This window comes from Rana temporaria, chromosome 12, assembly GCF_905171775.1.
Source record: "Rana temporaria chromosome 12, aRanTem1.1, whole genome shotgun sequence".
NCBI classification, from domain to species: Eukaryota; Metazoa; Chordata; class Amphibia; order Anura; family Ranidae; genus Rana; species Rana temporaria.
In genome coordinates, this window is record NC_053500.1 from 144,815,242 (window position 1) to 144,874,601 (window position 59,360).

Below are 59,360 nucleotides of genomic sequence, written 5' to 3' on the forward strand. Positions count from 1 at the left end.
AACAGGCCGCAAGGAACAGCCTTGACCTAAGTAAGGGACCGTCTACGGCAAACATTTTGCCCCCTCAAAAAAAAAAAAAAATAGATCTAAAAATAAAAGTAATGTAGCAAAGGTGTTCTTGTTTATTCCAGGAACACTTGGCCCAAGGGTAATCAAGGCTGATGAACAGTAAGCGCTCTCAGTACCGGGAACACTCTGCACACAGGTAGGCCGGAGTCTCACATGTTGAATATTTTATAATTAGCACCACATGTACAGAGAGAACAAGGCCAGATTGGTGATTTGTATAGTAACGGAAACATCATCATCTCGTGGCGCAATTTAAACGAACATATTTTCCTCATTAACCGGGAGTTTCCTTGCTTAAAATTCATCTTTACTTTTAGAAAATCTAAAAATGAAAAAGGACCACTAAATGTAAAAAAATAAAATGTCCAAAAATATTAGATGGGGGTCTCTTAATCTCAGTATGGTGGGATTGGGTGATAATTTAAGGTCTATGGAGCTGCCTCTAATTCTATTGTCTATGGAGCTGCCTCTAATTCTATTGTCTATGGAGCCTGAATTCTTGCGCTACAATGTTCTTGGACAGGATGAAAATCCAATTGTTATTTTCCCAACAGCACCCGTGTGCACCTCCATCTTTTTTGGCTAAAAAGTATCCTTCTCCAGAGCAATTGTCTCCAAACTGCAGCCCTTTCCTTGCCATTATCTGGCCCTTGGGGTAATATTTCATCCATTTTGGACAGAGTAAGTGACAGGTCACCTGTGGCCAGATGACAGATGCACCCGGTTGGAGTCAGGAGTGCGCCACAAGGTAGTGAACCCTATGGCAGACTGCTGCGGATGGAACACAGAGTGGATATGGAAGGCAGGTCCACTGGAGCACAAACAGGGATCCCACAGGAAGCTGGAGCCCAAGATTCCCCAGGGCGTGGAGTATAAGATTCAGCAGGTATTCACCAGAGCCTCTAGTGGTGAGGATGGCCTTAGCTGCAACTGAATCCAGGTCGCGGCCCTCCAGAGTCCCCCAGCTCATGCTCCGTAGGGCATAGAGGAGAGAGGGGAAGCAGTTACTCATAGTGAGGGGTAAGCCAAGGTCAGGGCGACAAGCAAACAAGGGTAAACAAAGGACAGGCTGAAGGTCAGGGTCACAAGCAAACAGGAATAGTCTGGGACAAGCCAAGATCGGTACACAGAGATAAACATAGCACACGGCACGCAGGAACACAATTCTTAACAAACAACATTGATCAGCAAGGCAGACCTGCAGTGCACTGGTTAATATAGAGTTCCTGATATGGCCTGGGGGTGGAGTCATACAGGGAGTAGAGAAGATAAAAGCAACCAGGTGAGTGTGTCTGGCCTCTAAAGGTGAACACATAGAGGAGGAAGGTAAGCTGCCAGACATTACTGCATATCCATGACAGTAAGGAAGTATTAGAACCCCTGTCAGGTTTTTATCTGGGGAGACTGGACAAAAACTGAGGGTACCCTAATGCATTCCGTTACAATAAAATTATGGGAGCGACCATTGAAAGCTTTTTGAAGGCTTGTAGGGTTGCCACCTTACCAAGCCACTGACCTGGAACCAGCATAGTTAGATCTGGTAAACCAAATCCTTAGCATATCAGCAACCAAAAGGATATGTTAACCCAAAACGATATCTTTTAGGTAAATCTCCCAAAATGTGTTTATCCAAAAAAACTCAAGTATATGCATATATAGTTATTAACATCCACTCATAACCGAAAAGTACAATTTGGGCTTGGCTTCCGCGTGCACCGCTTCTCTCATGAGGCTGTTGTGAGCTACACTGTGCATGACTGGGTGCTCGAATCAGCTTACAGTCAATTCAAGCAGAAAATCTGTAGACACAGGGGCTCCATATATGTATGGCCTGCCAATGGCATCCAAATAGGAAAGCGTACTGGGCCAAAAAAAAAGAGACCGCAAGACAAAAAAACAAAAAAAACGATATAAAGGGCAATAATGGTGATTAGATAGAACTCCGAAAAAGTGACGAATGTGCAATAAATATGTTATGGGCAATTTGAGCAATTTGCCATTACCGGCAGACAGGGCGACACACCAGAATTCCAGGATGATTAAGCCTTCCCAGGGCCATGTGAGTGTTGGTGGCAAGTGAATCATGGCTCAGCCATCCATTTTTGATATAAAGCCCCAGCCTGTCATGTAGACTGGGCTGGTATGCTGTGGTCTGATCTCTGTCTGACAACACACAACACGGCTGGTCCCTTCATTGGAAACACATGGGCTCTGTCTTGCCGGCTCCCGTTATGCTCCCTGGCTCTGGGATTCATGTGGTTTGTGGGTAATCCGTGGCATGTATCCGATATGTAATACATATTGTGTCTGCTCATTTTCTAATTGTTTCAGAGATCAAGGATGATACAGTCTGACCAGGTTTTATTTTAATGCCGCAGAGTCCTAAAGAGGGTCCTTCATATATACCAAGAGCAGCTGCTTTGTGTCAACAGCCTACACATTCAAGAGAGACCAGTGATATCACCAAGACCCTTCATATTCATGAGAACACAGCCTATCCAATCACTAGAGACCCGTGACATCACCGAGACCCTTCATATTCATGAGAACACAGGACTATCCATTACTAGAGACCAGTGACATCACCGAGACCCTTCATATTCATGAGAACACAGCCTATCCATTACTAGAGACCAGTGACATCACCGAGACCCTTCATATTCATGAGAACACAGCCTATCCATTACTAGAGACCAGTGACATCACCGAGATCCTTCATATTCATGAGAACACAGCCTATCCATCACTAGAGACCAGTGACATCACAGAGACCCTTCATATTCATGAGAACACAGCCTATCCATTACTAGAGACCAGTGACATCACCGAGACCCTTCATATTCATGAGAACACAGCCTATCCATCGTTAGAGACCAGTGACATCACCGAGACCCTTCATATTCATGAGAACACAGCCTATCCAATCACTAGAGACCAGTGACATCACAGAGACCCTTCATATTCATGAGAACACAGCCTATCCATTACTAGAGACCAGTGACATCACCGAGACCCTTCATATTCATGAGAACACAGCCTATCCATTACTAGAGACCAGTGACATCACCGAGATCCTTCATATTCATGAGAACACAGCCTATCCATCACTAGAGACCAGTGACATCACAGAGACCCTTCATATTCATGAGAACACAGCCTATCCATTACTAGAGACCAGTGACATCACCGAGACCCTTCATATTCATGAGAACACAGCCTATCCATCGTTAGAGACCAGTGACATCACCGAGACCCTTCATATTCATGAGAACACAGCCTATCCAATCACTAGAGACCCGGGACATCACCGAGACCCTTCATATTCATGAGAACACAGGACTATCCATTACTAGAGACCAGTGACATCACCGAGACCCTTCATATTCATGAGAACACAGCCTATCCATCACTAGAGACCAGTGACATCACAGAGACCCTTCATATTCATGAGAACACAGCCTATCCAATCACTGGAGACCAGTGACATCACAGAGACCCTTCATATTCATGAGAACACAGCCTATCCAATCACTGGAGACCAGTGACATCACAGAGACCCTTCATATTCATGAGAACACAGCCTATCCGATCACTAGAGACCAGTGACATCACGAGACCCTTCATAATCATGAGAACACAGCCTATCCATTACTAGAGACCAGTGACATCACCGAGACCCTTCATATTCATGAGAACACAGCCTATCCAATCACTAGAGACCAGTGACATCACCGAGACCCTTCATATTCATGAGAACACAGCCTATCCAATCACTAGAGACCAGTGACATCATACTGCATATTCATCACTTATCTCCACTTTTTAATAAAAGTAAACTTCCACTTTATAGTAATAATCTTCAGAGAAAACACATTTAGCAGCGGCAGTAAAATTGATTAACTTCATTAAAACTCTTCTCTCTTCTCTATGAAGCTGAATTCTGAAAAGCGGAATGAAAGTTTCATGAGGTTAAATCTAGGTTGCGTTTTAGTGGCGGTCGGAATTAGGCAGCAGTACGACTAGATGAATAATGTAAGAGCATGTCCTGAAGCGGAGGCAGAGAGCAGGAGCAACTGTAGATAAAACCTCACCAGGCTTTTCCTCTAATATGGGAACCCTCGCCTTATATAATGGAGATTTTTTTAAGGTGGGAGGAAAAAGGCTTGGGGTCTTCTAAGTGCACACATGCTGAATCAGAGCTTTACTGGGAGAAGAAGAGTAATTATTGAACTCGGCACAGAAACACTTCCCTCGTTCTCAGTATACGAGCGAATTACACTTGGATGATTGCGCTTTCAGTCAGCATGCGTTCACGTCCAAAAGGTTATATGGTCTATGGAGAAGGAGGAGAATTGTAAGTTCCAGTGATGGAGGATGGGAGGGAAGGCTCATTGATGGAGGTGGGGGTAGGGGAGGCTAATTGATGGAGGTGGGGAAGGGAAAGGCTCATTGATGGGGAATGGGAAGGGGAAGGCTCATTGATGGGGAATGGGAAGGCTCATTGATGGGGAATGGGAAGGGAAAGGCTCATTGATGGGGCATGGGAAGGGAAAGGCTCATTGATGGGGAATGGGAAGGGAAGGCTCATTGATGGGGAATGGGAAGGGAAGGCTCATTGATGGGGAATGGGAAGGCTCATTAATGGGGAATGGGAAGGGAAGGCTCATTGACGCGGAATGGGAAGGGAAGGCTCATTGACGGAGGTGGGGAAGGGAAGGGTCATTGATGGAGGTGGGGAAGGGAAGGGTCATTGATGGAGGTGGGGAAGGGAAGGATCATTGAATGAGGTGGGGAAGGGAAGGCTCATTGACGGAGGTGGGGAAGGGAAGGCTCATTGACGGAGGTGGGGGAAGGGAAGACTCATCGATGGAGGTGGGGAGGGCTGCTCATAGATGGAGGTGGGGAGGGAAGGCACATTGATGGAGGTGGGGAGGGAAGGCTCATTGATGGAGGTGGGGAGGGAAGGCTCATTGATGGAGGTGGGCATCAGAACTGGACCACAGAGCAATGAAGAAGGATGCCTGGTCTGATGAATTCAAGAATGGTTTAAAGAACACGACCGGTTTGAGTTGTTGACCTGGCCTCCAAAATTCTCCAGATCTTAATCCAATCTATCTGTGGGATGTGCTGGAAAACAAGTCCAATCCATGGAGGCCCCACCTGTCAACGTAGAGGACTTAAAAGGTTCTCATACTAATGGCTTGGTACCAGATACCACAGCATACCTTTAGAGGTCTAGTGGAGTCCATGACTTGATGCGTCAAGGCTGTTTTGGTGGGACCTACTCAATATTAGGTGGGTGGTCTAGTTCTAGAGTCCATTCCTCAGTAGAGTCTGGTTAGTGGTCAAAGTGTTATGGCTGATCAGTGTATATTACCAGTAATGTGTCAGTGTAACCCTTCCAGGTATGTATTACCCCTCACAGAGATCACAGTACTCCCTCTGATAATGTCTTCATCTGCTTTTCTCTTCAGAATTGCAGCACCTTCATTGTTAAAGCATATATACAGTAAAAATATAAAGTAATATCTTCAGTTCCACATTGTATTCTAATTATTTCCAGCCTACTCTTAATAATCTGCACCATCTTGTAGTTCATAAATTTACTTGGTAGACATCTCCTCAAATTCTGTGACACGTAGTCACTATGCACTGTAAGCACTGCTGTGTCGCACATTTCACAGAGTCCGCCTTTTAAACTACAGAGGGGCTGAGGAGGAGGAGTTCCAGGAGGCAGAGTCAGTACAGGAATCACTGCTTGCAGGCAGCAAGGTACCATGGGATATAGAAATGGAGGAAAGCATGCTGGGAATCCAGGAAGTTGTGGAAAGTGATAGCCAGCAGACAGGCAACACTCTTGACATGAAAGGAGATTTTTCAAGTAAACTTATATTGGATAAAAGTAAATAGAGGTGGACTCTATTTACTAATTAGGTGACTTCTGAAGGCAATTGGTTCCACTAGATTAGATTAAATACATGCCACATTTTTCATATATTTGTAAAAAAGTTTGAAAACCATTTATCATTTTTCTTCCACCTCACAATTATGTGCCATTTTGTGTTGGTCTATCACATAAAATCCCAATAAAATACATTTCTGTTTTTGGTTGTAACATGACAAAATGTGGAACATTTCAAGGGGTATAAATACTTTTTCAAGGCACTGCAACTCTAACCCTAAAAAGAAATAAAAAAGAAATAAAAATAGATAAAAGCCAATGGAAAAAGCTAAAAGCTGAAATACTAGCAACTAATGATGCAACTGTACTAATGACACTGGCTGGGAAGGGGTTAAGATCAAGGGCGATCAAAGGGTGCCTAACCAGTGTTTTTTTACTGTAGTGGGGGAGGTGCTTTTACTAGGGGGAAGGCATGGATTCATGTCTCTGCTTTGCAGGAACACAGGATCCATGCCTTCCCTGAGCTATGAGTAAGCATCGTTTATCGATGTGAAACGCGTCAGCTCTGTTACCCCACTGCTTGCTGTTTTTTTTGCTGTTGTAGTTTTCATTTTACTGGAATAAAAGGCACCATTTTTCAAATGTTACACTTTATTGGAGTGTGGCTGTCCATCATCTCCTCCCTTTCATTTATCCATGCCTTCCCTACTGACAGAACAGTAATCTGCCTTGTTTACATTGGCAGACCGACGTTCTGCCTCTGTGCTGGATGATCGGTGGGTGCCGGTGGACAACGAGTCCTCAGTACCTGCAGATCAGCTCCCACTGTGTATAACCAATAATGATAAAATTGATTTCAGGCACCAAACACACTTCCCTTTTATCAGGGTTTAGGAATTCTGACTGCACTTAAATTGACTCAGGTGAGCAGATACCAAATACAACTGGCAATAAAAAATGATCCTTTGAAGTGGGGTTGTGCCCACACTGCAAGAGTTCAATGCTCATTTGATCTAGAGGCCATGGGCTTTCCCTTGGCCGCCCTCACATCCTATGAAGGGCTATGAACCCCGCTCTGGTCTGGGTGACGTCAGGACCCTAGTGGAGTGAGGGGGTGCAGACGCTGCAGTGACTGGTCTTGCAGCTGGGAGGAGTGAAGGATCGAGGAAGTAAATCATTTTCTTAATTTACCCGGTGTTGGGCTTTAATTGTCTTCTGTTGAGTGGGGGGAGACCACACAGTGATCGAAATTTGGCTGGTGAAGTAGGACCGAATTTCGATCAGTGTATGGACCAGCTTTAGCTGAGGGCCCAGCCACGCGGTTCCATAAAAAGGGTGGCAATGCTGACCATCTAATGACCATAGATGATCAGACCACAGATGATGAACTCATTAATTTGTGCTACAATAAACAATTGTTATTTAAAAAATGCAATTTCCGCTCACAAAAACGACAACAGACGGTCACGAATTAAAGAGCCTAAAGTGCTCATCATAGCGACAAAGCAAATTAAACAACCTCGCCACAACGGCGGCACACCAAAACCCTTCCACGAAGCCCTAAGGCCTACAAGCATGTTGCCTTCAGATATAATTATAGCGATGCGCTTTAATGTCGTCTCTTTGAACGGCCGTCTTTGTAATTAAAAAGTCTCAGTATTTATTTTTACTACTTTCTTTCGAAAACATGGGCTGCCCCTTCCTTCAATGGGTCCATACAAAACGGGTGCATAAAAGCCGCGTGTTTTATTTATTTTTTTCGGTCAGATTTTACATTCTACCTTCATTAGCAGTGACTCTGTCCAGGCTGGAACAGGTGTTCCTCTGACGTGACGGCTTGGCCCGGATTACGGGGTGACTCATTCACGTCTACGTCAAATTCTCCCAGATGTCCCAGACGGAGGGGCCCCGTGAAATGCGTCTCTCTTTCTCCTATAGATGCCTGAGCTCATAGCTCACTTGTGTTTTCTAACTGACTGGGGTGTAATCTTTAAAAAAAAGGCCCCTCTTGTGCCTCTGAGCTTTGATCATAGAAGCACGCACACATGTCCAAAGGAGGCACGCTCATCTATCTTATCAGATTTGGACAGGTGTTGGCGGAGAGGCTCTTTGCCTTCAAGGAGGCTACTGAATCGAGAAATGAAGGGAGGCAGAAGCCGGGCAAAGCCATAAAAAAAGGTTCAATTCATAGCAACCTGTTTTCGGAGCAAGTTCCCACTGAACGGTCCTGTCATCGCGTCTTCAACCACCCTTAACGCTCTGAACTGAGGTTGTTTCTTTGTAGCATGACAAACTTTCTCCAGACCTCTTCAGTCCATGGAAATTTTAGCTATATGATTCAACAACGTTGATGGATAAAATACAAAGTCCTCAAGCGTGGCAGTCAGAGTATCAGTTTAAAGGGGGACTCCGCAAGTGTATGAGCTGGTTACAAAAAGACAATTTTAATGGGTCTAGGTATACTTATAACCCAGTTCGGGGAACTTTGGGGCACTGCAAGGGTTCACTACTTGTTTACTCTAGGGTAGAGTTTTTGCAAGGTCCCCTACCTGATCCTCTGCTCCCCCCAGCAGATGGTGCTCTATAGCAGTGGTCATCAACCTTGTCCTGCAGGGCCCACTAACAGGCCAGGTTTGCAAGATAACTGAAATACATCACAGGTGATATCATTTGCTCCTCAGTGATTGCAGTATTCTAGACTGCATCTCCCCTAGGTAATACATAAAACCTGGCCTGTTAGTGTGCCCTGCAGGACAGGGTTGATGACCACTGCTCTATAGCACCCTGCATTGGTCTTGATGAGGTCAGGACTTTTGACCGTGGAGCATGCAGTGACTGGTCTAGAAGGGCGGAGGATCTGGTAAGTAGATCTTCTTTTCTATGTCCCCTAGACCTAAACAAGATAATAACCGTATAATAATAAAGTGGGACCGGACTAATTTTTGGGTTTCGCAGCTCGAAGGGCAAAGCAACTAAGGAGCAGAACCCAGCCCCCCCCCCCATCCATATGACAGAGAGGAGTGGTCAGCTGCACCAGCCTTGTAAAACAGTGGCTCTTCATGCAGCCCTTTCCCCTCCAGCCAGCAGTGAGGACCTCTTCGTTGCACTGTCAGGTCAGTATAAACTGTTTTCTCACAGCAGCCTCCCTCTGTGCCACTTTTTACTGGGAAGATAGGGAGGAACCTTCCCAGTACAATGCTACCTGTGCAACACACATTCTTGAGCCCGGTTTCCTGCATGATTTGCAGTCAAGAGTCCTGCGCTCTAAGCAATATGCACTCCTGAGCACTGCACCCTGTGCAATACACACTGATGTGCCCTGTGCCTTGCATGATGTGCACTCCAGAGCCCTATGTGACATGAACTCCTGTGCGATAGCCCTGTGTGTCACATACTTCTTAACCCTGCGCCCTATGTGACATGTACTCCTAAACATTGTGCTCTGTGCAATACGCATTCCTGAGCCCTGCACCCTGTGCAATACACACTTCTGAGCCCAGAACGCTAAGCACTTCTACGCCCTGTAAAGTTTGCCCCCCAGAGCCCTGTGTGATACCTACTCATGAGCCCTATACCCTGTGCAATACCCACTCCTAAACCCTGCACGATAAGCACGCCTATGCCCTGTGTGATACGCATTCCTGAGCCTGCACCGTGTGCACTACGCATTCCTTAGCCCTGCACGATAAGCACGCCTATGCCCTGTATGGTTTGCACTCGTGAGCAATACGCATTCCTAGCCCTGCACCCTGTGCAATACGCATACCTGAGCCCTGCAAGATAAGCACTCCTATGCCCTGTAAAGTTTGCACTCCAGAGCCCTGTGAGATACCCACTCCTGAGTCCTGAAACCTGTGCAATATGCACTCCTGAGCCCTGAACCCTGTGCAATATATGGTTTGCACTCCTGAGCGATATGCCTTCCTCAGCCCTGCACCATGTGCAATTCCCACTCCTGAGCCCTGCACCATGTGCAATACCCACTCCTGAGCCCTGAACCCTGTGCAATATATGGTTTGCACTCCTGAGCCCTGCACCATGTGCAATTCCCACTCCTGAGCCCTGCACCATGTGCAATATATGGTTTGCACTCCTGAGCGATATGCCTTCCTCAGCCCTGCACCATGTGCAATTCCCACTCCTGAGCCCTGCACCATGTGCAATACCCTTCTATGCACTTTATGGTTTGCACGCCAGAGCCCTGTGTGATATACCCACTCCTGAGCCCGGCATCCTGTGTGACACAAACTCTGGAGACTGTGACATGTGCGATATGCACTCCTGGACCCTACATAATAAGCATGACTTGCGTATTTACAATATAAATCAACAGTTTTATTGTAAATCGATTTTTATAACTGAAGGAACTTTCCATCATCTTCAGTAGAGTTGTTTCCCTGGGTAATGCGAATGAACAGCAACCTAAACAGAGAAATGTGCAAAACATAAAAAGCACACAATAATGCACAATAATGCCAATAAAATATGGAATTACTGTTCAACATTTAAAATAAAGGCCATGAATGAGAAGATTTTGGGAACTGAATTTAACGTTTTATTTATTTATTTTTTGTGGCTAGATAACGCTCAACAAAATGTTCATATTTCCTGGTTCAACTCTTACAGAATTCTGGGTCAGTAACCATGTTTTAGATACGTTGTAAGAGTTAAGAACCGCCTTATGAAAAATTAATATTCAAGCGCTAAATTGTGCATCTACGGTTCAACGCAGACTAAAGTATGCATATTTTATGAAGGTCCCGGTTTTCAGCTTCACTATCCATACAGAACGCATGACTGGATGATGGTAACAGGCCAACAGTTAGTGTAACAAAGATTGGTTCACTGTGCAGGAAAAACCTTGGAGGACTTCAAAAGCCAATACAGCGATCTTGCTCCCCATATGAAATCTCATGGTCTTTTCCCAAAGAGACCCGGGCCCCAGAATAATTTCCACAAAAAATATTCCAAAAAAGAGTATACAATATGTGTATTTAATATTATTTATGTTTAATTTACCTGTAAAAGCTTCCCTTGGAAGTGATGTTAGCAACCCCAGCAGATTGGATTCCCCTGGGGTGCAGCAAGGACCTCGCGATCACGTCCCATTGGACGAAACGCGTTCTGGGTGAAGTTTCTCTTGCTGACGTTAAGCCGCTGCATGATCCTGGGTCGACAGTGGCTTCCAAATGTGAGTCTTTTGCATTTGTATATGCTTTTAGCCCAATTTTATTTAAATGATATACTATTGGAACTCACTTTGGGCCGTGGTGAGCTTTATCTGCCCTAGTTGGAGTTTATTAGAAGGTGCCATTGATTTCATGTGTGTCACAGGCGTTTTTGCTGCTGAATGACAGCCCTAAGTTCCAGTGAGTGTTGAATTCACATGGAGTTGGTGGCTCTTTTCCTGAGCACTTTTGGAAGAGTAAACATACCAGTGGCGGCCGCTCATAGGCAGCACAGGGGCATCGCCCCCCTAATCCATGTGCCTGGCCCCTAATCTTCATGCAGGGTGCCGGATGCCTGGATTTTAATGGGGTTATCTTTTTTTAAGCACATGAAGCATTTGAAGCACATGATTAATGAGTGAGTCTTTAATTGGGTTCAAAAAGGGTGGGCTCGGGACGCACAGCACTGCCTCACGAGCCCACCCACTTTTGAGACATTAGCGAATTAACATTCACTAATGTCTTCCTGCTTCTCCTCCTGGCCAATCAGATAGCAGGTTCTGAGACCCGATTAGCCGGGAGTCCTCTGACCCGATAGGCTGGGAGTCCCAAGACCCGATTGGCCGGTAGGAAAAGCGACTGCCGGGACTCGGGAGGAGAAGCGACTGCCGGGACTCGGGAAGAGAAGCGACTGCCGGGACTCGGGAAGAGAAGCGACTGCCGGGACTCGGGAAGAGAAGCGACTGCCGGGACTCGGGAAGAGAAGCGACTGCCGGGACTTGGGAGGAGAAGCGACTGCCGGGACGCAGGAGGAGAAGTGACTGCCGGGACTCGGGAGGAGAAGCGACTGCCGGGACTCGGGAGGAGAAGTAGGGGGGGAGGCGACGAAGCCGTGACCTGGATAAGGCAACTGCAGGGCTGATGGGCGGCCTGAGGGGGCCAGGTTTGTTTGGCCCCCCACCCCCACCAAAAAAAATTGGAGCACCAGCTGCCACTGAAACATACAATACAGGGAGTGCAGAATTATTAGGCAAGTTGTATTTTTGAGGATTAATTTTATTATTGAACAACAACCATGTTCTCAATGAACCCAAAAAACTCATTAATATCAAAGCTGAATATTTTTGGAAGTAGTTTTTAGTTTGTTTTTAGTTTTAGCTATTTTAGGGGGATATATGTGTGTGCAGGTGACTATTACTGTGCATAATTATTAGGCAACTTAACAAAAAAAAAATATATACCCATTTCAATTATTTATTTTTACCAGTGAAACCAATATAACATCTCAACATTCACAAATATACATTTCTGACATTCAAAAACAAAACAAAAACAAATCAGTGACCAATATAGCCACCTTTCTTTGCAAGGACACTCAAAAGCCTGCCATCCATGGATTCTGTCAGTGTTTTGATCTGTTCACCATCAACATTGCGTGCAGCAGCAACCACAGCCTCCCAGACACTGTTCAGAGAGGTGTACTGTTTTCCCTCCTTGTAAATCTCACATTTGATGATGCACCACAGGTTCTCAATGGGGTTCAGATCAGGTGAACAAGGAGGCCATGTCATTAGATTTTCTTCTTTTATACCCTTTCTTGCCAGCCACGCTGTGGAGTACTTGGACGCGTGTGATGGAGCATTGTCCTGCATGAAAATCATGTTTTTCTTGAAGGATGCAGACTTCTTCCCGTACCACTGCTTGAAGAAGGTGTCTTCCAGAAACTGGCAGTAGGACTGGGAGTTGAGCTTGACTCCATCCTCAACCCAAAAAGGCCCCACAAGCTCATCTTTGATGATACCAGCCCAAACCGGTACTCCACCTCCACCTTGCTGGCGTCTGAGTCGGACTGGAGCTCTCTGCCCTTTACCAATCCAGCCACGGGCCCATCCATCTGGCCCATCAAGACTCACTCTCATTTCATCAGTCCATAAAACCTTAGAAAAATCAGTCTTGAGATATTTCTTGGCCCAGTCTTGACGTTTCAGCTTGTGTGTCTTGTTCAGTGGTCGTCGTCTTTCAGCCTTTCTTACCTTGGCCATGTCTCTGAGTATTGCACACCTTGTGCTTTTGGGCACTCCAGTGATGTTGCAGCTCTGAAATATGGCCAAACTGGTGGCAAGTGGCATCTTGGCAGCTGCACGCTTGACTTTTCTCAGTTCATGGGCAGTTATTTTGCGCCTTGGTTTTTCCACACGCTTCTTGCGACCCTGTTGACTATTTTGAATGAAACGCTTGATTGTTCGATGATCACGCTTCAGAAGCTTTGCAGTGCTGCATCCCTCTGCAAGATATCTCACTATTTTTGACTTTTCTGAGCCTGTCAAGTACTTCTTTTGACCCATTTTGCCAAAGGAAAGGAAGTTGACTAATAATTATGCACACCTGATATAGGGTGTTGATGTCATTAGACCACACCCCTTCTCATTACAGAGATGCACATCACCTAATGTGCTTAATTGGTAGTAGGCTTTCGAGCCTATACAGCTTGGAGTAAGACAACATGCATAAAGAGGATGATGTGGTCAAAATACTAATTTGCCTAATAATTCTGCACTCCCTGTATATGGCGATGGATGGTTGATTCTGCTTTCACCTGTCCTGACTCACTGTGATCAGTGTTATTTGGGACTTTCTGCACTCATTATCATTTATGGACTTTTTTGAGTTTGCACAACTGTATTAAGTGGCGCTACATATTTTTATTTTTATACAGAACCCAGTTTTCCCTGCAGCAGCATCACAAGCCGCCATGGTAGGGTGATCCGGCCACCAGCACCATAACATCCAATGACACTCTAGAGCAGTAGGCATAGTGTCATTAGTTGCTATGGTGTTGGCGGCCGGCCACCCTGCACCACGGAAACTCATGATCCATAGCAGCTGCCCCTAGCATTCTGGAGAGAATAGAAGTCTGGCTCCCTCAGACCTGCTGATTCTGACCTATTGTGGAACTTCGGATATAAGAGGGGGCTTTTGAGGGGCATCAAGGCAGTTGATGAACAGGGTAAGGAGAGGAAGAAACATGAAAAAGGGACAAAACGGTGCTGGGGGAAAAAAAAAGGAACGGACTGGGAAGAACATGTAAAATTACAGGAAGGTCACGGGGAAAAGAACATGGGAAATTACAGGAAGGTCATAGGGAAAAGAACATGGGAAATGACAGGAAGGTCATAGGGAAAAGAAGATGGGAAATTACAGGAAGGTCATAGGGAAAAGAACATGGGAAATTACAGGAAGGTCATAGGGAAAAAGAACATGGGAAATTACAGGAAGGTCATAGGGAAAAAGGACATGGGAAATTACAGGAAGGTCATAGGGAAAAAGAACATGGGAAATTACAGGAAGGTCACAGGGAAAAGAACATGGGAAATTACAGGAAGGTCATAGGGAAAAGAACATGGGAAATTACAGGAAGGTCACAGGGAAAAGAACATGGGAATTTACAGGAAGGTCACAGGGAAAAGAACATGGGAAATTACAGGAAGGTTATAGGGAAAAGACATGGGAAATTACAGGAAGGTCATAGGGAAAAGAACATGGGAAATTACAGGAAGGTCATAGGGAAAAGAACATGGGAAATTACAGGAAGGTCATAGGGAAAAGAACATGGGAAATTACAGGAAGGTCACAGGGAAAAAGAACATGGGAAATTACAGGAAGGTCATAGGGAAAAGAACATGGGAAATTACAGGAAGGTCATAGGGAAAAGAAGATGGGAAATTACAGGAAGGTCATAGGGAAAAGAAGATGGGAAATTACAGGAAGGTCATAGGGAAAAGAACATGGGAAATTACAGGAAGGTCATGGGGAAAAGAACATGGGAAATTACAGGAAGGTCATAGGGAAAAGACATGGGAAATTACAGGAAGGTCATAGGGAAAAGAACATTGGAAATTACAGGAAGGTCATAGGGAAAAGAACATGGGAAATCACAGGAAGGTCATAGGGAAAAGAAGATGGGAAATTACAGGAAGGTCATAGGGAAAAGAACATTGGAAATTACAGGAAGGTCATAGGGAAAAGAACATGGGAAATCACAGGAAGGTCATAGGGAAAAGAAGATGGGAAATTACAGGAAGGTCATAGGGAAAAGACATGGGAAATTACAGGAAGGTCATAGGGAAAAGACATGGGAAATTACAGGAAGGTCATAGGGAAAAGACATGGGAAATTACAGGAAGGTCATAGGGAAAAGAACATGGGAAATCACAGGAAGGTCACAGGGAAAAGAACATGGGAAATTACAGGAAGGTCATAGGGAAAAGACATGGGAAATTACAGGAAGGTCATAGGGAAAAGAAAAAGGGAAAAGAAAAGACTGGGAACAGAACAAGGAAAGGGAAAGTGGTGCGCTTGGGAACAAGCATGAAGACCGTTGTTGGATTTGTCATCCCAATTGTTGTTTCTATTTTCTACAAAGGTCCCAAAGGGGCTTCCTGAAATAAAACCAAAATTCCTGAGACATTCCATTGATTTAAACTCTTTTGACAGGGATGGGTCTACAGGTTGACACATTTGGTGTTGGCTTGCATGTCCCATGACCAATCCTGAATGCTCCCCCAGCCGTAATTGCTGGTTGCATCTGTGAACTTCCTGCCCACACAAACACAACACGTTTCAGTTTACATGCTCCATCCTCTCGTGTTCCCCCACCTTTTCTAAACAATGGCCCCGATCAGCATGGGTACTTTCCCTGCTCCACAGTCTGAAGGCAAAGCCCCCAATTATTCAATTTAATACTTCCCCAGATTGAAGGATCAATTCCATCATTGCCCAGATGCTCCGATCACCTGTAGGTAAGCAGTCACAGTCTGCAGAGCTTTATATTTCACTTTGCATTGTAAGGAGGGGGGGCACTGCAATGGTAACTATTGTGTGGGTCCCATAAATGTTTAAACCAGGCCTTTGTCTGGGAACTCCCAACATCCCGTGGGAAAATCATCAACAAACCACCTTCACAACTAAGAGAATGGCATTAAACTATGTGTTATTAACGGCTCAAAGGAAGGAAATATGTTAACTAGGTACCATGCCATGGGGGGATGGGGGGGGTCAGTGTTCTCATTTGGATCTGTAGAATTCTTTGACAGGTGCTTTTGCTTTCCCATGCGCTTGTATGAGATGAGAAGTAGTTCTGAAGGTAACAAAAGCTCATCAACACAGGTTCTTATTTTTCTCCCCAGGATCCTAAATCCCGGGCTGCCCCAATACGTAAATACTGATTCCTACTACTAGTGTCCATGGCTGTTCTTTCCCCCCATTCTGCACCTTCCAATGGCTACCATTAGACTTGTGCACTGATGAAAAATGTGTTCATTTCATCCGCTTTTAATTTTCTTTTTCCGGGTCATTCGTTATGATTGCAATTTGTAAACTCGCAAATTCGAAAGAAAAAAAACAAACTCTGAAAAAATTGGAAATTCAAAAAGAATCGGAAATTCTGGAAAAAAAATGGAATTCGTTACGCTCCATTCTTTTAGATACGGCATTCGTTATTTCGGAAAATTCGTAACTTCGGATAAATTCTTATTCATTACATTACATTCCCTAACAGCCAAATTTGAAAGTAAATTCCAATACCTATAAATTTAATAGCTAGTAATAGTTAAGTTATTATTAGTTAGTTATTTCAGATTTTCAAATTTACGGGTTTTCTAAAATCAGATTTTTTACGAAATGCGGTTTCTTTTTTTTACGAATTGCAGGTTTTTTTTTTTTACGAATTACCAAATTTCCGTTTTTATTTTTCATCATCTTGAGAAGCTCTCCCTGTCTTATCTCGCTAACTCTGCTGCTAGCTTTATTACCATTGATTTGTATGTGTTTGTTTTTCTTTTTTTCTCCTTTCCCTCAGAGATGTTAAAAAAAACATTGTGAATCAGTACTGCTTGGACCTTGAAGAAGGGGACACATCCCGAAAGTTTGTCCTGAAAAACTGTATGTTGGTGCAAATAAAAAAAAAAGTATCATGGACAGTACTCAATTTTTTCGAAATTCCGATATTTTTTTTTACTTTACAATTTTTTTTTAATTTTTCGAATTTATGAATATTTGGAAAAGTTCAGTAAACATGTTTTAGTTAATTCGGACATTTCCGAATGAACCAATTTGCCTAAATTAGTTAAAAAAAAAATCGAATTCAGAACGGAACGAATTACACATGTCTAGCTACAATGGGTCATGGTTAGGTCAAGTGATGGGTCATGGCCAAGTGATGGTTAATGAACATGTGGAGAGGTTCCAGCAATCAACACTGCCAGGACATATCTTCATTATATAGGCGTAGCCGTAGACCTTTCAGGGTGCCCATGCAGTTCACAGCCAAAAGTGCTACGATGGGCACAAGAGCATCACAACTGGACCATAGAGCAATGGAAGAAGATGGTCTGGTCTGAGGAATTCAAGAGTGCTTTGAGGAACACAGCAACAAGTTCCCAACACCTACAAAAACATAATTTAAAATAATAGACAGTCAAATATTATATTGTATATATTCGCTCTAACAAGCTAATAATAATAATAAAGACAATACAAACAATATTGTTTTTTGTGTCTACAATGATCAAATTTATATTTTGTACTTTGTTTTTTAATCAGTTTGACCATTTGTTTATTGTGTTTATTGGTGAGGGTTTACAAACATTGGTCCCATGTACAATGTATAATCTTATTTGTAAGGCATTTTACACTGCATTAGACTAGCTGGGGGGGGGGGGGGGGGGGCAGTATTTGGTACCACCAAAGTTCTATCATTTTTACGACTGCCAACATCACGCTTCTACCCCTTCCCAAATGAGAACTCTCGTGGTATAAATTAGCCTTTTCTGTACTCATTTACTCAGGTAATTATCCATCCGCAGTGTGATCTAAGAAATGTAATGATTCGAGGTGTTCCCGGGATCTTACAGTCAGGAGATCAAAGGAATTATGTCCGGACGCTGGTTACACTTTATCAACATGTAATGAGAGACCGAGCTCCGTACACGACAATCCAGGCCTAAAACCAAAAGATTGGTACCAGGTGATGTGTAACCCGCACCGGACGTAGGAGTCGGGATTTCTGCACCTGTACAAAGATCATCAAACCATCACAGAGGAAGCCATATTGTCCTCGGTGCACCTGCTGTAGGACTCGTTATACAATTCCCAGCAATCTGATGGACTACATTCTACCAAATTTTTAATCCGCTTTAAGGAACGCCTCCTGCATGTATACGTCGGCAGAATGGCAAGGACAGGCATATCAACGTACCTTTACGTCCCCTTTAAATGCCTGTCCGTGTGGTCGCGCGCGCGCTCCGGTGCCACTCGCGACCCTGCCGCCATCCCCGTGAGTCGGACCGCGGTTCCCTAGGACTCTATCGCTACGGGGATCCCCGCGATAGTCTCACGGAGGTATAGAGCCCCGCTCTGACTAGTGACAATGATCTCGGCTCCGTGTACTCTGAGCGGAGATCAGTGTCATGTGACACAGGGCCCACCCCCCCCCCCCACAGTGAGAAACACTATGCAGGGAACACTTAACCCCTACAGCGCCACCTAGTGGTTAATCCCTTCACTGCCATTGTCATTTTCACAGTATCAGTGCATTTTTATACAACTGTTTGCTGTAAAAATGATAATGGTTTCAAAAAATTTGTCAAAAGTGTCCACCATAATGTCGCAGTCACGAAAAAAAAAAAAAAAACGCTTTTCGCTGCCATTACTACTAAAAAAACAATTAATAAAAATGACATAAAACTATCCCCTTTTTGTAAACGCTATAACGTTTGCGCAAACCAATCGATAAACGCTTATTGCGTTTTTTTTACCAAAAATAGGTAGAAGAATACGTATCGGCCTAAACTGAGGAAGAAAAAAGTTTTTTTATATATTTTTGGGGGATATTTATTATAGCAAAAAGTAAAAAATATTGTTGTTTTTTTCAAAATTGACGCTCTATTTTTGTTTATAGCGCAAAAAATAAAAACCGCAGAAGTGACCAAATACCACCAAAAGAAAGCTCTATTTGTGGGGAAAAAAGGACGCCAATTTTGTTTGGGAGACACGTCGCACGACCATGCAATTGTCAGTTAAAGCGACGCAGTGCCGAGTCGCAAAAAGTGGCCCGGTCCTTTAGCTGCAAAATGGTCCGGGGCTTAAGTGGTTAAATATATTTTGTTTTCTGTTTTTTTTCTGTGGTTTCCAAAAGCTACACACCTGCTGCAAACAGGGAAATCTGGTATTTTCCTCAGTGTTCTGTGACAAATATAGAGCAGACGTTGACGCTTGTAGGTCGATCGATTGAATTTGAATGCCTTTTGCATACTCTCTGCCGATGTCCTGAGTGGTTAGCGCAATGTTTGAACAAGAACGCCGCTGACAGACAATCACTAGAAGATCGTGTTCCTGTTATCTCCTGGGGGGTGGGGAACAAAGCTCAGTTGTTGTTTGTAAACCAAAAATTCCGGGGACTTCCGCCCTCGGCCAATCAGAAAGCAGACTGGAGGTTATCAGGACCCCGGGCTCACCTGCGCTTTAGTTATTTTAACAAGAGTTCAAATACAAACTTTACAGGTTAACTACACATGTAAGGGCAAAGCCTGTGATGAAACATCCTATCACTGTGCCAGAGTGGAGAGAGCGATAAGAAAGGCCGAGAGAAAGAAAAAGATAAAAAGTAACAAAGTACTTCTACCCAATAAACAATGTACTGGTTACAGCAAATAGAGGGTTGTAAACGTTGTTATAAAAGTTATGGAGTTAATTATGAACAGCTCCGGAAGGCTTTTCTACGAGACGGAAAAGGTTATTTACGTCTATTAAAATTATCTATAAAAAAAAAAACCTACAAGCATGTGGATGGCGGAGTTTATAGGAATGAAATTACGGATCAGGGAGGACTTGTTTTGGCACTTTAGAAGGATTTTTGCCTCTTTTTCTTACTTTTTTTCCATGTTCCACTTTTACATCAAAATTTCTTCTTCCTAGGTGCGGATGACGAGCGTTGTGCGAAATCTGTGCAGATCTTGCCACGGGTCTGTAGGACCTGCAGAGAGCCTTGGCATGTTTGCATATGCTTGAAATTACAAGCAAGCCCTCCTACCCCCCCCCCCCCCACACGCATGAGCAGGCATGCACGTGTCTGTTGGGGTCCCATAGACCGAGTGGTTGTCAACCCTGTCCTCACGTACCCCCAACAGGCCATGTTTTGGGAATTTCTTGAAGATAAAATAGCTCTCCAAAATACGAATCCATGGACTCGGATTTAACCACTTGCCTCCAGCACTGCGTCGCTTAAACTGACAGTTGCGCGGTCGTGCGACGTGGCTCCCAAACAAAATGTACGTCCTTTTTTCCCCACAAATAGAGCTTTCTTTTGGTGGTATTTGATCACCTCTGCGGTTTTTATTTTTTGGGCTATAAACAAACACCATTGGTGTCAGTTTGAGGAATAGTCCCCCGTCGTTGGGATTGATGGTATTAAAAGTACCCCATCACTGGAGTCAATGGGAGAAATAATGTCCCATCATTGGTGTCAGTAGGAGGAATAATGTCCCATCATTGGTGTCAGTGGGAGGAATTGTGCCCCATCATTTGTGTCAGTGGGAGGAATAGTGCCCTAACGTTGGGGTCAGTGGAATTAATAGTGGCCCATCGCTGGCGTCAATGGGAGAAATAATGCTCCATCATTGGTGTCAGTGGGAAGAATAGTGCCCCATCATTGGTGTCAGTGGGAAGAATAGTGCTCCATCACTGGTGTCAGTGGGAAGAATAGTGCCCCATCATTGGTGTCAGTGGGAAGAATAGTGCTCCATCACTGGTGTCAGTGGGAAGAATAGTGCCCCATCATTGGTGTCGGTGGAAAGAATAGTGCTCCATCACTGGTGTTAGTGGGAGGAATAGTGTCCCATCATTGGTGTCAGTGGGAGGAATAGTGTCCCATCATTGGTATCAGTGAGAGGAATAGTGTCCCATCATTGGTGTCAGTGGGAGGAATAGTGTCCCATCATTGGTGTCAGTAGGAGGAATAGTCCCCTAACGTTGGGGTTGGTGGGATTAATAGTGGCCCATCGCTGGCGCCAATGGGAGAAAAAATTCCCCATTATTGGTATCAGAGGGAGAAATAGTGGCTTGTATCAATGGAAGGAAAAGTTCCCCAAGGGCTGGACAAAGACAAGCAAAGGGCCGCAGTTTGGAGGTATGTCAATGCATAAAGCAACGTTAGAAACAGAACAGTATTTGTAGAATTCTACAGAAAAAAGCTCAAGATGTAGACTGAGGATACAAATAGTCGAAACCATGAGCAAGGTCTACAGCACAGGTGTCAAACACAAGGCCCACAGGCCGAATCCGGCCCTCCAGGCCATTTCATGTGGCCCTCACACCTCTCCTGCAGCCCTCCTCTGGTCCTACTCCAGACCCCTACTTTCTGCTTTCAAGCAATGCATCCAGCTTCTTCCCAGCAGCAGCATAAGGAAAGGGGGGAGCACTGTGATGTAAGGGAGAGTGGGGGACTCAACTTCTGGTGGTGGGGTGGCTCTTGACATCTAATGTAAGGGGAGAGGATGAGCTGGACATCTAATCTTACAGATACAACCGGCCCTTTTGAGAACAATCCTAATGCTGATGTGGCCCACCATGAAATGAGTTTGACACCCCTGGTCTACAGCAAAATGATGACAGTCAAAATTGAAGCATGAAGGCTCTCCAGGAGTTCCAGATCGGCGGTGGTTTGGAAATGCCGGCTCCCAGAATTTAAATATTCCTTTGTTACATCTTCTTCGTGAACCAAACGTCGCCATTAAGAAGGTGACCAGCATGGGGTGGAAGACGGGGAAGCTGTATGTGGTCATGCATGTGGGTAATGTTGGACTGAGCGCTCTTCTCTCTCTCTCTCCGACTTCTTTTGTGTTTTTCACTTGAACAGTTTTGAAGGCTAATGGGTTGAGAAGCACAGGGTGAGATGAAATGGAGCAGCCCGGGTTCATTAATGGCAGCGATCATTCAGGAGAAGAGTGAAGGGGACATTAGCTGGACCCATGCTGAGGAGACGGGCACAAAAGCTTCATAAGGTGAAGAAAAAAAAGGGGGGGGGGGGGAAGACATTGTATTTTACCAGTTAGGTGTTTTCTAGGGATACAGATGACTAATTTCAACTAATTGCAAGCTTCAAGGGTCAGAGCCCCCTGAGGGTCTCGCTGCTGTAGAGTCCTCATAACAATGGGTCCTATGCTCTACTGATTCACTCCCGTAAAACAATGGCTGGACCTGTGGTATGAGGGTGTAAGGGAATCCTATTGTTCAATGGAAGATTCTTTCACTCTAGTACCGATAAACCAGGAATAAAAGGGACAGACCTCCTATTATCTAATAAAGTCCTGTAATGTCCTTGGAGTGCAAAGGCCATCAATGACCTGCGGTGACAATGAGGACCATCTCCAAACTTCACAAGACACAGATGTTTTGCTGTCTTCTCAGTATATGCAATTCCCAACAATGAACATCTCTCATGTTGTCCTTTTTGGTCTGTTAACGCGCCATAAAAAAGCATTTTGTTATACAGGATATTTTCAAAAGTATTGGGACACCGGCCTTTACACGCACACAAACTTTAATGGCATCCCAGTCTTAGTCCATAGGGTTCAAAATTGAGTTGGCTCCACCCTTTGCAGCTATAACAGCTTCACCTCTTCTAGGAAGGCCATCCACAAGGTTTAGGAGGGCGTCTATGGGAATGTTTGACCATTCTTCCAGAAGAGCATTTGTGAGGTCAGGACGAGAAGGCCTGGCTTTCAGTCTCCACCCTAATGCCCCGTACACACGTCCGAGGCACTCGACGGGCAAAACACATCGTTTTGCTCGTCGAGTTCATTGTGAAGCCGCCGAGGATCTCGGCGAGCCAAGTTTCCCCGTTGACCAACGAGGAAATAGAGAACAAGTTCTCTATTTGGCCCGACGAGATCCTCGACGGTTTCCTCGGCCAAAAGTGTACACACGGCCGGGTTTCTCGGCAGAATACAGCTCCGATCGAGTTTCTGGCTGAATTCTGCCGAAAAACTTGGTCATGTGTACGGGGCCTAACTCATCTCAAAAGTGTTCTATCGAAATTGAGGTCAGTCAGGTTCCGTCACCCCAAACTCACTCATCCATATCTTTATGGACCTTGCTCGGTGCACTGGTGCGCAGTCTTGTTGGAACATGAAGGTGCCGTCTCCAAACTGTTCCCACAAAGTTGAGAGCATGAAATTGTCCAAAATGTCTTGGTATGCTCACACCTTAAGAGTTCCCTTCATTGAAACTAATGGGCCAAGTCAAACCCCTTGAAAAACAACCCCCACACCATAATCTCCCCTCCACCAAATGATTTGGACCAGTGCACAAAGCAAGGTCCATAAAGACATGGATGAGCGAGTTTGTCCAGTCAAGTTTCTCCACCCCAAACTCGCTCAAGGCCAATTCCACCCGTTGTTGGCTACAGCAGAAAAAAAGTGAAGGCTCTGGAGTGGCCATCTCAGTCCCCTGACCTCAATATCATTGAGCCCCTCTGGGGAGATCTCAAATGTGCCGTTTATACAAGACAGCCCAATAATTTACAGGAACTGGAGGCTTTTTACCAAGAGGATAAAGAGCCTCATCCACAAATACCACAAAAGACTTCAAGCTGTCATTGATGTTAAAGGGAGCAATACAAGTTATTAAAGCGGTGTCCACACAAAAATGGAACCTCCGCTTTTTGGAACCCTCCCCCTTCCGGTGTCACATTTGACACCTTTCAGGGGGGAGGGGGTGCCAATACCTGCATAATACAGGTATTTGCATTCACTTCGGCTGCCGGTATCGCTGGCACCCTGGACAGGTAAGTGTCCATTTATTAAAAGTCAGCAGCTGCAGTATTTGTAGCTGCTGGCTTTTAATTATTTTTTCTTAGGCGGTCCTCCGCTATAAGAACTGGGGTATGTAAACTTTTGATCAGGGTCATTTGGGTAGTTTCTGTTAGACATGTGCACTGCCGAAAAATTTGTTTTTTTCGTTTTTGTTACATTCGTTTTTTTTTGCTTTTTCGGAAATTCTGAAAATTTGGTAATCCAAAAATGCGGAATTTCCGACTTTCGGAAATTCAACTTTCCAAAATTTCCTATTTTCGAATTTTAGATTTTCGAATTTTGCAATTTCGAAATTAGAAAAGTAGGAAAGTAGGAAATTAGGAAAGTAAAAAAGTAGAAAAAGTAGAAAAGTAGGAAATTAGGAAAGTAGGAAATTAGGAAACGAGGAAATTAGGAAACGAGGAAATTAGGAAACGAGGAAATGAGGAAATTAGGAAAGTAGGAAATTAGGAACGTAGGAAAGTAGGAACGTAGGAAAATTAGAAAAATTAGGAAATTAGAAAATTAGGAAATTAGAAAAGTAGGAAATTAGAAAAGTAGGAAATTAGAAAAGTAGGAAATTAGGAAAGTAAGAAAGTAGGAAATTAGGAAAGTAGGAAATTAGAAAAGTAGGAAATTAGGAAAGTAAGAAAGTAGGAAATTAGGAAAGTAGGAAATTAGGAAAGTAGGAAATTAGAAAAGTAGCAAAGTAGCAAAGTAGCAAAGTAGGAAATTCGAGAATTCAGAAATGAAGAAATTAGAAAATACAAAATTTCGGAACTCGGAAAATTCTGAAATTTTAAAATTATGAATTTTCGGAATTAACTAATTTGTCAAAAATTCGTTAAAAAACGAATTCGGAACTAAACGAATTGCACATGTCTAGTTTCTGTTCTCATTATGATTTAAAAAGAGTAAACACAGTTGATTGATAATAAATGGCTTCAGCCAAACACGAACAATGAGTGAAAGAAAAGTTCTTGTGTTATTCATATACTCTTAAAAATTGGCCAAGAAATCATAAATAATGGCAGGGTATGTAAACTTATGAGCACAACTGTACCGGTGGCCATATACTGTAGGTCAAGTGTCCACAGATTTTATTTGTAAATATCCCCATGAACCCTTTCAACTTGTATATACAAGAATAAAAACATAAACTTAAATATAGAAAAAATTTAGCAATGTAATAAATATTTTGAGAAAAACACTACAGAAACTCAAACTATGCGCTCCCATAAAACATCTCATGGTTTCCCTTCGGGGGTTTCCTAACCACATTGGACCCACGCATGCACATGCAGGCCTGACAAGCTGTCAGAAAGTAACGGACTTTAATAAATCAACCAAAACGCTATTGTTTGATAAAACTAACCAAGAAGAATTTGTAAAGGAATCTTCCCACGGGAAACGGAGTGACATAATTGCATCATTTCAGGCTAAAAACTGAGAGTAGTAGAAGAAGTGATCTCCTCAGACCCGGCAGCTCCTCACTTGTTTTATTTCGCTCCGTCTCCGAAGAGCTCCGATTTCACCCTTTTCCTGTCACTGCGCGCTTCTGGTAAAAGCAAATATGGCTAATGTGTTTGCTCTGTGTTTGTGTTTCACGCTTCGCACACGTCCCACCGGAACGGCGAGCGCTTTGATGACCCCCAGTGTGTGAAGGAAACATTATGTACATCAAAAAAAAAAGAGAACGCACTACAAAGGGGGAGGCGGTGACCCCAAAACTTCCCAGGACTGTCACAATATTGGATTCCAATGTAAAAATGCCAAAACGAGACATTCATTAACCATCACTGTGAGAAAGCGGAAGCATGCCCAAGGGAATTTCGATTTTTTTTATTTGTTTTTTTTTTCGTGAACAAAGCCATGAAAAACATGTATTTTTTTATGGATCTGAAGGCAGATGTATCGTTTTTTTTTTTTTTTTTTTTTTTTACGGGCCCCGTGCACTAAGCTGCAAAAAAGAGCAGTAAACTTTCACCCAGAGCCATAAAAAAAGATAAATTAAAATAATAAATAATAATAATAATCTGCATCAAAGGTCCTGCTAGGTTGTATGCATGTAAATGTTTGTGCTAATGTTTACAGGGGTACAATGCAATCGTCTCTATTGGAATAGAAGAGCCACCTGCATCCTAGCAATGGAGGACACTAGGCCACCTGCACCCTAGCAACAATAATAATAATAATCTGCATCCAAGGTTCTGCTAGGTTGTATGCATGTACTGAAAATGTTTGTGCCAATGTTTGTGCCAATGTTTATAGGCGTACAGTGCAAATGTACTCTATTGGAATACAATAGCCACCTGCATCCTAGCAACGGAGGACACTAGGCCACTTGCACCCTAGCAACAACAACAATAATAATAATAATAATAATAATAATATTAACCTGCATCCAAAGTCCTGCTAGGTTGTATGCATGTACTGAAAATGTTTTTGCTAATTTTTACAGGCGTAGAGTGCAAATGTACTCTATTGTAATACAAGAGCCACCTGCATCCTAGCAACGGAGGACACTAGGCCACCTGCACCCTAGTAGTAATAATAATAATAATAATAATAATAATAATAATCTGCATCCAAGGTCCTGCTAGGTTGTATGTATGCATGTAAATGTTTGTGCTAATGTTTACATGCGTACAGTGCAAATATACTCTGTTGGAATACAAGAGCCACCTGCATCCTAGCAACGGGGGACACTAGGCCACTTGCACCCTAGCAACAATAATAATAATAATAATAGTAGTAATAATCTGCATCCAAGGTCCTGCTAGGTTGTATGTATGCATGTAAATGTTTGTGCTAATGATTACATGCGTACTGTGCAAATGTACTCTATTGGAATACAAGAGCCACCTGCATCCTAGCAACGGAGGACACTAGGCCACCTGCACCCTAGCAAAAATAATAATAATCTGCATCCAAGGTCCTGCTAGGTTGTATGCATGTACTGAAAATGTTTGTGCTAATGTTTATAGGCGTACAGTGGAAATGTACTCTATTGGAAGAAAAGAGCCACCTGCATCCTAGCAACGGAGGACACTACGCCACCTGCACCCTAGCAACCTATAGGCTGCATTAAAGCAGAGCTTTAATGGGGTTGTAAAGGTTTTATTTTTTTTAAATACCAAACATGTTATAGTTATAGGTTTTTGCACAGAGTGGCCCTGATCCTCCTCTTCTGGGGTCCCCCGGTGGCGCTCAAGGCTCCTCTTCCGCATAGGAGTGCCCCCTCGGAGACCAGCATTCCAACGGGGCATTTGTGCGGGCATGCTCCAGGGTCCTGCCGCTGCGTCCATTGACACAGACATTTTGAGTCAATGCTGTAGCAAATTGGATCATGCTCTGCTGGGGTTTTTCATCTTTCTCTGGATCAGAATTGTGTATATAGGATTGTATGACATTATATACAGTAAAACCTCGAATTGTGAGGATAATTCATTCCAGAAACATGCTTGTAATCCAAAGCACTTGTATATCAAAGCATTTTTTTACAGGGTATAAAAGAGAGGCGCCTCTAATGCCTTGTATACACGATCGGATATCCGATGAAGCTGACTTTCAATCAGTCTTGCCTACACACCATCGGTCAGAAATCCGGCCGTGTCCAACGCGGTGATGTAAAACACTACGACATGCTGAGAAAAAAGTTCAATGCTTCCGAGCATGCGTCGACTTGATTCTGAGCATGTGTGGATTTTTGACCGATGGGCTTCCACACAGACGATCGTTTTTTTTCTATGTTTTTTTTTTAAATCCATAGGAACATTTTAAAACATGTTCTATTTTTTTTCACAGATGGAAAACAAACAGATGGGGCCCACACACGATCGGTTTGTCAGATAAAAACGATCCATTTTCATCAGACAAACCGATCGTGTGTACAGGGCTTTAGTGTAGCAATAAGTTGCTAAATGTTGTACCTTCATTAAATGTAACCATATTGCTACACTTAGAGGCGCCTCTCTTCTTTTTTATACTCAGTTGTGACATGACGCTACTCTTATATCAAGACATCGCTTGTATATCAAGGCAAAATGTATTAAAACATTTTGCTTGTCTTGCAAAACGCTCAAAGATCTGCACCGGCGCAGCGTATCTAAGATACGTGCATTGCGCTAAATGACGTCGCAAGGACGTCATTGGTTTTGACGTGAACGTAAATGGCGTCCAGCCCCATTCATGGACGACTTACGCAAACAACGTAAATTTTTTAAAATTGGACGCGAGAACGATGGCCATACTTAACATTGAGTACACCACCATATAGCAGCTTTAACTATACGCCGAAAAAAGCCGAACGGAAACGATGTAAAAGAATGCGACGGCCGCTCGTACGTTCGTGGATCGTCGGAAATAGCCAATTTGCGTACTCGACGCAGAATACGACGGAAACGCCACCTAGAGGCCGCCCGGAAAATTGCATCTTAGATCCGACAGCGTACGCCTGTCGGATCTAACACAGATGCCGTTGTATCTTGTTTTGTGGATACCAAAACAAAGATACGACGCGCAAAATTTGAAATTACACGGCGTATCAAGAGACACGCCGGCGTAATTTCTTTGTGGATCTACCCCTTTGTGTACATATGCTAAATGAGTTCAGATTATGATTTCAAAAACATTCAAACTCAAAAATAAATAAGTAAATAGATAAGCAATGATTATCCCACATGGGAATATGAAATGAAGTTTCAAATATGCAAAGCATCTGGAATGATTCTTTTATTGTGACTTGCAGATAGTAAAAAAATTCTGATCTGAATTTTGTCCAGACATCCATGATAAAAAACGTGCCTCAGCTGGCAGGAAACAAGCGCTGTGTGTATATAATTATGTACGATCAAATGAAAAATAATCTCCATCCTGGAAGATACGCGATTTATGTAATTCGAGCCACAAAAACAAATAAACCGATACAAGGCTAATTTAGTCAAACGACTCTAGGGCCGTATCGAGGGACCAGATTTAAAGGGGCGGTCCCTTGCACTCGAAGGGCGCGGTTGTCAGAATACGCAGCGCTGTGTTGACTTCCCTTTCACTTGTTTGCACGGGGCGAGCAGATGTGAGAAGTAAATGGTTGTGTCCTCAGCAGACCTTGTTTTACGTTGCAGCTGCACAGCGTGGGCGACCTTCGAGAGAGAGATCACGAGATAAGCCAGTCCCATTCTGGCTCTGGACCAATGATGGCACTCCCAGAGAGAATACATGGCCCCTCGGGGTAGACTGAGGCGTACCTTTCAAATACCATAGCGCAGGTCCAGCCAAAATATGACAAATTGGCTCAACATCAAAAATTCTCTTTACAAGTTTCTTTAAAAATAATAAAATAACATAACAATGGATGGAAAAGATATTTCAGACATGACTAGTAAGAGAATTTTCTGTGATCCAAATGGCTGAAAAGTCGAAAATGAAACAACCCCGGGTTAAATTTTGCTCTGCTGGCCATCTACGATGGATGGAACATGAATGGACGGAGCAAAGAGGAGTAGGTGGCTGTAATGCAATGTCCCACACTCCGCTTGAGTGCTTTCATCATATACCGCTTCCTTACAGTCCGAATATAAATATCAGATCTTCTAACCGCTTGCAACCACAAACTAGGCAGTACTCGTTTGGCTGCCAATCATGAACTGTTTATTGAAACACAGGTACACAGAAGTAACACTCAGGACAATCCTCCTTTGCATTTAGGGGGGGTTAGATCCCCCATCAGCAAAAATAGACCCACCCTGCAAAAATAGATCCCCTCCAGCAACATTAGATTCCCCAGTAGCCAGCATCAATAGACCCTCCAGAAGCAAGCAACAAAGACCCTCTTACTCAACAGTACATCCATCCTAGCAATGACTGAACCCCCTCAGCAGCAATAGATTCCCCACGAGCAACAGAAGAACTCCCCAGCAACAATAGACCCCCTTCCTTTGCAAAATAGATCCCCCAGAAGCCAGCATCAATAGACTCTCCAGCACACCCCAGAACCTCTTTCCATTACATACATTCAGTTCGGGAGGTGATGGGACTGCGTTCCCCCGCGATCCTGTGGAACAAAAACGCCCTGCCCACAACTATGTGTACAGATTGAGGATTCCAATCAGAAGACAATTGTTTAATCTGAACTTCAGGCACAACATTTTATTTTGCTTACACACATTCCTCAATAGCCACAAAAGAACATAAATCAACTTGGAATACCTTTACAAAGTCATACGTTTCATTTTAAATATATTAGCCCTCAAGGACATAAATCCAAATTTGTGTTCCCCAAATGTCTTACAAAAAAGTAGATATTACCTTGATATTACCTTGTAAAGGCAGCAGTGAGATCATCAACGCGCTGTTCCAGACTCTACAGGGATTGGTCTTTTAGTAAAGGAAGCTCCTGCACAGAGGCAAAGTGCAGTTGTTTCATGCAGGATTACCTACCCAGATCTGAAAGAAATGCACAAAAAGGACACCAATAATTAAATGGAGGATATTCAGGCTCATGTACTTAGACAATATTTGTTAAACTCTGATTTCTGCTTAAACCTCAACCCAACAATGACCAACCCAGCAATGACCAACCCAGCAATGACCAACCCAACACTCACCAACCCAACACTCACCAACCCAACACTCACCAACCCAACACTCACCAACCCAACACTCACCAACCCAGCAATGACCAACCCAACAATGATCAACCCAACAATGACCAACCCAACAATGACCAACCCAACAATGACCAACCCAGCACTGACCAACCCAGCACTGACCAACCCAGCACTGACCAACCCAGCACTGACCAACCCAGCACTGACCAACCCAGCAATGACCAACCCAGCAATGACCAACACTGACCAACCCAACACTGACCAACCCAACACTGACCAACCCAACACTGACCAACCCAACACTGACCAACCCAACACTGACCAACCCAGCAGTGACCAAGCCAGCAGTGACCCACCCAACACTGACCCACCCAACACTGACCCACCCAACACTGACCCACCCAACACTGACCCACCCAACACTGACCCACCCAACACTGACCCACCCAACACTGACCAACCCAACACTGACCAACCCAACACTGACCCACCCAACACTGACCCACCCAACACTGACCCACACAACACTGACCCACCCAACACTGACCCTAAAGTATGCAATTAACCCCTAAGAGGAAAGAAAAAAATGATGTGGTCCATGGCATCATCTGTAATTAACCTCCATCCCAAATTTAGAGAATTTTGGTCAGGGGAACTTTAAATTAGGGCAATCACTATACAGAGTAAGCACAGTATTACTTGTATGAGTTTATTACATAATAGCCAACAAATAGTTGTTTTTTTGGACTTTCAATGTATACCAAAAAGCAGTCATTGCAAAGTGTTCTCTTTACTATACCTTGCAAGATCATATACAGCACAGGTGTTGAACACAAGGCCCGCAGGGCCGAATCCGGCCCTCCAGGCCATTTCATGTGGCCCTCGCACCTCTCCTGCCCTCCTCTGGTCCTATTCCAGACCCTTACATCCAGCAATGCATCCAGCTTCTTCCCAGCAGCAGCATAATTAAAGGGGGGTACACTGTGATGTAAGGGAGAGTGGGGGACTCAACTTCTGATGGTGGGGTGGCTCTTCACATCTAATGTAAAGGGGAGGGGATGCGCTGAACATCCAATCTTACAGATACAACCGGCCCTTTTGAGGGAAATCATAAAGCCAATGCGGCCAACAATGAAATTGAGTTTGACACCCCTGATATGACAAAAAGTGCACACACAAAATCACAAACGCAAGGCATGTTAAAAACCACATATACATATTGACGCCATGGTACTATGGAATATCATGGGGTGAAGACAAGTCCTACACAACATAGGCCACTGAAAGGGCTGGATAGTCTTTAAAAGTCTTGATCCCCTAAGAGGAACTATTATTTACGGGATTTATATAGCGCCGACGGGTTAGGTTACGCAACAATTTACATCATAAAAAGGGACACAGTACAGTTACAATACAATACAATACAAGATGTTTAAAATGGCCCTACTCATAAGAATTTACAATAGGGTGGGGCAAGTGGTACAGAAGGTTGTAACTGTGGGGGATGAGCAGATGGAAGGAATAAAAGATTAGCTGGAGGTGCGATAGGCTTCCATGAAGAGATGAGTTTTTTAGGGATCACCTAAAAGGCAGCTAGAGTAGAAGATATCCAGACAGATTGGGGTAGTGCATTCCAGAGGATGGGAGAGGCTCTGGAGAAGTCCTGGAGACAAGCATGGGAGAATGAGACAAGGGAGCTTGAGAGTGGGACATCTTGGGAGGAGCGGAGAGAACGGTTTGGGTGATATTTGGAGGCAAGATTGGTGATGTAGTTGGGGGCAGAGTCGAGGATGACTTTGTATGATGTTGTTAGCATTTTGAATTTAATTTGCTGGGCGATCGGAAGCCAGTGGAGGGATTGGCATACACTGAGTGGTTGGTAAGGTGGATGAGTCTGGCAGCAGCATTCATGATAGACTGAATGGGGGAGAAGCCTATGGAGAGGTAGGCCTATGAGAAGAAAGTTGCAATAGTCAAGGCGAGAGATAACAAGGGAGTGAATGAGTAGCTCGGTGGTTTCATTAGTTAAAAAGGGGCGAATTTAAGAGATGATATGGAGGTGAAGTCTACAAACTTTTGACAACGATTGGATTTGGAGCTGAAAGGACAGGTCAGAGTCCAGGATTACACCTAGTACGTTGGCGTGAGGGGAGGGATTGATGGTTGTGTTATAGACCTTGATAGAAAAGTCATGGCGGAGGGCACGGGTGGGGGGAATATTATCAGCTCGGTTTTAGAGAGATTTAAGGAAGTGGTGCGTCAGTTAGTAAGGTGAGAGAAAACTGAAGGAGTGAGGTGAGGAGTAGACAGGTAGATTTAAGTGTCATCGGCAGTAAAGATGGTATTGTCCTCAACTCATACCCCCTATGCAAAAAGAAAAAAGCGCACCAGCCTTGTACATAATCTATGGCATCATAACACATCATATACCCTAAACGTAGATGAGAGTTTGGTTCACAGCATGCAACAGAAGGAACTTTAACCAAAGCCGCCCTCAACAGATATAGATGACACCTGATGATGTGTAAAGAATCCGATGCATTGGAGGGTACCACTCATCTGAGCTTTTTTTTTTTTTTTGCGCCTTTTGAATAGCGTTCTGGATTCCCCTATCTGCCTAGGGAGCATTGGGTAACCTAAGAAGACACATAAAAAACTGGACAATTATCTGTGTTGACCGAAATACTAATTACGTAACTCATGCCCCTACCCCACTGCGAACCAAGGATATGTGTGCGAGATGCTCAAGCTGTATGGCATGGGTCTTCAAACTATGGCCCTCCAGTTGCTGAGGAACTACAATTCCCATCTTGCCTAGTTATGTCTGTAAATGTCAGAGTTTTACAATGCCTCATGGGATGTGTAGTTCTGCAACACCTGGAGGGCCGTAGTTTGAGGATCCCTGCTGTATGGGAATGAAGTCCTGTGCCCGTCGCTGTGAGCGCTGGCCAGGAAGGGAGTTTGTCTATGCTCCAGGCAATAGTAGAAAGTAACTGGGTGTCCCGGGAGCCGCATAATTAAGCTCCGGTGGGCGGAGTGAAACACGTTGGGGGCATGGCCTGATGGGGGTTCAGGCTAAGACTGCCACTCACTATACAGCAGGTCTTAAATTGATGTGTGGCTCCTGGGACACTTAGTTATTTTCTACCCCTACCCCAACTATTTTCGGATACAGGGACCCATTTAAAGAACATTTAGTATCTATAGGAAATATAGCATTCAAGTAGCTCAAAGGAACTGTGCAAGGATGCCTTAGTACCACTTATCTGTTATTTGCATTCTTATTGTACAATGACTTAATAACAGGACATCGTTTGTCCATGCTTTCATCAAGAAGATTCTGAGAATCTTCCAATCTAGCAGAACTTGATCTTGATTTGCGCTGTGGTTTGGCATCCCAAAGACACCATTTTCTTTTAGAACACAGACTTGAGAGAGGGAAGAGAGACAGAGGAAGACACTCGAGAAGCACTGCCTGTGGTGCTCAAGTATCTTTGTGTCATTTCCCAGGCTGTCTATGGTTTGGCAGAGGGAAGCATTTGTCCATATGGAACGTCTCTCGATCCAACAAGTCAACAAACTCGACTCCGAAGACAAATTGAAAGAGGTTTTCCTGAGCTGAAAAGAAAACACTTAGAAATCATTAGCCTGAGCCCCATTATCAAGAGGATATTCTTAGCACGGGGTTATGCTCTACCCTTTGCCCATGGCCCCATCAGACGTGGAGAGGCTGTACATAATATCCCGACATAGCTTTGCGTTTCACATTCCAAGCGGCATCCTGATGCCCGCTCGGCGTCTTGCCCAGCGAGCGGAATGGACAGGAGGATTACATACCCTCTGCCATGATGAAATGAGACCCATTACATCAGGTGCCGAGATTTTTCCATTAAGAGTCGTAAGTTGATATTTGGAGTTGCACAATGTGAGGTATTTATATGACCAGAATGAGCCCTCTCCAATTTTTCAGGATGTCGCAAGCAGGCGGCTCGGGTTCTGCGGTCATGCCTTGCTATGCTGAACAGCCTCAAGTGGCTCACTTAGCAAGTTAGAGGGGAGGGAAGAGGTGCAGGATGGGAGTTTCAGCCATAGTCAAAGCCGAGAAAACCCAAACTCATGACATAGTCAGAATGCTATATATCAAGAGTTGAGCTGGATTAGAGGTGCCAGTGCCAACAGGATCAGAGGCGGCTCTAGGCTTGTGAGGCCTTACGAAAATCTGAGACATGAGGCCCCATTCACATCCATAATGGGAAAAATAATTCAAGCGATAAAAATTAACTGTATAAATTGCATATATTAAGAGTTTTAAACTTTATGAACTATGAATTCACCAATTATAGAATCTTCTCTAACCAATTCTTTAGACAAATTAGTGGGGGCAAGGCCTAAGGCGACCGCCTAATTAGAGAGCCGACACTGAACAGGATACAACTAAAATATAGATGATAAAGACAACAGGGCTTCATCATGGGTAGGGTGGTCAACATTATCATTAACCTGCTGGGAGACATGATTCCAACATGTTCTCTCCCAGGGTTTCTTCCCAGTTAAACAGCTCTAGTGTGGCCTCATGGACTGTATGAGATGTTTAAACTACCTAAACTGGTTTAAAGTAACTATGCACGATATAGACAAAGATGGGACACCTGACCATCACACATATATTATATGGACAAAGTTAGTAGACATCCTTTCAAATGAGTTCAGGTGGTCCCAGTGAAGAGTTCAGCATACAAAGTCCTTTTGGACAACTGTACGCTTCCGATCTTTAGCAACAATTTGGAGAAGACCTTTTTCTGTTCCAGCATGACTGTGCCCCTGTGTGCAGAGCCAACTCCATAAAGACATGGTGTGACTAGTAGGTGTGGAGGAAGTAGAGTGGCCTACACAAAGCCCTGACCTCAATCCTACTGAACACATTTGGAATGAACTGGAACCAAAATTGCAAGCTAGGTCTTCTCATCCACCATCAGTCCCTGACCTCACAAATACTCTACTGGCTCAATAGTTGCAAATTCCCACAGACAAAATCTTATGGGAAACACAGGAGTGGAGGCCATTAAAGCCTCAAATAAGGCCAACGCCATAATACTGGCCATAGTTTTGGAAGAGTGAAGGTGTGTTATGCCTAAAAGAAAAAGTTAATTTTTTAAAGGCTAGGGAAGGTTTGCTGTATATGTCCACTTGGTAGATTGCCCTTATTTTCTGTCCTCGAGACACCTCAGGGAGTGAAAGAAAATCTCAACAAATTAAGGAGAATTTCCCCTCTTCATTGGTACAGGTCTCCCCTATTGGAAAAATTTACTCTCACCTCTTGTTCTGATGACAACTGTAAAATTTGGATTTTCTGCATTCTTCCATATCTTTTGGACCTGTCCGGCAATAACACAATATTGGCAGGAGGTCCTAGCAGTGATTAGGCATGCGACACAGATACCTGTACCAAGTGACCCGAGAGATTGTCTGTTGGGGCTGGTAGAGCAGCTGTCAACAACAGTGGCCAGGCAAATACTCAATCATTTCTTGTTGTTCTATGCTCGTAAAGCCATCACGATGAACTGAAAGAAAGCGTCCCCTCCTACCATCCACTTTTGGAAAGGACGGATTAATGCCAGCTTACCTCTTTACAAAGCTGATCATGCTGCTTGATGACACTTCTACAGCAAAACCATAAGCCGAATGTCATAAATTAATGTATAGGCCTCAACCATCGCCGCCATAACTAGTAAAAAAAAAATATTAATAAAAAAGCCATAAAACAGTCCCCTATTTTGTAGAAGCTTTAACTTTTGCGCAAACCAATCAATAAACGCTTATTGCAATTTTTTTTTACCAAAAATATGTAGAAGAATACGTATCGGCCTAAACTGGAAAAAAAAAGTTTTTTTTATATATTTTTGGGGGATATTTATTATGGCAAAAAATATAGAATTTTTTTCAAAATCAATGCTCTATTTTTGTTCATAGCGCAAAAAATAAAAACCGCAGAGGTGATCAAATACCACCAAAAGAAAGCTCTATTTGTGGGGAAAAAAAAGGACGTCAATTTTGTTTTTTGTTTTGTTTAGTTAAAGCAACGCAGTGCCGAAATTGCAAAAAGCGGCCCGGTCTTTGGCCAGCGTAATGGTCCGGGGGTGAAGCATTTAACCTACACGGTTAGGGAGATATTTTCCAAAAAACGGGCACCCATGTCTACGGCGCATGTGTGCCGTAGACAACGGCGCAGGCGCACTCAGTGTGCCGTTAGTGAAGGCGATCAGGTCGTCACTGCTGGCTTCCTTTTTAATTGAACAAGCTGAAGTTAGAAGCCGATTGGCTACCATGCACAGCTTCACCAGATTCTGAGTGCTCCAGTTTTCGTAAATCAACCCCATGGTCTCCAAAGAAAAGAGTGCATTTTTTTTTTTTTGTGAAAAATCAAAAACATATCAACAAGAGAGAACTACACTTTCAGACATTGAGAAAAACGTAACCATTGGAATTTGAGTCTACATTTGCTGGTTTTGTTTCCTAAACCCACAGAGACTGGAACAAACCCCGCTTTAGCGCTGCACTACGTATTTTAACTGTATTCTTGGGAAATTTTGTTTCCAAATTTTCACACTTGATTTATTAAATTGTTTTCCATTTCCACAGGCTGCTGTTTTTGTCTGCCAGGGTCTCCTAGCCCGACGTCCGTTGCCAAATTTGAAATCCAGACGAAGAAAATACAAACCAAACAAGCAGCCATGTCCCAAAATATTCTATTGTTACTGAAGAAAAAAAAAAACCACACACACACACACACACACAAAAAGGTAAAACATCAAATTCATTTTACAAAAGAACCATGTAATGAGATGTTTTGCTTTTTAGAGCATGAGAATATTTCTGGGTACCGGATTGGTGGCCGAAATTCACATCATACACTTTTAGGTTTCCTTTGGACAAAACAAAGAATCCTGGTAAACCTATCCCAACTTTGAACCCAACTTATAATCTTTTAAATGCTAATTATTAGACAGATCTGACTGTAAGCCTTTGTTTAGCCCAAAAAAAAAAAAAAAGTCCTCAAGCATGTAAACAGGAGTTTGCTTTGTCAGCTATTTTAGATGGATTCTTCCTTTTAAAATGTGTAGCCTGGATAGACTAAATAGAGTCGTTACTGCTGGGCAAATTTCGACTTTTCATCCAAAGTCAGCAGCTATTGGTTTATCTTCAACCTTAACCACCCCCAGGCTACTGACGTATGCAAACAGCAAGGACACCTTGAAAGAGGAGTCTGCCCCCCTGCTGGTGATCCCTCTAGTGATATAACGATCTATATAGAGGAATCAGGACCTCCTTCCTCCTGTTGGTGACCCCTCTAGTGATATAAAGATCTATATAGAGGAATCAGGACCTCCTTCCTCCTGTTGGTGACCCCTCTAGTGATATAAAGATCTATATAGAGGAATCAGGACCTCATTTCTCCTGCTGGTGACCCCTCTAGTGATATAAAGATCTATATAGAGGAATCAGGACCTCCTTCCTCCTGCTGGTGACCCCTCTAGTGATATAAAGATCTATATAGAGGAATCAGGACCTCCTTCCTTCTGCTGGTGACCCCTCTAGAGATATAAAGATCTATATAGAGGAATCAGGACCTCCTTCCTCCTGCTGGTGACCCCTCTAGTGATATAAAGATCTATATAGAGGAATCATGACCTCCTTCCTCCTGCTGGTGACCTCTCTAGTGATAACCAACAGAATATTGGCATTAAAAAGGGATTAAGTCCATAGATAAAACGATAATTATCCCGCTCTACAAGACTCTGGTCCAGCCGCATCTGGAATATGCTGTCCAGTTCTGGGGACCAGTCCTCAGGAAGGATGTACTGGAAATGGAGCGAGTACAGAGAAGGGCAACAAAGCTAATAAAGGGTCTGGAGGATATTGGTTATGAGGAAAGGTTGCGAGCACTCAACTTATTCTCTCTGTAGAAGAGACGCTTGAGAGGATTTTGATTTACAAATACCGTACTGGTGACCCCATGATAGGGATAAAACTTTTCCACAAAAGGGCATTTAAAAAAGACACGCGGCCATTCACTAAAATTAGAGGAAAGGCGTTTTAACCGGAAATAGCGTAGAGGGTTCTTTACGATAAGAGCGGTAAGAATGTGGAATTCTCTTCCACAAGCAGTGGTTTCAGCAGGGAGCATAGATAGTTTTTTTTAATTATTAGATAGGCACCTAAACGACCACAACATACAGGGATAAACCATGTAATACTGACATATAATCACACACATAGGTTGGACTTGGACTTGCGTCTTTTTTCAACCTTACCAACTATATATGTGACCATGTAGCTGGCTCCGCCATGTGATGTTGGACACATCACCACACAGGCATCACCTGATGGGAGGTCAATCAGCCAGAGCTTAAGGAACCCCTAGCAACCTCTGAAGGAACCCTAGGCTAAGAATGTCTGCGTCAGGAAGATCTTGCCAGTAACAGGCACTCCAGGCTCACATTTGCGGGCGCCATTGTGCATGCGTGTGCGGGATCGTGCGCTTCTGTTGGCGCCCCGGCAGGCAATTTAAACCTGGCTGCCACATACAAACTTCACTGTCTGTTCTACAGCATTCTGTGTGCCTTGTGTGCCGGGCTCTGAGAAGGAAGGTTGTACTTCGAAATGCGTCAGCCGGCAGTGACCATCATCACATCCTCTATGACCATTTGGAGTGCTTTTGGGTCTGACTCTTTGCTGCTACCTGTGGAAACTTTATACATCATAACCGCCTTAACCTGATCCGTGACCTATACCTGTGAATACCCGGCTATCCGTGACTATCCCAGCTTTCTGCCTGCACCTGACCTCCAGCCTGCTTTCGACTACTCTCCTGCCTGTTCCTCTGCTGCCCGCTTGATATCTGACCCGGCCTGCCTCACTACTCTCCGTGTGTTCCAGCCTGTTCCTGGTTCCAGTCCAGCACTCCAGCCTGCTAACCTATCAGCGGTTCCTGTTCCTGGATCCTGTCCAGTACTTCTGTTACTGTCTGCCCTCCTGTTCCTGTTTCCCATCCCCTGCAAGGGATTCCTGGACTTCCTCCGCTGTTGATCCTGCCAGGCACTCGTACCACTCCTCATTCCTGTGCCTCCTGTCACCTTACCAGGGGCCGCGAGTAGGAGCCGTAAGGGAAGCCCCCTCTCTCTGCATTTCGGGCTCAAGCCACTAGGTAAAGCGACAGTCTGTCCTAAAACCTCAACAGCAGGAAGTGAAAAATTGGAAAAATGGCTCCACTTCCTCCCCACTCTATTAATATTATCTTTGACCCTGTAAGGCAGTGGTTCTCAACCTGGGGGTCAAATGACAATTTGCCAGGGGTCACCAAATCCTGAGCTGTTCCTGAATCTCGAACTGCTCTCCCAGCCCTTTCGTGGCTGCTCAGCAGGGCTGTTCCTGGAGCCCACGGCCGCCCAGTCACCCTTCTTCGCAGCCGCCCATTCAGTTCATGACATGGCTAGGGGGCAGAGACTAGGTGCCAGCTGGCTGGTGAGGAATGTTAAGTGGGAGGGGCTGGAGGAGACCCCATCTCCTGATTTGGGCATAGGTGTCACTGCTGCGGGAAACCACAAAGTCGGAGACACAGTGAGTAACACTACCTGTGATTATAGTTGCTATTAAAAGTCCCCACTAAAGTTCTCAGATGACCTTGATCAAGAGCGCCTAATTTGGCTGATCAGAACTCCCCCCCCCCCTCCCAGCACTGCACAGCACTCATCCCAGGCCCCCACCAGCACTGCCACTGATCCCACCCCCACCAAGGAGTAAGAGAATGAGTAAAAATAGAGAATACATCCTTCTGTTAAAAAAAGAAAAGAGGAACAGAGAAAAAAGGTAGAGGAGGAATAGGAGAAAGAACAAGAGAGATGGCTAGAGCGAGGGATGGGGGGAAAAAAAATAAGAAATTAGGATAGAGAGAGAGATAAAACGGGAAAGAAAGGAGAACAAAGAGAAAGAGAAAAATGTACCATAAGGGGTTTTAATACTGTACGAGTGGAAGGGACTCGGGGAGGGCTAAAAGTCTGTGGGTTAGGGGCGCAAATTACTTGCCTTGGGTGCCGAGAACCCACGCTACAAAAATAATTTTACTGCTAGGGGTCCCCACAACTTGGGAAATTTTATCAAGGGGTCATGGCACTAGAAGGTTGAGAACGACTGCTGTAGGGTCTCCTCACCTCCCCCCCCCCCCCGACACTGTCACTGTGACAGGGAATGGGATAGAAGGATGGGTTATTTCCAGTGGGGACAAACGGCAATAAAAACCCTTCCCCCATTGAGAAAAAATAAAAAAGGGCAATAAAACTTTCACTTTAATTTCTAATACTACAAAGTTTCAAACTAGAAGATGAAAGTTCCTTCATGGCCTCTCAGCCGTGTCTATGCAACAGAGTTTTGAGATGAAAACAAAAAAGTACGACGTGGTAGGTGACGTGGTGGATTTATCAACCCCCCCCCCACAGCTGGCTGGATAATAAAAAAAAAAACTCTACACCAAGCTTTGAAAGTGATCTCCGTCAGATACAAGCCGTTCAAAAAAGAAAAATTCCAAATCAAACAGCTTATTCAGGCATGTATTGTAAAAGGACTCAACGTTTACAAACAATGCCCAACAGGAGCCACTCATCCTCAAGCCTAGACTTGGAGGACCTCCTCAGAATTCCTGGAGTCTGGTGTGATGTTGGATCTTGAATTAAAAACGTCACTTTTAAGTGGAGAAGGAGGAAGTCAACTCTCAAGAGCTTCTCTTCTGCTTTTGTCACACGAGGAGGGCAGAGACATGAATAAGCAGCTGTTCAGATCCGGAGCTCCCCGATAACAAAGGAGCAGGTGCTTCATGTATCTTTAATGTGCTGCCGAAACAAAAGGAGTAAAAGTCATCCATTGTTCTTCCCTTGAAGTAATGTCATCAATTACCTCTTACAGAGAGACTCTGACTCACTAGAAAACAGCAAAGCCCCGAAAAGCTCTGTATACATAAAGCTGGACTCCAGGCAGATACAAAAACGGAGGCAGCTTTGAAGTCATTAATACGTCATTACATACATGTATTTAAATGCAAGCAGTATTATCTGAAAGGTATTTGGTTATCAGCCTTTTGCAATTTCCTGTACAGCAGAGCTCAGGCTAATGTTAAGGAGAAGCAGTACACATGGGTGGAGAAAGCAGAGTGACGGAGAGGGGAGTCCATCAGTCTGCGCAGCCACGGGGTGGGGAGCGTCCGTTAAAAACCAACTCCGGGAAACTTGAATATTATTCCTTGGAGCGAGACGCCGTCCTTCTCAATTGACTTTTTTTTTCCGTCACTGCGGTCGAAAACAAATGTTTTTCGCACCCTCCTAGTTAGACCGCTAGGTAAATTTCGTTTTTTTTTTTTGCTCCACTGTAAATCAGTGGAGTGGTGGTCGATTGACTTGGTCTGCTCAGGATTTCCAAGCTGAGAGTTTGATTGCTTCCCCCTGCCTTATAGAGTATACATAAGGCAATTCAAAATGATCAGCTGAATAATTATCATACCTTGGCCAATCCTTGGAAGGGGGCATCCAGGAGGTGGCTGGGGAGGTGATAAATGTGCAGGAGCCATGAGCAGACTGTTCTTTCTTCATCAAGCACAGAGAGAAGACTTTTCTTGTAGTTGGTGATCAGGTTTGCACACATCTCAGGGGGGATTTAGGTCCACTCGTCTTTGCAGATCTCTAAATCCTTAAAGGGGTTGTAAAGGAAAACATTTTTTTTTCAGAATAAGCATCCTTTACCCGCAGACATTCCTCTTTTCACTTCCTAATTTTTTGGTTTTTGCTCAGAAGTTGCTCTATTTCTTATCTGTTCTGTTCACTTCCTGCTTGTCTGATTGTTACTCACCACCATGAAGGGAGGCTTTACTGCGGTGGTCAGTGACGTGCTCGCCCCCTCCTGGGAACTACATCTGTGCGGCAGGACGCTCTCTACGTGTTAGAGACTTTAAGGAGGTGTGAATTACTGGGCGTGCCACAATGCATACTGGGAAATGTAGTTCTTACATTAACGAGCGCCGCAAACCGAGAAGTGGATGAGAGAACAGAAACTAGAATGCCGGAGGTGATATAGATGAAGGAATTTAATAGGTATTTTTTAACAGAATCATTACACTATTCTGTCTGTCTACCTTGCAGACATTAATTTTAGGCAAAAAAAATGTTTCCTTTACAACTCCTTTTTTGGTTTCTTGGCTGTCTTTTGGCAACTCAAAGTTTCAGCTCCCTCCATAAATTTTCTATAGGATTAAGGTCTGGAGACTGGCTAGGCTACTCCATGACCTTAATGTCCTCCTTCTTATGCCACTCCTTTGTTGTCTTAGTGGTATGTTTTTGGTCATTGTTATGCTGGAAGACCCATCCATGACCCATCTTCCTTGATCTGGCTGAGGGAAGAAGGTTCTCATCCAAGATTTTACAATACATGGTCCCGTCCATTGGCCCCTCAATGTGGCAAAGTCAACCTGTACCTTAAGCAGAGAAACAGTCCCGAAGCATCATGTTTCCACCTCCGTACTTGACTGTAGGGATGGTGCTCTTAGGGTCATAGTCAGCATTTTTCTTCCTCCAAACACGGGAGTCGAGTTAATGCCAAAGAGCAACATTTTGGTCTCCTCTGATCTCAGAACTTTCTCCTGATCCTTCTACGAATCATTTAGAGGTTCAATGACTGTACATGTGCCTTCTTGAGGAGGGGGACTCCATGTGTTTGAAATGGGCAAACTTACAAAATCTGCAGGGGATCAAATAATTAATTTTCCCCACTGTAACTGTGTTGCCTTTTAACTCATGCTGATGTGACGCCCTGCTCGGTTCTTTTGCAAATCCTAAAAACGCCCTCTAGACTGTGCTTTGTCAGTGTGCTTGGTGGCCTCAGTACTACCTGTCTGTTTCCAGTGACCACCTCGGGGTGAATGTAATGGTCCATACACACCATCGGATTTTGGTCCGACGGACGTGTTTTAAATAGGACAATCCAACCATCTGCATGCTCCATCGGACAATTGTTGTCGGAATTTCCACGGACAAATGTTCACTGTGCATGCTCTCAAATCCAAAGTACAAAACACGCATGCTCGGAACCAATGCTAAACATCAGACAGCAATAGCAGAAGTTGCCCAAAGGGAGGCGGTAAAGAGCTGAAAAAACACGTGGTTTGGTGAATGTTGGCTGAAAATGTTCTGCCGTGTGTATGCAGAACAAGTTCACGGCCAACGCCCTTCGGACCAAAATCGACGGAAAAGTCAGATGGAAGTCCAAACGTGTGTGCGAGGTTTTACATCAACTTTAAAGCCCCATACACACTATCAGTTTTCCTGACGGTTTTCTCTTCAGGTTTACCAAAACCATCTAATATGAGGTTCAAACCTCAAGAGTTTCAATTTGTATGCAATCAGGCAGGTCCTTGTACTACATGGTTTTGGTAAACTTGATGAGAAAACCGTCAGGAAAACTGATAGTGTGTATGGGGCTTTAGGGATTGTCCATCCCAAACGGATGTGTCTTAGTACATGCTGGCAGGTTATTTAAAATTGCAATATCACATCCTGAAGTAAGCGTTTCAAACAAAAAGGTAGGAGAGATAATAAACTAATTTTACGAGTTTGTTCCACATAGGTCTTTGGCTTCACAGTTTTCCATGACGCCGTTGGAAGGCCGGGTCTCATAGGAGCACACACTAACTCAACGCCGAGCATTTCAGGTTTGTCAGCACTTACAAAAAAAAAAACGGCGGACTACGCTAGGTAATCTTTGTGTTCTAAAACAATGTGCAGCTTGTAGACGGCGAGCTTAGTAATTAGACTCACACAGCGTTGCTCAATACACCAGGCACGAAGAGATCAGCAGATCTCATAAACAAGAGAAAGAGTTTAATTAAAAGACGGAGCGGGAAGACCTCGGCCTTCCTTACGTGTAAACACGACTCGGTTGATTAAATCATTACGGCCATACGATATGATCTGTTTGTTAGAGAATAGCATAAACATTTACATACCGCCAGTAAACCGTCGCCGAGAACGGCCTGCAACCTTGTTAGTTGTGTGTGGGAGAACATTTAATCAGAAAACTCCAGCCGCGCAGTTTTCTGGAAACCAACACATGATTGGTTGGAAGTTCAGGAAGGCGAGACCTTGGCTCCATTAACAGATAGTGAGGTATCTGAAAGGCCCCAATTAGAATAATAAATTGAAATATGCTGTCTGCCTAATTAACTTGTACTCATCTCAGAAGAGTGTTGGTGGATGGAGATTTATTTAGATGGTTCTTGGGTTACTCCCCCTAGGTCAGGGGTGCCCAACCAGCAGCCTGGGGGCCACATATGGCCCGCAGAGCCCTCTGATGTGGCCCACGACCTCCTGCTTTGGCATAGCAGGTTCACAAGCCCAGATTGCAGGTTGCCAACCCATGTAAAAGCAGCCTTAGGCCCATTTCACATGAATGGTTCAACCCACACAGACCCTCCATTCATCTCTATGGAGCAGCAGATGTAGACGGACTTGTGTCCATTTGCACCCACCTACCTCCAATCCAATCCACTAAAAAAAACCAAGAAGGGGATCTGTCCCCTTCCACCTGATTAGATTGGATGGAAGGGCCCACAGAGTAGAGTGGGCTTTGTCTGTATATGCAGAGCGGACACGGATTCTGTTTTCCGTCCGCTCCACTTATTGTTGCCGGCGACCAATTACCAAAGTTGCTTATGTGGCCCTCGCTCTTCAAAAGGTTGGGCACCCCTGCCCTAGGTTTTTTTTTTTGAGCCATCTTCAGATTGCAGTACAGTGGAACCTCGGATTACGAGCATAAACCGTTCCGGGAGAATGCTCGTAATCCAGTACTCGCATATCAAAGCAAGTTTTCCCCATGGAAGTCAATGGCGGTGTTTGACCAAACACCGCCGAAGAGACAAAGGGTCCAAGATGGCCGACCGCCGCGTGGTCGGTAGTCGGACGGCCACATAGGAGAGCCTTTAATTACCGAGCGCCACACGTCCCTTAATGTGTGGTCTATCAGGGGAGTCCGGATAGTCGCTGTTCGGGAAACGAAGTACTTGAATGCTAGTGGCTTACGGCTGCTAGCATACGAATTACCATGCCCACATAAGACCCAGCAGAATACATAGCATACAATACAGACAACCCTTTGACATGTAACGTCCAGTGTTCCAGAAGTGGCTAGGTTTGCCACACCGCCATTACTAGAAAAAAAAAATATTAATAAAAATGCAATAAAACTATCTCCTATTTGGTAGACGCTATAAATTTTGCGCAAACCAATCAATAAAACGCTTATTGCAATTTTTTTTTTAACAAAAATATGTAGAAGATTACGTATCGGCCTAAACTCAGGGAAAAAAATGTTTTTATATCTTTTTTGGGGGATATTTAATCTAGCAAAACGTAAAAAAATATTGCATTTTTTTTTCAAAATTGTCAATCTATTTTAGTTTATAGCGCAAAAAATAAAAACCGCAGGAGGTGATCAAATACCACCAAAAGAAATCTCTATTTGTGGGAAAAAAAGGACGCCAATTTTGTTGGGGAGCCACGTCGCACGGCCGCGCAATTGTCAGTTAAAGCGACGCAGTGCCGAATCGCCAAAAGTGGCTTGGTCTTTGACCAGCAAAATGGTCCGGGGCTTAAAGCGGGGGTTCACCCCAAATTTTTTTTTAACATTACATTCAGGCGAGTTGTGATAATGACATTAGGCAGTTTTTTTTTTAAATCCTTGCCATACATACCGTTTTATATATATATGTTCACCGCGGCTTCCGGGTATAATCTGCGGGACTGGGCGTTCCTAATTGATTGACATGCTTCCGACCGGCGCATACAGTTGCCGAAAGAAGCCGGACTGCGAGTCGGCTCTATACGGCGCCTGCGCACCGACGTTCGGCTTCTTTTGGCAACTCGTGCCGCGCTGTATGCGCCGGTCGGAAGCATGTCAATCAATTAGGAACGCCCACTTTAAGTGGTTAATACCGCTTTAAGGATTTACACAGCTGCATTAATTTGTGTCTTTAAATCTAATTGGGGTTCAGCTTTAATTTTTGCACTGTATTCTTTGGCACTGTCCCCCATCTCACATCAGTAACATCTTTCTAACCCAAAACCTCCATCGTTCCCATCTTTCAGCCAGCACATATCCTCTTTGTGGCTGATGAAAGGAACGTACACATTGAAGTGAACAGCGCCATTGTTGTGTAATATGATCACTCAATGCCCGAGCCGTGTTGTGAAGTCACTGGAATATTATTCACCGTGTGCCTGCAGCCCCTCCGGGCACACACATATCCGAGGCCAAGAATGCAGGCAGCTACCGGCTTCTTTTGATACCTGCGACATCACAAGCTATTTGCACAGCTGCAACGTAAGCTCGGGCTGCTGCCGCTGAAGTGGGGGCCGCTTTGTCGTGCGCTATTTGCATACGCCGTATATTGTGCTGCCAGTCAGGCAGAATCCACGTTTGACACAGAGCAGATTAAAGATAAAAAAAACTTCAAAAATGAAAACGGATTAGGGGGACATCCCCCCACAGGTGAGATCAAACCTCCTTTCATGTACAGACGCACTCAATTTTACTATTCAGCTGTGCACAGAAAGAAAATATTCACCGCTATTTATTCAAGCGGTAATGCAGATTTATCAAACGTTTCTGCATAGAGGTTGTCATATACAAGGAATCAACCACTGCCAATCAAGGCAACCTTAGGTGAGATCTTCCAATGGAATGTACCTAATCAGTTCAAAGAGGGTCTCTGAAGAACAGAGAGCACCAGGTTGAGATCCTAAAGGTGACAAAAGGAGGTTGAATTGGAGAACTTGGAAAAGTCTTAAGGAATTGTCAAGCAGAAACCTGTCCCTTGAGGGTATTCGGGGACAGATGCTTGTCAAGATCAGACAAAAAAAAAAAGGCCAAAATATGAGCGATAGGGTTGACTAAGTTGGGTTTAACCAAATCAAAGATATCCCTATCCTTAAGTACCGTGGTTCTCAACCTTTCTAATTCCGAGACCCCTTGATAAAATTTCCCAAGTTGTGGGGACCAATTATTTTCGTAGAGTGTTGGCGCCCAAGGCAAGGTTAATTTGCGCCCCTAACCCGTGGACATTTAGTCCCTTCCACTCGTACAATATTAAAACTTCTTAGGGCTCTTTCACACGTCCGTTCCGTTCGTCCGTTTTTTGGACGTCCGTTAACGGACCGCAATGCTTCCCTATGGGCTAGCGTCCGTTAGTGGATGAGCATCCGCTAACGTCCGTTAGCATCCGTCTGCGTTCAGTTCCGTTTTTTTTGAGGAAGAAAACCCTATTTTTCTTCCTAAAAAATGGAACGGACGAAAAACGGACGTTAACGGATGATCCGTTTATCATCCGTTCCGCTAACATCCGTTTTTCTATGTAAAAAGCCCCCACCAAAAAAAAAAAAAAAACGGATGAAAAAACGGATGGAAAAACTGATGCAAAAACTGACGAAAAACTGACGAAAAACTGATGTAAAAACGAATCAACTGATGAAAAAAAAACTGATCTGAAAAACTGAACGGACGTGTGAAAGAGCCCTTATGGTAAATTTTAGGATGTACCACTCTTTCTCTTTGTTCGCCTTTTTTCCCCTTTTATCTCTCTCTATCCTAATTTCTTCCCCCCCCCCCATGCCTCTCTTTAGACGTCTTTTTTATTCTTTCTCTGCATTTTTCTTTGTTCCTCCCTCTCCTTGGTGGGGGGAATGGAATAGGATGAGTGGCAGTGCTGGCGGGGAGTTCTGATCGGCCAACTTAGGTGATCTTGATTAAGGTCATCTGCTGATCTGAGAACTGTTGTGAGGACTTTTTAATGGCAACTATAATCACAGGTAGTGTTACTCACTGTGTCTCCAACTTTGTGGCATCTCGTAGCAGTGACACCTATGCCGAAATCAGGAGATAGGGTCTTCTTCAGCCCCTCCTACTTCACATTCCTCACCAGTCAGCTGTCCTCTAGTCTCTGCCCCCCCCCCCCCCCCCAGCCATGCTGTGAACTGAATGGGTGGCTGCAAGGAGGCTGAGTGGGCAACCGCAAGCTCCAGGAACAGCCCAGTTGGGCGGCCAAAAAAAGGCTGGGAGAGTGGCGCAGGCTTCAGGAACAGCCCAGGAATCAGTGACCCTGTGACAAATCGTCATTCGACCCCCGAGGGTTGAAAACCACTGCTTTAGTACTTGGGTCGCAAGACATGCTCTAAGGAGTGGGGGCATTACTTCACTGTGACAAGGGCTTCTAGAAGACTTGGTGGGCCAGGGCTTGCTAGGAAAGTAAGTGTTAAGCCTTGGTTTTGAGGTTGATGCCTCGGGAGAAAGGAAATATCCCTTTTTTGAGTAGAGATAGAAGCTGTAGGACTAGGAGACCTAGGCTTCTTATGGGGTAAGGGCCAGGGGCGGTGCATCCATAAAGGGTGCAGGAGCGCCGCCCCCTCTCTCCTGCACCTATCACCAATAGATAGATTCATGCATTGCATGAATCTATTGTCGCCGATACCGCCCCCTATTCAGGTGTCCAGCCCCTTATTGAGCGCCGGGCATCTGAATTACAAAGGCGTTTTTTTTTGCAAGTGCCTGATTAAAGCCGTTGGCTCGAATAGGCGTCCCGATTAGAGCCGTAGGTTTTAATATGCTTCCAAATTGGTAAACAGCGGGCGCAATGCTGTGCGCTCGCTGTTTACTCAGTGTTGTGCTAGGAAATTGATTTATTCGCTTCCCTAACACTGACCCGCCTCTCAGCCAAATCAGGTGCAACAGGTCTGGTTACCTGTCACCTGATTGGCTAAAGAGACAGGCGCTGTGATTGGACGCTTAACGTAGAGGACGGGAAGAAGATGGGAGAAGACATGGAGGACTCGGAGCGTGGAGGACAGCATTGTGACCCGAGACATGTAAGTGCCGGGTGGGGATGCACACTGGGGCCGCAATTGATGGGGCACAGTGGCTGCAATTGATGGGGCACAGTGGCTGCAATTGATGGGGCACAGTGGCAGCAATTGATGGGGCACACTGGCAGCAATTGATGGGGCACACTGGCAGCAATTGATGGGGCACACTGGCAGCAATTGATGGGGCACAATGGCTGCAATTGATGAGGCACACTGGCAGCAATTGATGGAGCACACTGGCAGCAATTGATGGGGCACACTGGCAGCAATTGATGGGGCACACTGGCAGCAATTGATGGGGCACAGTGGCAGAAATTGATGAGGCACACTGGCAGCAATTGATGGGGCACAGTGGCAGCAATTGATGGGGCACACTGGCAGCAATTGATGGGGCACACTGGCAGCAATTGATGGGGCACACTGGCAGCAATTGATGGGGCACACTGGCAGCAATTGATGGGGCACAGTGGCAGCAATTGATGGGGCACACTGGCAGCAATTGATGGGGCACACTGGCAGCAATTGATGGGGCACAGTAGCTGAGCTTGATGTTTTTTTTTTTTTCAGTTTGTTTGCGCCCCCTCCCCAAAAAAAATTTGAGCACCAGCCGCCACTGGTAAGGGCACCTTACCCCCAGCAAATATATTTATGAACGCGGCAAGGAAAACCCCAAAGAGACCTTCAAAAGGACATGCATAAAATAAAAAAGCTTTTAGCCACAAAATCCTGCAAATGTGCAGATAAGAGAGATTCTTGGGATTTGTCAAATGGCATTTTCAAGAGCATCAACACAAAGCAATAGGGATAAAGGTTTCAGCTGTAATTGTTCTAAGAAGGCAAAGTCTTCAAAGAGAGGCTACTGGTCTCTTCACGCACCTTGAACAGTTTACAACAGTCTGTCAAATACACACGGCAACAATTGCCGGCTACAGGGCTGGACCTGCAAGAGCAAATCAGGCTTCAAAATGTCGATCAAGAGAATCCCTAAAAGAGGGAACATCCTCAGTAGGAACCTTTGAAAACTGAAATGGTATGGTCCACTACTGGAATAGACCATTAATTTTCAAATTCCTCTTCCATAGAAGAAATATCAGCAAAAAAAAAAAAGTGTCGGATGTGTCCGCCATAATGTCGCAATCCCACAAAAAAACGCAGATCGCCGCCATTACTAATAAAAAACTTTTTGATACACGCTTATTGCGATTTTCTTTACCAAAAATATGTAGATGAATACGTATCGGCCTAAACATACATACATTATATATATATATATATATATATATATATATATATATATATATATATATATATATATATATATATATATATATATATATATATATATATATAATTTTTTTTTTTTTTGGGGGGGAGGAATATTTATTATAGCAAAAAGTAAAAAAAATGTTTTTTTTTCTCCAAAATTGACGCTTTATTTTCTTTATAGCGCAAAAAATAAGAACCGCAGAGGTGATCAAATACCACTGAAAGAAAGCTCTATTTGTGGAAAAAAAAATGGTTTGGGTGCAACGTCGCTCAGTTAAATCCACGCAGCGACGTATCGCAAAAAAATGCTCTGTCAGGAAGGGGGGGGGGGGGGGGTGCGGGGTGGAGGAGTTAAATTCTTCCGGGGCTGAAGTGGTTAACTAATCTTCAAGAATAAAATGATTTTGAGAACAGGTGGGCAAAAATGGCTCTGGCAGCAAAATAATAATAATAATAATAATAATAAAACAAAAAAAAGATACAATATATCTGAAGACAGATTATACCACATGTACCATGCGTGGTACAATCTGTTTTCAGATATATTGGGGTAGATTCACATAGATCAGCGGATCTTTAGATCCGCGTAATCTATCTGATTTACGATCCGCCGGCGCCAGTTTGAGAGGCTAGTGCTGTATTCAGATAGCACTTACCTCAAAACTTGGTCCGGCGGATCGTAACTCCCCCAGCGGAATTCTAACTCCGCGGCTAGAGGGAGTGTAGTATTTAAATCAAGCGCGTCCCCGCGCCGATTTAAATGCGCATGCGCCGTCCGTGAATTTTCCCGGCGTGCACTGCTCCCAATGACGTCGCTAGGACGTCATTGGTTTCGGCGTGAGCGTAACTTGCATTGAGCGCTTTTCTGAATCGATGTACGCAAACGACGTAAAAATTCAAAACTCGACGCGGGAACGACGGCCATACTTAACATAGGATACCCCTCACATAAAAAACATAGGATACCCCTCACATAAAAAACCCAAACGCAAGCGACGTAAAAAAAAAGCGAGCGTTCGTTTCTGAATCGGCGGAAATTTGTATATTCGTTGCGTAAAAAACCGAAGCGCCACCTAGCGGCCGGCGGGAGATTGCAGCCTAAGATCAGACGGTGTAAGTCACTTACACCTGTCGGATCTAAGGGAGATCTATGCGTAACCTGATTCTTATGAATCAGGCGCATAGATACGACGGCCGGACTCAGAGATACGACGGTGTATCAGGAGATACGCCGGTGTATTTCTTTTGTGAATCCGGCCCATTGTATCCTTTTTTTTTTCTTAAACCTTTTTTTACTAAAACCTCTCTCAGAAGATTTGGCACGGTATCCGATGTTCTAGCAGAGCCGCAATGGAAGCACGGAACAGTTTACTAAACAAAAAAAAAACGAAATCCAGCATTGTTTAGTTCCGTGTGCGGCTCCGATTCCGCGATCGTCCCCTACAATACTCCATCCCCGTGCTCTGCACAGTTTAACGAGAGTTAGATTTTCATCTGCAAAAAAAAAAAACTTACACGGAGGTCACGGCCCTCGGTGAAACTTTTCGCCTCTGACCTTTAATATTTGTGAAGGGAGAAAAACTGGAGTTCAAGCAGATAACGCAACGCAAACACGGGAATATTATCCTGTCAAAGCTTTCTCGTAAAAAACTGAGAGTCATTAAAACTGTGCCAAGATTTTACGAGGGGCTGTAAAACCAGTTCACGGTGTCACTGAATCTGTTTCCCTAAAGTCTTTTTAAATAAAATAACACAACATCCTGCAAGATATTCGATCGTTGGGGGGCAATTTCAGAGTTCTATTACAGCGAAGGCTTTATAACCATAGCAAATTATTATTAATACACTTAAAGAACCGATAGCGAAGGTACACTTCCCGGCCAAACACCAACATATTGTGCGCTCAGAGCAGTGATACATCTCACCGCGCCATTCATCCTTCACATCTGGCTTACCCATTAGGTGTATTAGTGGTGCCCAAACTGCGGGCCCTTTGCTTTCTTTTATCCGTCCCTTGGGGGCACTATATCTCCCACTCATACTAGACATGTGCACTGCCGAAAAATATATGTTCGTTTTATTTATTTTTTTGGGTCATTCCTTATGATCGCAATTCGTAAATTTAAAAAAATAAAGAAAATCCCTTTTTTTTTATTCTGCATACTGGGACAGATTCATATAGGTTAGCGGATCTTTAGATCCGCGTAACCTATGTGATTTAAGATCCGATTTAAGAATTTTTTAAAGCAAATGCTAATTCACAAAGCACTTACCTCAAAACTTGCGGCGGCGTATCTTAAATCCCCCGGCGGAATTCAAATTCCGCGGCTAGGGGGAGTGTAGTATTTAAATCAGGCGCATCCCCACGCCGATTTAACTGCACATGCACCGTCCGCGAATTTTCCCAGCGTGCATTGCTCCCAATGACGTCGCTAGGACGTCATTCGTTTCGGCGTGAGCGTAACTTGCGTCCAGCGCTTTCGAGAATCGACGTACGCAAACGACGTAAAAAAAAAAATTAACGTGGAAACGACGGCCATACTTAACATTGGCTGCGCCTCATAGAAGCAGGGGTAACTATACGCCGGAAAAAGCCAAACGCAAACGACGTAAAAAAAAAGCGCCGGGCGGTCGTTCGTTTTGGAATCGGCGTATCTCCTCATTTGCATAATCGTTGCGTAAATAAACCGAAACGCCACCTAACGGACGGCCGGGAATTGCAGCCTAAGATCCGACGGTGTAACACAGTTACACCTGTCGGATCTTAGGCATATGTATGCGTAACTGATTCTATGAATCAGTCGCATAGATACGACCGGCACAACTCAGAGATACGACGGCGTATCAGGAGATACACCGTCGTATCTCTATGTGAATCTGGCCCAATGTATCAATTGTGGTCAATTACAATATGAACAAATGTTGTTATTAGATGGCGATTTTATCTTATACTTTGTAATAAATTCTTAACTTTATTAAACTCATGCGCAAGCGTTTACCGTGATGACAAACATTAATAACACACCCGTTAAAATCCCATCACCTGAAGGCGGAGCGGTGTCTCTCGCTTTTTTTTCCTTTTATAAAGAAAGAAAATCCGAAAAATCTGCAGTGTCTGCAACCCTTATAGAAATATTTAAAAGAGTTGTAAATAAAAAAAAAAAAAAAGTTTGATAAAATGTCTGTCTGCAAGGTACATAAATAGAATAGTTTAATGATTCTTTTTAAAAACGAGTAAAAAGCGATTAACCACTTAAGACCCGGACCTTTAGGCAGCTAAAGGACCCGGCCAGTTTTTGCGATTCGGCACTGCGTCGCTTTAACTGACAATTGCGCGGTAATGCGACCGGGCTCCCAAACAAAATTGGCGTCCTTTTTTCCCCACAAATAGAGCTTTCTTTTGGTGGTATTTGATCACCTCTGCGTTTTTTATTTTTTGGGCTATGAACAAAAATAGAGCGAAAATTAAGAAAAAAAATCAATATTTTTTCCCTTTTGCTATAATAAATATCCCCCAAAAATATATAAAAAAAAACTTTTTTTTCCCTCAGTTTAGGCTGATACGTATTCTTCTACATATTTTTGGGGAAAAAAAAAAAATCGCAATGAGGGAGATACGCCGATTCACGAACGTACGTCCGTCCGACGCAGTGCGCGTAAAGTCATACGTCCGGCGTAAAGTTATGCCCCATAAAGGAGGTGTAACTCAGCAGCATCCATGCAAAGGGTTGCATCAGGGAACACAAGTCGGCGTATTTTACGTAGGACGTGAATAAGACTAGGCGTAGGTTACGTTCACCCCGTAGGCAGTGATCCAACGTATCTTAGGCAGTTGTTCCGACGTGATTGTGAGCATGCGCACCGAGATGCACCCACGGAACGGCGCATGCGCAGTTGGCGATTCGTATCTGTCTGGCGCTCGGCCCATCATTTGCATGGGGTCACGCCTCATTAGCATGGCTCACGCCCACTTCCACTTACGCCTTGGAAACCCAGCGCAGTTTTGGGAGGAAGTGCTTTGTGAATTCCATGCTTGCCTCTCTGCGCTGCGTCCGCGTAGCGTAAAGGAGATACGCTACGGCGGCATAAATGTGCGCCAGTGTCTGTGAATCCGGGCCTATATTGTTAAAAGTATTGGGATGCCTGCCTTTACACGCACATGAAATTTAATGGCCTCCCAGTCTTAGTCCGGAGGGTTCAATATTGAGTTGGCCCCGCCCTTTGCAGCTATAACAGCTTCACCTCTTCTGGGAAGGCTGTCTATGGGATGCCATTAAAATTCATGTGCGTGTAAAGGCAGGCGTCCCAATACTTTTGGTAATATAGTGTAGCTATACCTTCAAAAGGGGGCAGCCTGAAGTGATCTAGCGGGACTTAATTTTTTCTGACTAAAGATTCACTTTAATGAATGCCTCTGCTGACCAGACATGGGTTCTATTTTGGGGCCTGACCCCCTGTATGTGGAAGAAGCAGTTGAAGCCAATGAGGAGCAAGATGGCAGAAGGGAACCTGGTGGCCAGCGAATCATAGCGGGACAAGCAGATTATAGCAGATAAGTATGTGTCTTGGAGAATGCACCACTACAGGTAAGAGGGGAAAATGGGAATAAGCAGGGGGTTGTGTAGAGTTGAGTTCCGCTTAAAGGGTAAAAAAGAAAAAAAGAAAAGTTTTAGACAAAAAGCAAATGTTTATATAACACAGTGCATGGAGCAAACTCAATGTCACCCATGTAACATGATGTACCACAATGTAGAATTGGTTTTAAACATGTGCGTTGTGGTATATTTTTACAGCGCCTTTGAAGGAGAAATCGGAGCCTCGGTCATACGATACGCACAGATCGCCAGAGACTCGGCTGCTTCAACATTAATCTCCGTCAGGTCCAGATCCGGGACTACAGGACCACATACGTATGGTCAGGGGATACGTGGAGCGCTCACAGGAAGACTAACATCCCAAAACAAGGCTTTCAAATAACTTGCTGGAAGAAGTCAAGGAGTGCAAATTTTATTATTTTGCCGTACACATTTCCATTTGGTTTCCAGGAGGTTTTCGTGAAACGAAGCACGTCTCGGGGATCACCGAGCGATATTTGAGATTCAGTGGAAGAAAAAATGTGGAGAGAAAAATGTTATGCCGTATGTTTAACTACTCGATTTCAGAGCTATTTGTAATGGCTGAGGGTCCAGTCCAAAAATAAAAGTAAAAAGATTTGTCATGAGTTTCCTGCTGGGAGTCATCGGGTGCCGGTTTAATGAAGCCGACTGGACAGTTGTAGACCTCTCTGTGGTTTAATGAAGTCGACTGGACAGTTGTAGACCTCTCTGTGGTTTATTGAAGCCGACTGGACAGTTGTAGACCTCTCTGTGGTTTAATGAAGCCAACTGGACAGTTGTAGACCTATCTGTGGTTTAATGAAGCCGACTGGACAGTTGTAGACCTCTCTGTGGTTTAATGAAGCCGACTGGACAGTTGTAGACCTCTCTGTGGTTTAATGAAGCCGACTGGACAGTTGTAGACCTCTCTGTGGTTTAATGAAGCCGACTGGACAGTTGTAGACCTCTCTGTGGTTTAATGAAGCCGACTGGACAGTTGTAGATCTCTCTGTGGTTTAATGAAGCCGACTGGACAGTTGTAGACCTCTCTGTGGTTTAATGAAGCCGACTGGACAGTTGTAGACCTCTCTGTGGTTTAATGAAGCCGACTGGACAGTTGTAGACCTCTCTGTGGTTTAATGAAGCTGACTGGACAGTGGTAGACCTCTCTGTGGTTTAATGAAGCCAACTGGACAGTGGTAGACCTCTCTGTGGTTTAATGAAGCCGACTGGACAGTTGTAGACCTCTCTGTGGTTTAATGAAGCCGACTGGACAGTTGTAGATCTCTCTGTGGTTTAATGAAGCCGACTGGACAGTTGTAGACCTCTATGTGGTTTAATGAAGCCGACTGGACAGTTGTAGACCTCTCGGTAGAAAAACTGTTACAGTGGTAACATTTCGGCATTCCAACAGCATAGGTGGAATTTGAGGTTGAGCGATCAAGACATCTGGCATTGTTGTGAACCTGACCCTGGACAAGTCTAGAACTTCATTTGAAGAACCCTCAAAACACTGCCTGGACTAATAAAGACCTGGTGTCCAACCTGTGGCCCTATGGTACTTGTTGTGTGGCCTTCAGAACCCAGAAGTCATTAGTGGGAGCTTTGATTTGTATGAGGGTTATGGCACTTCTCTCAACTCACCTTGTGTCACATGTCTCACTTTTTTCTGCATAGCTCCCAACTGTCTCCGATTTCGAGGGACTGTCCCTCATTTGGAACAAAGTCAATCTGTCCCTCATTTTGGTCTGATCTTTATAGTTGTATATAAAATGAAATCATTTATCCTTCAATGCTAAACCTTTCATCCCGTTTCTAAATTGCTGCAAATTTCAAAAGCCAATATAAAAAGGAATAGTAGTGGTAAAATAGCACTTTTTTGTACAATTCTCCTTTGTGTGGGGCGTAGCGGGGGGTGGGTGGGGGGTTGTCCTTTGCCTATGTACTTTTGCTAATAGGTGTCCCTCGTTCCCGTCTCAAAAAGTTGGGATGTATGCTTCTGGAGTAGGTCTCTAGTCTTAAACCAAAACTGTAGCATTCCCAAATTTCTGGTAGGTTTGCAGTCTCCGATGGTCCTCGCCAGCATGATATATACTAAACGTTAAAGAGGGGGGGGGGGGGGTTTGTGTAATCAGCCATTTATTCCTAGATTAAACCCCTTTCCCATTTTGTAACTGGGAATTAATCTGGGCTAATGAAATGGACTTTAGGCGGTACAAGTAGATATGGTAGAAAATCTATAGATTTATTTATAAAGATAAAGAAATATATCCAAAACAAAACTGGGATGAAGTTTATGGAAAGAAAGAAGGAAAGAAGAAAGGAAAGAAAAAAGCAAAGAAGGAAAGAAAAAAAAAAAAGGAAAGAAGAAAAGGAAAAGAAGAAAAGGAAAAGAAGAAAAGGAAAAGAAGAAAAGGAAAAGAAGAAAAGGAAAAGAAGAAAAGGAAAAGAAGAAAAGGAAAAGAAGAAAAGGAAAAGAAGAAAAGGAAAAGAAGAAAAGGAAAAGAAGAAAAGGAAAAGAAGAAAAGGAAAGAAAGAAGGAAAGAAAGAAGGAAGGAAAGAAGAATGAAGGAAGGAAAGAAGAAAGGAAAGAAAGAAGGAAGGAAAGAAAGAAAGAAGAAAAGGAAAGAAGGAAGGAAAGAAGAAAAGGAAAGAAGAAAAGGAAAGAAGAAAAGGAAAGAAGAAAAGGAAAGAAGAAAAGGAAAGAAGAAAGGAAAGAAGAAAGGAAAGAAAGAAAGAAAGAAAGAAAGAAAGAAAGAAAGAAAGAAAGAAAGAAAGAAAGAAAGGAAAGAGAGAGAGGAAGGAAAGGAAGAAAAGAAAGAAAGGAAGGAAGGAAGGAAGGAAGGAAGAAAAGAAAGGAAGGAAAGAAAGGAAGAAAGGAAGAAAAGAAAGAAAGGAAGGAAGGAAGAAAAGAAAGGAAGAAAAGAAAGAAAGGAAGGAAGAAAAGAAAGGAAGGAAAGAAAGAAAGGAAGAAAGGAAGAAAAGAAAGAAAGAAAGAAAGAAAGAAAGGAAGGAAAAAAGAAAGAAAGAAAGAAAGAAAGAAAGGAAGAAAGAAAGGAAGGAAAAAAGAAAGAAAGAAAGAAAGAAAGGAAGAAAGAAAGAAAGAAAGAAAGAAAGAAAGAAAGAAAGAAAGAAAGAAAGAAAGAAAGAAAGAAAGAAAGAAAGAAAGAAAGAAAGAAAGAAAGAAAGAAAGAAAGAAAGAAAGAAAGAAAGAAAGAATAAAAAAAGGATAGGAAAGGAAAGAAGAAAGAAAACATGAAAGGAAGGAAAAAAAGAAAGAAAACATGAAAGGAAGGAAAGAAAAGAAGAAAAGAAAAGAAGAAAAGAAAAGAAAAGAAAAGAAAAAGAAGAAAGAAAGGAAGGAAGGAAGGAAGGAAGGAAGAAAGAAACCTTCACTACAGATGTCCATATAGATTTAATTTGCGCTGTACATCATATTCCATCCCATGTAACAGAAGAAATGTTGCATGGTACATAAATGGACAACCTATATCTTCTAGAGGAGTCAGTGTGGCCCCCCGGGAATGTTCATGTTGCTCGTACCCCCAGCCCGTGTTGCTCCTCCATACACAATGTGTGTTCCCTCTTCCCGGACTGATAATCCGGTGTGACTGGTAATCACAGACTTCTTCCAATTTTCTAAGGATCTTCTCTAAACCACACAGAATTCCACCAGAACCCAAACTTCTCCAATCACCCCACCCAGATCTGGTGGAACGCCACTCGCCGCAGATATCGATACCCAGTGATTATCGTGCGACAAACTTAATCCACCCAAACTGGCGCCTGGATCTCCTTTAGAAGAAATCAGGAAGACAGGCACTACTTTTGTCTCGTGTTCACTCCTGACAGCATCGCACTTTAAGGACATCTTCACTCGGTATTCTGTCATCAGCGCCTCATTTCATTTATTTTAACCGCTTCAATACTGGGCACTTTCACCCCTTTCCTGCCCAG

The 59,360-nt window shown here is 43.9% G+C and overlaps 1 protein-coding gene across 1 annotated transcript; it reads left to right on the top strand.

Moving 5' to 3' along the window:
- The first annotated feature begins 30,467 nt into the window (after positions 1-30,467).
- Positions 30,468-31,160, top strand: LOC120918389 (salivary glue protein Sgs-3-like). Its single transcript, XM_040329934.1, has one exon. The coding sequence runs from the start codon at positions 30,468-30,470 to the stop codon at positions 31,158-31,160; it is 693 nt and encodes a 230-aa protein (XP_040185868.1).
- The last annotated feature ends 28,200 nt before the right edge of the window (positions 31,161-59,360 follow it).

Excerpts from the sequence above, each read along its gene's own strand:
- LOC120918389 (XM_040329934.1), top strand. The coding sequence starts at position 30,468 with ATGGAGGATATTCAGGCTCATGTACTTAGACAATATTTGTTAAACTCT.